At 37.8% G+C, this 72,089-nt stretch overlaps 2 protein-coding genes across 3 annotated transcripts; both read right to left on the bottom strand.

Moving 5' to 3' along the window:
• Positions 1 to 25,005: 25,005 nt before the first annotated feature.
• Positions 25,006 to 39,866, bottom strand: nek3 (NIMA related kinase 3). 2 transcript variants are annotated; one of them, XM_082180940.1, is made up of 13 exons: positions 39,475 to 39,866; positions 39,266 to 39,359; positions 39,071 to 39,168; positions 38,128 to 38,211; positions 36,457 to 36,524; positions 36,267 to 36,353; positions 36,134 to 36,188; positions 35,777 to 35,977; positions 30,124 to 30,232; positions 29,856 to 30,026; positions 29,390 to 29,524; positions 25,262 to 25,358; positions 25,006 to 25,175 (listed from the first exon to the last, which is right to left on the bottom strand). In XM_082180940.1, exons 1-13 carry the CDS (start codon positions 39,592 to 39,594, stop codon positions 25,109 to 25,111), a joined length of 1,386 nt encoding a protein of 461 aa, XP_082037066.1. In that variant the 5' UTR covers positions 39,595 to 39,866; the 3' UTR covers positions 25,006 to 25,108. The 2 variants fall into 2 exon arrangements, with proteins under 2 accessions (XP_082037066.1, XP_082037065.1); XM_082180939.1 differs by having other exon boundaries at positions 25,262 to 25,361.
• Positions 39,867 to 50,403: 10,537 nt separating this feature from the next.
• Positions 50,404 to 52,780, bottom strand: LOC309506562 (chemokine XC receptor 1-like; the record flags this gene model as incomplete). The annotated part of the gene is made up of 2 exons (XM_082180405.1): positions 50,404 to 50,520; positions 52,187 to 52,780. The coding sequence occupies 2 exons, from the start codon at positions 52,778 to 52,780 to the stop codon at positions 50,404 to 50,406; spliced, it is 711 nt and encodes a 236-aa protein (XP_082036531.1).
• Positions 52,781 to 72,089: the final 19,309 nt, after the last annotated feature.

Genomic DNA, 72,089 nt, shown 5'->3' on the forward strand with positions numbered 1-72,089 from the left:
TCGCAGCTGACATTCAAACTGATTTTTAATTATGAACATAAGACTGACCTGAAGGAAAATGCTAAATCTGAATGCAGGTAATACACTCACTCACTCCATCTCTTTCACAGTACTCTTCTACATAATACAGTAAGCTTCAGTGAACTTCATTTAATATTCAACAATATTATTGATCTGCCTTATTATGGTTGGACGATGATGCAATTTTCTTCTAGAAACAAACTTTGTTTGTTGTATTATTTTCATGTTATCAATGTGAAGCTGCTTTGATACAATATGTATTGTAAAAAGCGCTATATAAATAAAGGTGACTTGACTTGAACAATAGCAATGAGAACAAACATATGTTTACGTTGCTAAGAGGGGTTGCTAAGGGAGTTTTGTAACTTAGTGATACCAGAGCCCGTCTACGGAGAGCCTTGGCACTTCCTATTAGCCCCATTGTATCGATCTTGGTTGCAGTTCCATTAGAATTCCACTGGAGGTGATCGCGGGCGAGTGCAGACTGAATGGGAGTCTATGGGGCTAGACGGCTAAATGTGTCTCTTTCACCCGATTGCCGTTGAGAAATCTCAGATTTGATTGTAGGTTTTGCAAGTTCAACATGGGTTTTAGGTCGAAAGTTGAATGACCGAGTACTTATTTCTTTTCGATTTCTTACAGGTTGAGTTGTTGTTGCCCATAACACGCTAGCATTCTGCTAATGACGTCAGCATTCTGACGTCATTGACATTTTAAAAGACTTTTTAAACCAAATAAGTGACTCTAAAAAATCTAACACCCGGCAATGTGTAATTTCTTTGCATCTCCTTTCGAATACAACATTCAAATTACTAGACAAAAAATTATATCCTGAGAAAAGTGGATTTTGAGGGTTTTTCGCCATAGACCTCCATTCATTCTGCACTCGCCTGCGAGCGCCCCCGCATGGACAGAGACGTGTTACTGCAGCCAGTCCAGAAACCGGAAGTAAGCAGAGAGTGCCAATTCTCTTCCTATTAGACATTCTCTGGTGATACACAGAACCGTTGGATGAAGCGGTCATAGCCATGTTTTATCGTGAATAAAATAGTTTTAGTTTCTTTTTCATGGACATTTCCTGTGTTTCCTCTTTGTTTCCTTGGTTGTCATGGTTTATAAGCATGTTTTCATTTGTTTTCATATAGTTACACATTGATTGATTACATCCATCTGTTCCATGTTTAGTTAATCAGTTCATCAATTTTAAAGTAGACCAATTGACCCTTTGCAGGGAGTTTGAAAAATGACCAAAGACAGTGTGTCCTCTTTGCTCCGCGATGTATTTTTCACTGTGTGTGAACGTGATGTGGCGTGAACAGTAACTAAAGGGGGCGGGTCTTTGCGAACAGTCAATTCCCCCCCCCAAAAAAAAAAAAAAGTGGACTTGGCAACACTGATCCAAAGCATGAGCTGTATAGGCTCCGCCCCCTTCTTGATAGGGGGTGGAGAGCTGCAGCTCATTTGCATTTAAAGAGACACACACGAAAACTACGAGATTTTGCTTCCACACAAAAGAGGGCATGTACAACATGATATAATACATTATCTGTATTGTATTTTGAGCTGAAACTTGTCATGTAAATTCTCAATACGAATACAACCTACTAAATCTGACTTCACCACGGACAATTCAAACAACTTCCAGTTTTTAATTTTGATATAAACAGGGTCTTTATTGAGCAGAGGCATGGAGCAGGACAGCAATGGAGACTGGTGAGTATGTGGCAGAGAATCAGAGTTGAATGATGAACTTAGCTGAATGTTAATCTTGGTATGCTGATTGTAGATGGTCAGAGAGGATGCGGCAGGCTGATGACGGATGACGGAGTTCGGGGTAAGGAATCCTTGAAGCAGGAAATCACGGGTAGGTATCAGGGTAGAGTCTGTATCAGAGGACATTTCAAGGTAATTCCCTGAATACTTACAATACAATACAATTCTTCCCTGAAGTATGGTGACGGCGTCCCATCAAGAAGCTACTATCACTACCTCAATCACACTAGAGCTGTTTCTTTTGTTGTCTTTTGAGCGTAGAAACTTTAGTACTTCTAATTCTTAGTTCTTCTTTAGTACTTCTTAATTCTAATATCTGACACGACTCCCAAAGCTGCTCTTTGCAGAAATTACGTTTATTCACGGCCGGGAGATCACTGGTCAAAACAACCAGGTGAGTCTAAGATACATGTGTATTTAAATCATACAGTTGAGTAAAAATCAATGTCACTCAAGTCTTCTTCACTGTGATTTGTTCTGGTTATTGGTTTGTAATGATCTAAGATAATCATATGACTGTCAGTTCTACTGTGTTAAGCACTTTTTGGGTAAGTCTACGTGGTCTTTGACCTGAGAAACCTTAGTCTGCATTTTTCTGTACATTTCATGTTGAAAATACCCTTCTGACCACTTCTGAGGCCATTACATAAAATATTTCTATCACAAACTTCACAGACACGTTCTGGGGATATCTAAGACTTATTTTACTTTAAAAAAAAAAAAGGAATAATAGGTCCAAAAAAAAGAAATATATAATAATAAAATTAAATTAAAAATATTAATGAAAAACTACAATAGCATATCAGTGACACTAAAATAACACTGACTTGAAGTACTCAAGGGTCACATGACATGCAAGTAAACAAATAAAATATAAATTTTTTCAGTACATTGTCTTTAAGTAAGTGTTTTATTTTAAAATGATTTATTATTTAAAATTATTACAATTATTTAATGATCTAAAATGATTTTTACATTTTTAAGATTTAATTATTCGCTTTTTATCAACTCACAAACCTCCAGGGGTTCGCAAACTCCAGTTTTGGGAAACCCTGACCATCAGTTTAAGTTTAAACGAAAATTTTTGTCATGTGAAAATTGTGGAACTGTTAATGCTAGCCACATTTTTTACAAGCCACACTGTTTAAAATGCTACATTGTTGTCACGAGGCCACTTAAGTGTGGAATCATGACCAGAAACAGAGCATGTGCTCATTGTGAGTCAGTGCTGAGGTCATGACAATGCACAAAGCATGCCTGAAACTGAAAGAAAACTCACACATTTTGTACATTGTTAATAAGTTTGTGAAGTACTGTGAAAGGGCTGTATGTCGCAACATTGAAAGCTTGATTCTTATTGGTTGGGTGCTGAGGCATTATCAATTTTGTTGACCACCTTTCAGATGCATATCATGTCACCATATTTTTTCGACCTATAGTAACCCTTGTGAAAAAGAACACTTTCGCATACCATTAATATTTTAAAGAATAAACTTATGTGTGAACTGACTGTAATGTTTTCGGACACTTAATCGCATGTTATTTACATTAAAATGTAATGTAGTTTAAAATTATATAAAATGCAATTAGTTGAATTTAAAAGTGCATTTTGCCCCAAATATGTAAAAATATCAGATAAAAGTGAAAGCATTTTTAGTGGATTAGTTCTCGCTGATAAGATTATACATCACTGTAAAATGCCACCCATGCTTCAAAAACACAACATGAAATCACTTATATTGAAATGATCAATAGGCTTCATTTACAGGAACTCTGACAACATGTAATCCGGACAGTTTTTCCTCAGAACTGCTCTCGTGATTTCAGCTGTGAGAAATCTGTGGAAAACGAGAAGCGTTGCGGTTTGAGCCCGGTCCTGTTCCTACACGTCTGTGAGGAGCTTCAGACAAGGTGTGAACTGACGTTACTCAATCTCTAACTGACATTTTTCCCATAAACCCTCACCCTATACTTTCACGGAAATTCCCACTTTAAAATAACGTCAGCAACTTCCTGTATTTCCACACTGATATTCATACCTCCTTGCACTTTGTTTACATAACGTATATCAACTACATAAATAGGATATCGCTGGGTTGTAATTTAACTACACCGCTTATCGCATGTCGGATGGTCTGATTAGCAATGCTGTGGGACATTTCCAGGTTTATGGCAGTGGTGTAAAATATTAGAGTAAATGTTACTGTACTTAAGTATCTTTTGGGCTACTGTGTAGTTTGACTGAATATCAAATATATTAGCAATGCATTGACTACATTTTTTAAAGTACATGTAGTCTTTATGAGTAATGCAATTACTCATTACATTTTACATGGCACCTAACTTTTTCTGAATCAGTTTATTTCTGCTACAATAGGAGCAATATCGCCATCTACAGGGCATTGAAGGTACTACATCTTGAGTGTTTTGCTCTTACGTACCCAAGCTTGTCAACAAGGCTACTTTACATGAATGCGAGTGAATTAGCAGGTGGTTGCTGAATCGCAGGTGTTTGATTTATAAGATGAGGACGTGACTGCAACCGGTCATGTCAAGACGTCTAGTGCAAATAGGCTTTGACTATAAGTAACATTATTTTGATTATTCGTTATATTAAAGAGAACTTTTTGAAGGATATCGGTTTACTTATGCCCTTTTTCGGCTGTTGTGTCGACCTCGAATTATCGCAATTTTGAGGTGTTTCATTTTTCACTGGCATGTCTCTCAGGTGTTGAGGATTTGTGATAGCCTATCTCTCTGAGCCTACATTTAGTACCAATAAAATACTTAAGTACTGTTAAAATCAAATACTCTAAGGGGCTGTTTACTCGATGCCGTCAACTAAAAATGTTTTTCAACTAAAAACGTACAACTTTTTATGCGTCTTGGCCATTCCTTGGCCAAAAACGGGTTTCAAAGTTTACGTTTTTGAAAACGGTCTCCGTGTAAACAACAAAATCACAAATCTCTGAAGACGATGACGTCATGCACATGCGTTTAAGTATTCAGTCTATAGTGTTTCATCGCCATCTAATGGCCTGGCAGCAGAACACGGCGTTTTTAGTCATATCGTTTTGACAATGGTGTCGTCTCTACACGGAAAACTTCTCAGTTTTAAGCATATCGTTGTTGTGTAGGGTTAGGGTTAGACTTTTACTCATTACTCATTACTTGTAACTTGTGTAATTGAGTCATTTTGGCTGTAAGGTATCTATACTTTTACTCAACTATGACTTTCAGGTTCTCTTTACACCTCTGGTTTATGGGACATGGCATGAGCTCTAGGATTTTCCCAGAGGGTTGCTTTATGTTTTGTGAACATTAATGATTGACGTAAGGGCAGGTCCGGGCGGGTCAGTCAAGGTGAGGCACATGACGTGTCTCCGGTTTGGCAGAATAGCTTTAGGGTATGGATCATCTCACTTTAAGATCAATGACGGTGTTGTTGGCCAGTCAAAGTCCGTTTTTACTGATTCTGACCGTCTTTGTGAGGAATTTCTTCAAGTGCCTCAGGGGAGTCGTACGATTATTGACACACTGTGTTACATAGACTGCATGATTAAAACAAAGCATTGGCCAAGGCTCTTATGGGCAACCATATACAGCAAGGAAACAAACTATACTATACAATTAAATATTAATGCTTATATTGTATATAAGCCAGGATTTGATTATACTCCACGCCAAGAATATAAAGTTATGTTACACATAAATAAATGAGACTAAAATAAACCAACAAAAGGTGTTAGAAATATTGCTGGTGGATAGTAAAATGTGTATTAGGCAAAGGGGCAGATGAAGAATATTAAATGGAGCAAATTTGATCTAAATATATAAATCAATGAAAAAAAGATTATAAAAAGAAATGACAATATATTACAAAAAGAGTTGCTGCACACAACGTCATGATCTTGCGTTGGAGATTAATATTTTTGTAAATAAAGTGGTAAATTCTGCAGACAAAGCACTTGCGTCGCTTCATAAAGTTGAGGTTAAACCATTAGAGTCACATGGAGTACATTAATGATGTCTTTAGTTCCTTTCTTTGGCTTGAAAGTGATAGTTCTGTTGTAGTTCTGGAGTGACAGAAACCTCTCAGATTTGATTAAAAATAAAAAAGCAATTAATGACAGAATTTTGGGGTGAACTGCCTTTAAAAAATGTAAGGTACAATCAGTTATATAATTTTTTTAGAGTTCTGCTAACTTATTAGAGTTTACAGTTTGTTCTTAGTGAATTCATAAGAGAGGTATAGGATTCAAGAATATATCATATTCATCTTTTCTCTTCATTTAGTTCACAAAACCTGTCAAAATTATTTTGTCATGAATCAACTGATCGTGTGCTCAAGCTGAATCATGAAGATATGATGATATGATTTTTTTGTCTTTTTTTTGGGGGGGGGGGGGGGGGGGGGATCTCAACCCTCATTCATTTCCATTATGAAGAAAAGAGTATTTAGTAAGAATATTCTTAAAAACTAACTTTATACATTTGCACAGGTGATATGAGGGTGAGCTAATCGTTACGTACCTCGTTAATTAGATGTTATTTGTCTAGGAATATTATTAGACATAACAACAGTTTTGCATGTGTGTGTGTCAAGACAGTAATAGGGATTGCAAAAGAAAAGGAACGGACAACAAACCAACAACTTAGTTGAAATATTTTATTCTTTAACTACAATAATGTGAAGTAGTAATAAAGTCATGAAAATTTACAGAATAACAACTTTTCATTGATTCCTGTTCGTCCATGGAAACAGAAGAGGAAGTGGCTCTTTTAACGGTTTCACAGTCTGGTTTCTGATATGATCAGCAGGAGAGGAAAGTTTCCATAGCCAAGAAAACAGTAATGAAGAGCAAATCAAACTGAAACACAAATGATTTCAAATTAAATATGCAAATCGTTTAACTTCATGTTAGATATGAAAAGCAGCACAAAAACTTCTGTTTATGTTAAAAAAAAACTGTTTTAACAGGCAACAATTCTGATGACACGTACCAGTACTTGATAATAAAGAGTTAAAACAGGCTTGCAAGCAAGATAAAAAGAAAAAAAGAAGGTACAAATGCACGGTCACAGTTAATTGAGCTGTTGAGCTGTTCCATGGCATAAATTTGTAGACCACTCCGGAAGGCTAGTTCACCATAAGTCTGAAACCCTAATGTGTTTTTACTAAAGTGGTTTTATAATGAGTAAAATTGTGGTTACCATCACTTTCACGTCTTGTTCTACCACACAGATTACACACGTTAAACCTCAGACATGAATTCTGAAATCGAATAAATTGCTAGATAAGGATTACAACTACTACCTTTTTTTTTGCTAACAATGTGTTTTGCATTATAACTGTTACTGGGACACGTGCAACACATACTCAGTGTTACCAAAACATTGGTTTCTAAGCACTCTCAAATCAGTTGTGAAAGTGTGATGATTCAGTTCATCCGGAGTAGAGGGGAAATGATAAGCTACTGGATAACACACACACACACACACACACACACACACACACACACACACACACACACACACACACACACACACACACACACACACACACACACACACACACGTGCTGCTAACTTTTGAGTTCAGCTTGGAGTGAGAATTATGGATTGGAAGGAGGGGGTTGATTCCTAAGCTTGTGATTCGATTCTGATCTGGATTCAGTATATATTCATTTGGATAAATATCAGGTACAAGACATGTGTAATACTTGGAAAGTGAAGATAGTTCCAGTGAACAATTAGGTTTATTGAACACATCAGCACAATGATAATCCAGAAGGGTGCAAACACAAACGAAACGGCGTGTAACTCACGATCAATACGGACAAAGACTGATAACTGAGGAGAAACTTATGGTGATGAACTCATCATAGACAGGTGTGATAGTTAAAAATGGAATGAATATGTAATATAGTGCATACATTTAGTAAAATTCTCCTCTCTAGAGTTCATTTTTCAAGCTAACTATGCTATTGTCATTGAATGGCTTTCTGAGGTAAATGTAACGTTATGTTACTAAGTTGTTTTGACGTCTGTTCAAGGTTGAAATACTGAGCGATTACATGAGAAATTATACATTTCAGAAAGTTGACCTCTATCTTTCAACATACCATCTGATGTTCATTCATGTGTATTTCGTGCTGCAACTAGAGAACAGTGTTAATTGCATAAGTCTCATGCTGAATGCGTGTGAGTTTGGAACCTTGCGCGTGCACACACACACACACACACACACACACACACACACACACACACACACACACACACACACACACACACACACACACACACACACACACACACACACACACACACACACACACACACACACACACACACACACACACACACACACACACACACACACACACTCACATAGAGAGCCAGAGAGAGACAAGTGGAAGCAGGTTCAGCTGAAGTGACTTTAGTGTCTTATCATAACTGTCCAGCTCTACTGTTCTCAACGACACTCTTAAGATATGATCAGATAATAGGCCTAGCTGGCCCCAAGTTTATATGTGTGTGTGTGTGTGTGTGTGTAGGGAGGGAGATGTATTCAATGGCTATTTAAAACGTGTGATTCAAATGTGCTGATTTGTGCAAGACCGTAGAGGTGGGTCACTTTTAACAATGGAGACCATGAGCAAGCACAACTGAAAGGAAGACTGCATAGGAGGACAGCATATTTATTACAGGAACAATGCCCTGTGTACACAAGTGAACTGTTATATATGTTTTGTTATAGTTATAATATAGTTAAAACTCTAAATGTATCAATTTAAATCTGAATATATTTAGTTATAAGTCTGAATGCATATATTGTCTACTTTGGTCCTGAATTTTAGCCCAGGATTGTGGGTATTGCACATAATTTTACTCATTCCCAAAAGTTCCATGCTTAATAATGTGCTAAATTCCTGCAAACAATTATTAGCATGCAGGTTGAATGAGTAAACCAATTCATCCATATGAACAGATCGGATTCATAATTTAAAATCTTGCTGTCAGACTGTAATTTTACAAACAGCATGAGGGAATCAGTGCAACCGTGTCTTCCCTCTCTCTCTGAGTTCAGGGTTTACGTGCAGTGAGATGTGTGTGTAAAGCACGATCTCACATATTTGGGTGCTAATTAAGAAAAAGGATATACCAACCGCAGTTGATTTTGATTTCCTAGGTATTAACTGGTAATTGTGACTCACAGTTGTGATTTCCCAGAAAGCAACATAGTGCCGGCCCAGATCCGGCCCACATCTGGGCTGTGTAGAATCCAAGTGTACCAAATGTGGGCTGGATATGTTGCTGTCTGGGTTTGTTTCTCAATTGTGAGATATAAACTGGCAATTCTAAGTTATAAAGTCCAAATTGTGAGATATAAACTTAAAAATGTTAGAAAAAAAAGTCAGAATTGTGAGATAAAAAGTTGCAATTAGCTTGTAATTATATTTTTTTATTCTGTGGTAGAAAAGAGCTTCCATACCTTCACGTTCATTGCCAATTATAATACCTAGAATAACAAAATCACTTCTTAATTAGCACCCAAATGCATGAGAACGCACTTAGTTGACACACATCTATAGTGTATATGCAATTGTGAATAATTATACTATACATATTATGAACTACAAACACTGTATGCATGCCTTTCAAAATCATATAACTATAATAAATCAATGTGAACGGCAACAGGAATGTGGGAAAGACTCTTTATCAGTATTTGCAAAAACTCTTTAATTTCCAGGTAAAAGGAATGTGAAAGACGTGCCAGCAAGACCGGAGGGAAATGAGAGAGGAGGTGTTCGTTCTGCCCTCATACACAACTCCACCTTTAACATCTGAACACTTCATGTTCTCCAGAATAGACAGAAATACATTTCAGGAAACACATCAGTTTCCCATTTCTTAGTTCTGACACATGGCAAGATAATTGGAGAACATTACGACATACCATAATTTGTCCCAGATTTGTTACTCATCTGGGAAATTGAGCATGACAGGGCTGAAGAAATCCCACTTTCATGCAATTTAAAGGTAGGCTACACTGTGTAAGAATTTCTCCCATCTAGCAGTGAAATTGCATTTTGCATTCAAACGAATAGTGCTCTCTAGCGCCTCGCTTTTTCAAATGCGTGTTGCAACTACGGTAGCCGTTATGTACCAAGAAGCTATGACAACATGTCTTCCAATAGCACTTCATCGAGTTTAACTATACATGTTAAACCTCCAGCCTTCTTGGACTTACCCGTCCAATGTAAATAAAGATAAGAAATTCTTCGTTTACGAGGATAAGTCAGATCAGAGTCCTGCACGGGTCCATTTTTGGAGACCCGCCCCCGCCCGTACCCGCAAAGTTCAGCACCAGATCCGACCCGTCACCCGTGATAAAATCAAAATTAAATCCGCACCCGCCCAGACCCGTTAATATTTGGCCCGTTACCCGACCCGTGCCCGCGATAAACCACACAGGTGACGCGTTCATGTAACAACATGTAAGGGTGCGCTGCCAATAACGCACCTAAAAGCTGTCACAAAGAACTTGGAAAAGTAATGATTATTAATAGGCCTATGTCAAATATATCAATGAGACATTTCAATTGTTTATTAATAAGCAAGTGTTTTCTGTGTCAAAGATGACGATGCTGACTCGCGATCTTCACAGTAGTGAACGCGCCAGAGAGAAATGCACATTTCATACGGATTATAAGCAGAGAACTGGGCCCGGTTTCCCAAAGTGTTCTTATCTCTAAGTAGTTCTTAACCTATTCCTTAACCTCTCTCTTAACCTTATGGGACGGTTCCCGAAACGTTCGTACGCTAAGTATATCTTTTGTAAGTCACACTTTCGTAAGGTTGGTCTGGACCACTCTTAGCTTTACCTTATCACTGTTGCAGGTCTATATGAATATAATTCTGAAGTTTTAATACACCCAGACAGTGTTCAGTTAGGCTAATTCAAGTGTTTTCATGCAAAGAATAAAATTGTCATTACACTGATTATTTTTTTAAATTACATTATTATACAATATTATTAATTTAATTAAAACGCTCTTTTAAAGGCCAGTGAAAGCATAGGCTACTGTCAGTTAAGTCCTATTCGGACGCTAATATTGTTTCTCATGGGCTCGTCGTATTTTAAACATTTACAGGGGTAAGTCGGTGATTTTAGTGCCGTCCGAATCCATAATATTAGTGTTTTTCTCACCCAACCCGCGTAAAAATCCCTGGCCAAATTAGTACCTTCTGTTTTTTGACAAACAGGTCGTGTGGTAATTTAATTGCCGTCTGAATCCACATCTCTGAGTTTACAAGAGATTCGAAATTCACGGTTTAAATCCTTTTTGATCACTGCCGAGCACCGTACGCAAGATGTAAACTTTTATTACTGAAATGCTGGAAAGTATTTCCAAGAACAATATTTCATCGCAGCTCCACCTCAGCGAACAAAAATGGGAAAGAGAAGAAGGCACGTAAATTTTTGAAAAGGTTATTGTGGCAGCAATATATGTTACAATTTTAAAATATGTAGGCTAGGTTATAGGCTATTATAGTTTGGATTATTTTTTATAATATCCAATAATCATAATAAATGCAATTTCAACTATTTCTGAAGTGCTTCTCTAATAAAGAACACCACTTTCTCACATAAACAGCCCCTGCACGAGAGAATAATTGATTCTCGAGCCATCGATTTCAACCAATTCAGCACCATCGCCACGGACAGCGCCGGGTAACGTCGCACGTAAGAAGGTATATCTTAAGCAGCTTTCTAAGGTATAGTTCGGGAACACACTTAGGAACATAAACAAATTTGGTAAGATATATCTTTCGAGTCTTCTTAGCACGCTAAGAGCGAGCGTTATCGGGAAACCGGGCCCAGTCTGTTTTCTTTCGTTTTGAATTGTTTTGTTTAAAAGTACACATTTCATGCTTTCTATTTCTCAAGTCTGTGAGGCAAGTAGCTTATACGTTGAGTTTCGGTTCATTTAAGTTCATCAGTTCACGCGCGGGCGCCTCCGGCCGTGTCCTGATTATATTGCCTGCCTGCTATATTTACTTCTTATTTATTAAATTCAGTAATTTGGTAGATGAAACATTGATTAAAATTAAGATACAATTAATACAAAACGAAATTCACTTTAAAGAAAGGCTGAACAAAGCCCACTCCATTTGTCTCACTATATTCGGGATCATCTTATCTTATTCATGCTTTTCACTTTTCATATAATCAACATGAAATATATAAAACAAATTATATTATTTTATTTAAACATGAATATGAAACTAAATCGTTTTTTAATGACTGGGCTACAACACATAGGCCTATTAGCCTACAGTACAGAGAAATTTAATGTCGCAACTTGGTCGGACTAAAAGGGGAGAAAAAAATGTTATTGGGTCGGTCCTAAATTGACAAGGTCGGTCGGGTTACGGCAAACAAGAATATTTTTAAGGATGGCCTGACTAAAACACATATTTGCGTATGTGTAATGCTGGTAATTTAGACATATTGCACATATTTTTCATCCGCTACCCGCCCGCAAGGAGTTCATTATCCGCCCGCGTCCCCGCCCGTGAATTTTAGGAATGTCACAATCCACCCGTTTTAGCCACTTTTATGCGGGTACCCGTGGATATCCGCGGGTACCCGACCCGTTGCAGGACTCTGAGTCAGATCATCGGCAGAGGTAATTTTACACCAATGAGCACATGAATTAAGACATTGATTTTAGCTAATAAAATATTTTTAAAAACTACACAGTGTACCTTTAATGCAATTATAAATCCATGGTGTTATAGCTTCTAAAAAAAAAAAAAAAAAAAAAATGTATTCATAAAATGTATAGCAAAGAATTCTGTCAATGAACATTTTTGACCGATAATTTAATTGAATAGGATATGAATAATTAAATCCAATGCTTCTATTGGACATTTCACATTTTGAACGACATTGAACGACACCATTGTATATAAAAGAGAATAATTATAATTTTTTATATTTAAGACACCAATTTTCAATTTAAAATAAATTGACAATTTACTATATAAATACCAAAACTTTCTTTGTAAACATTGTCTTTCTTGTAAAAAAAACTTTCTTTCTTGTAAAAAAACTGTCTTTCTAACTTTTATAAAACAATTAACTGAATGCATTAAATTAACGATGATGTAAGCCCTAAACTAAACATGACCTGGCGCTACGGTCTTGGTTTGACAGCACTTGAGAGGGTTTTTCTAAGGCCACGCTAGTCTATTCTGGGCTGGAAAGGAAGGAAGACTGAAAGACAGATGGAACGTTTAATTTCTTTTCGCAGCAGTGGACAGACATATCAGACACAAGATGGAGAACAATGATAAAAACACACCCTTCTATACCTCTAACATCTTTCCATTTTTACCCGCACACGACCTTTGGGTAGCGAACACAGGATGCATTACACTGGCATGCGAACGCCAATCCCACTGCGCCATTTTCACTTGAACCATCCGGTCCAGAAACGGTACTCAAAGACAATAGAGCGAGACAATAACAATGTCAGAGCAATATAAATAGTTACAAAGGATCTGTGACTTATGCTGCTACTGTGATTTGTGATAATGGGAAGGTCCCAGTGTTCATAACCTGATGAACACAGGCAAACATTATTCATTAAGCATCATGAGATATAATTTGATATATCTTACCTCACATTCTGACCCATGATACAATTATTGTTTAAAGTACGTACTTGTAATTAAAACTGTAATACTAACAGTAACTTAATACTACAGTAAAAAAAAAAAAAAAATGCACCAGCACATATGTATACAAATAACCAGAACACCTTAGCAAAACCGACAAACTGTAGAGAACCACAAGGCTAGATATATTCAGTGATAAATAAGGAGCTGATAAATATAATCGGAAACATACTCAAACACAGGAAGAAAACAGAAGCAATGCAACAGAAATCAGAAGTATTTAACAGGTATAACATAATATATACTGTAAAAAAAGATTTTTCAAAGTTCTGTTGATAGTCCTCTTACTAACTATATGTAACTTTGCAATGCAACTGTCAACTCACTCTCATTAGAGTGTTTGTAGCCTGTTTTAATATCTACTAACACTTTTTGCTCCCTCAATAGACATTCTACTGATTATAAGTAACTTTGCAATTACATGTCAACTTGTTCTACTAACCCTAACTTAAGTCTAAGGGCCCAATTTTAACGATCTGAAACGCAAGTATCAAATGCGAAACGCAAGTAACTTTGTGGGCGGATCTCAAATCTAAATCTAAAATGGGTTGGTCTGAAGTAGCTACATTACTCATAGGTGTGGTTTGGGCGTAACGAGAAATAAACCAATCAGAGCGTCATCTCACATTCCCTTTAAAAGCAGGCACGCTTGTTCCATGGCGGATTGCTATTATAACGGGAGGGAAAAGTCAGCTGTGCGTCGGGTGCAAAATAGGAATGATAGGCCTACATGCGTCGATGGCCCTAATACTCTAATGAGAGTTAGTTGACATGTAGTTGCAAATTTACTTATAGTTGGAGTTAGTAGAATGTGTAGTTTTTGTGTCAGGTGTATTTGAAATGATATGACGACGAGTACATGGTGACAGAATTTGGAAGAACTATTCCTATAAAACCAAAAGTTGTGAAATTCCCTCAGCAGTGACAGAAAACAGTTTTTTTCATGTGTATTTCTAATAATCAATGCTCTAAATCACAGACTATTTATTCACCTGTGCAGTTATATAATGTGAGACACGATAATCTTACTGTAGAGTAAGACTTCTTCAGGAAACAGTTAAAAGCGAAGAGAAGCTACAGGATATCCTTTCGAACATGTTGATTTGACACATTCAAGCAAGCAACAGTTGTAGCGGGGGAAAAAAATATCATATGCCTGTGAACAGTTTCACACCTTTATTCAAGTGTAATAAAGCCTTTCACACCTTTATTCACCTTTTTTTTAAGATCAGTAAGTTTCAAGATAATTCTCATTACTCTAATAGAGTATTATTTGTTTTTGTTTTTTTTACAATTTTACTACAGTAAAAACAGTAATACAGCAAAAACAGTATTTATAAAAACTTAATTCAGCATAAATTTAAAGGAATCATGAAGTGCATTTTTTTAAATTGTAATATTGTTCTCTGCAGGTCGACTTGTTATCAAGTGTTATCAAGATTAGTACATCAAAAAACATCCTAATTTGGAAGCAATAGGCTATTTTCTAACCTGTTTTTGACCCTCTCTTTGAAACACTATGCTTTAGAGGAGCTGATGGGTCAGAGGGCCGTGGTGGAGTCCAGGGGCCTGATGTATAAACTTTGTGAGTAATGCGAGTAAATGTGCAGTAGGAATGACAGTAGGAAATGGTAAGAAAATGAAATGCAGATGAAGGAGACTATGCAGACCTTGCATAGTAAAACTAGGCGTTGTAAGCTCCATATATAGTTGTTTCGGGGAGGAGACAGAGCGGAGTTGTATGTACACACGATCTTCCACTGACTGGGTTTTATAAAGGGAATTTTGCACATGTTCTTGCGTACACATGGTTGTATAAATCTGAAAAATTTGGTGCGTATGCACACTTTTAGGATGAAAACGACGGAGAGTTTTATACATGAGGCCCCAGGGCTAAGAGGCTAGATGTGGAGCGGAGTAGCCCTAGCAGCTGGGTAGCCCAAGGTGGATCCGAGCAGCACGGTAGAGACACTGGACGAGCCGAGGGGCTGAAAAGAGACAGCAAGGCTGAGGAACTGGCTGTCTTTGGCAGTAGAGGAGGGAGTGGGAGGCTGGGAGGGACCATCTGCGAGGAAGTAAACTTGGGTCTGCGCAACGACGACTTGGAGCTGGGGCTTGACCAGCGGTGATGTCAAACTTCACCAGCACTCCCTCAGAGATGAACATCAATACCAGCTCACACCTGGTCAGACTCCGCATACTCTGGCTCTGGGTCTGTGGTGGGCTCAGGCTTCTGGTTCATACTCATGGCGAGTGCAGTTTCGAGCTCCAGGAAAAACATTGGTTCAGGCTCCGGGACGAACACTGCTTCAGGCTCCAGGACAGAGATTGGGGCCAGTCACACACCTGAACAGACTCCGCAAACTCTGGCTCAGTGGTGGGCTCGGGTTTCTGGTTCATACTCATGACAATTGCAGGTTCAGGCTCGAGCTCCAGGATGTAAAAATTGGGGCAGGGTCACAAACCTGGACAGACCCACCAAACTCTGGCTCTGTGGTGGGCATGGGCTTGATGGGCTTTGGCACTAGCTCAATCACAATTTTTTTATTACTTGTGTCATAAGAATCTTCGGATGTCTTTTTATGGTCTTGTTTCTTTAGGATTAACAGCAGCATCCTTAAAAGCCCATGACCCCACATGATGAACCCCCTGATACTCCAAATGTTCCAGAGGAAACGGAGAGTGAATCATCTACACCTTCAGGTCAGGAGAGCTGGAGGCAGCCAAGAAGGTGGAGATCATCTCTCCAGATGAATATATTTAAGGAGCAGGCGCGGCAGTATCAAGCCTTCCTCAGCACAATCACTGAGGTGCTCAATTGTGCTGTTCAATGTTTTGAGAGGGCGACAGAGGCAGCTGAGCGCCATGCTCGTGCACTTGAGGCTATGGCTGGAGCTCAGCACCCCTTTGGCCGCCAGCAACCCGCTTACCTTCTACAACATCCCCCCACATACCAGAAACAGCAACCTCCACACTACCATCACCCACAGCAACCTCTTCCCAGCTCCCAACCTCAGTCCCCATACACAAAAGAAATATATTTAAAATATATTTATTTTGTGTATGGGTCATCTTGGTACCAACATCAGTCATCTACCTCTTCCCCTGGCCACTCTCCCTCTTACCAGAATTTATAGGTCATCCATTACATGCACAACTCAAAAGAAATATGCAACAACAGAAATAAATGTAAAGACAGGTGTTTTAAGCATGTTTTTACACAGGTGGGCAACTGCCTGAGCAGGTGATTCACCTGAACCTGCCTGATTTCAAGAGCCGGAGCATCAAGTTCATCCCGGGTGTGTCCCTGGGGCTGTTGAGGATCTGGATGTACCTGTAATGCTGCAGGTGGTAGCTGCTGTTTTTCCCCCTCACATATATTATGGAAAATGCAGCATGCTGCTGTAGGCATGAAATCATGGTCTGTGTCACACATTTTGGCCAGGACAAGTCATCTGGTTTTTAGGTGTCCAAATGTATGTTCCATACCATACCACACCACACCGCCCACGCTCACAACAGTTACAGAAAACTCAGTTGCAGCACAGCTGGTGGCAAACGGTCGCAGCCAAAACCGGCGCAGACCCACAGGAGAATACCGCCGGACAGCGGTACCGGACCACCCACAACCAGCCAGAGCGCTCACCAAGCCTTTTGATCCACAAGAACTTGAAGCTGCAATGAGCACGCTGAAACCTGGGAAAGCAGCAGAAATCGATGATGTACTGGCGGAAATGATACATCACCTGGGACCTAAAGCAAAGACCTGGCTCCTAGAAATGCTGAACTCATGCATGGAAGAGAAAATAATCCCACCGGTATAGAGAAAGGCCAAGACTGTCGCAATTCTCAAACCTGGAAAGGATCCATCATCCCCAAAGAGCTACAGACCAATTTCCCTCCTCTGCATCACCTACAAGCTCTACGAGAGGCTATTACTTTAACGCCTTATGCCACTTATAGACTCTAAGCTTACTAAAGATCAAGCTGGTTTCCGTCCTGGCCGCTCCTGTACTGGGCAGCTATTGAACCTCACCCAACACATTTAGGACGGTTTTAAGTGCAAACTCATAACCGGAGCAGCTTTCATAGACCTCACTGCTGCCTATGATACTGTCCAGCACCGCACCATGATTAGGAAACTTTTTGGCATGACTGGTGACCTCAACCTGTGCCAAATCATCAAAAGCCTCCTCAACAACAGGCGCTTCTTTGTCCAACTAAATGACAAGAAGAGCAAATGGAAAGCCTAAAAGAACAGCTTAGCACAAGGCAAGTTTACTGGCCCCCCTCATCTTCAACATCTACACTAATGACCAACCACTTCACTCACAATGCCTCCGCTTTATCTATGCGGACGATCTCTGCATCACCACCCAACAGGAGAACTTCCAGAAGATTGAGCCTGTCCTGGAAAGTGCCCTCCAAGAGATGATAACCTACTACAATAACAACCACCTGAAGCCCAATCCATCAAAAACCCAACTATGCAGCTTCCATCTTAAAAATCGAGATGTGAAAAAGAACTGAGCATCTCATGGGATGGCTACAAACTCTCCAACCACCCTCACCCCGTGTACCTGGGAGTCACACTCGACAGGACACTCTCTTTCAAAACTCACCTTCAGAACACCAAAGCCAAGATCAACACTCGCAATAACATCCTGCGCAAACTGGTAAACTCAAAATTGGGCGCCAATCCACCAACCTTCCGCACAACTGCCCTAGCCCTGTGCTTCCCCACAGCTGAATACGTGTGCTCAAGCTGGAGCCACTCCCACCATACCAAAATTTGGTCCCACCATACCAAATTATCATGGGATGTATAAAGACAACGCCAGTCCCGTGCCTCTGCGCCCTAGCCCCCAGGACCTGCTGAACCGACCCCATCAGCTGTGACCTGCGCCAGATATTGGCAGAACGACATCTGAAATTGCAACGGACTCGAAGAAGAAGAAGAACTGCACAGCACTGTACCTACAGGCTACCATTAAACAGTCCATTTTATTATATAAAATAAAATGCTGCAGTTTTGCCACATCCAATCTGTTCAGGTATTTGAGCATGTTTATACACCATTTTAGCTGTTGCATTTTCTAAAGACATAGCACCCATATATATATATATATATATACACATACGATCAATTGCACGTTGATCAATTGCACTGTAGACTTGAGGTATTCTGTGGGCCTCATAATTGACCGTTCGCAAAGACCCGCCCCCTTTAGTTACTGTTGCTATGTCCGACAAGCGACGCCGCTCTCACGCCACACCATGTTCTCACGCAGTGAAAAATACATCGCGGAGCAGAGAGGACACTGACAACGCGCTGACAGACAGGACTGACCAGGTTACTTTTGATATGAAACAAAGTCTCACCTTTCGAATTTGGTCATTTATTAAAGAAATTTAAACAATAAATACCGTTTTGTGGCTCTTTAATGTGTCTGACAGATCGCTGTAGAGCCTCTTAAAGCTGCTCGTGAACCGATCATCTCTTACTTCTAGTTAATTTATAGCATCAAATAAATATGAAAGAACATAAGAAGGAATGTTGTTTTAACCGCGAAAAGACATCAGTACACTCTGTTTTTCAAGTTCAAATCCTCCAATGTTAATCTACTAACTCTCCTGACTGCTTTGTCGGACAAAAATGTCGGATGGCGGATTATGATTGGTCAGATCGCCTGTCAATCAAACTCCCTGCGAAGGGTCAATTGCATTGTGCAATCTGTTGTGCCTCCTGCACATTGGCAAAGTAATGTACTGCTTCATAAGTTTTGTGCATATAGCCTGGCACACACCATACACACACCAGTGGACAGTTGTTTTTCTAACCCCAAATGTCTCAGCCACTACCCTGTACTCTGCACAGGTAGCCAGTTTATAAACAGCTATTGCTATGCCTTTATTTGTACAAACTGACTCCCTTGGGCATGATGCAGCAAGTGCTGCAAGAGGCCCGATTGCATTGTTCTTCCGGAAATTATGAATCCACAGGTCCTTTGTGAAATCGCGCACTATAACTTACCAGAACAACTGCATATGCGGCCGATCCCAAGTATAGGGGCTTGCCTTGCCATGAATGCTTGTATAATGCGAAACGTCTCATTCGATTATAAATAACGGGTAGTGCAGTGGCTACGATATGTGAACCTACCAATGTCTGTCGCCATGATTTTTAGAAGGACTTATCACGAGAGAACGAGTTTTAGCCGCATAACACCGGTTAATGGAAACGCCGTCATTTCGCAAACGTTTTTTATCGACATTTAGAAAATAGCAAATCTGCAATGGAAACGTGGCTAATGACTGAGGGAGTGTGTGGCTCTATATAGTGCTGGTGATCAGGGCTAGATGAGTTCCAGGTGTGTGTGAGGGGAGGGAGGATGATGGGAAATACAGTCTGTGATAGTAATATATCTATATCTAGGATGAGCTACAGGACTGCGCAAGCATTAGGGGTGTTGATGGACTCCATCTATGTTTTGATCATTGTTGTGAATCCGATACAGGTGTAGTCTTTGACAAAAACGTGATTTTCTCAGCTTTTTGCTCAAAATGTTGCTTTTGTTTATGAAACTTAACCCATATTCAAGTGTTGATAAAAACTGGCAGGGAAAGAGTTAAAGTCATGAAAATAATATCATAATGCAAAAACAACAAACACAACAACAACAGAATCCTTGCTGAAAAACATAAATGTTTAGATTTTACTTTTTACATTATTTAAGTATCTGTAAAGTTTTGAGGATTTGTGCAGCACTACAGACCAAATTCACCAGTGAACACTCAGGTTCAATTTCAACATTTCCAGAGGAAGACCTGACCAGACAGTTTATTTTATAAACGCTTTGTGTCTGCAATTTCAGAAGTCGTGACACAAATAAATAGAGAGCTTAATGGAGTCTGTAGAAAGCGGAGATCAGTAGGTCAGTGTCCATCTGCTGGACTCATCCTCTTCCTGTGGCGTCTGATCCAGACACGGACAGACAGTAAATGGGAGAGTGGTGTGACCATCCGTAAGGAAGACAAAGAGACAGAGAAAGAGGCGTGGAGCAGAAAATAAAGTCTGACAGAGACAAACGAGAAAGAGATGTTGTATAAAGTAGTATAATGTGTAATAACAGCTGATATAGATAACAGGCATATACAGAACCATTCAAAGATTTGTTTTTTTAAAGAAATTGATACCCATTTATTCAGCAAGGATACATTAAACTGATGAAAAGCGAAGAGAAGCTACAGGATATCCTTTAGAAACTGTTGATACTAAAGATGCGTGCAAGCAACAAGAAAAAAAAAACATCTCTAAAGCCCCTGAGTGGTTTTCACACCTTTATTCTCATTATAACACCCGTTTTGTCACTTCAAGGTTAGACCCTACGCTTCTGTTTCTACGAAATATTTAAATAGGGGGAACATTTGCACAAACAGCAACATGCAACAGAGGATCAGAGAGTGTAAAACCGGTCAGCAGACACACTGTGTGTCTGCAATGTGTGAGCATTGTGCAGCCTAACAATTAAAACAATGTAACTTTTCTTTACTGATTTGTTTGTTATTCTTTCGAAAGACATGACTTCACGTCTCCATCCTGCAGAGGAAATGCTTAATGGTGCACTGGCTAGTGTGTGCGCTGGTGGGCAGCGTTCAGTAGAGGAACGGCATACTGACAAACCAGCATTGAAACTATAATGCTACATTTTATGAGGATTTTCTTTTTTTTCCTTCATTTTCTCACTGTACAAAGGTTCAATTAGTTAAAGTTGATATAAAAAATGACCGTCAAATCAAAATGGAAAATTATTTTTCCTGGACTGTTCTCAATGAATTGATTTTGGACTGTTCTGAAAGGATTGAACAATGGATTGTTTTTGAACTATCAAAATTGTGCTAATTTGTTATGACTACGAACTATCAGAGCTAACACACCTCCCACCCCACCGCACACTTCGTTGTACTGTATTTTTCTGTGCTTAAGGACATGATGTAACCACTCTGAGATGTAAGGCCAAAGTCAAAATATCCCAAACCCAATTCTTGATATTTTAAGTCTCAGGTATCTCCTTCAATGTAATTCAGTAGTCTCTGCTTGAAAAGTATAGATATAGTACAGATAGATAATACACAGAGGTGACCTTGCAGTGCTGTTTTCAGAACAGTTTGAAGTGCACAATATCTACCATCTCTTCTTCTCTGACTGAGCTCTAATCGAGTCATTGGTTGGCTAGACACTGTCTGTTTCTCCGTAACTCACTTACAATAATGTCTAAATTACACTAAATATAATTCATTCCATCCAAGGACTGTGGAGGCCATCATCTGACATCATAAATGAAGGTCTCCTTCCACATTCATTGTACTGTAAGTGAATGAAAAAGAACAGAACAGTCCTATTTACTGAAAATGTCTCCTTTTGTGTTCCACAAATAAAGTCATACGGGGTTGTAACAACTGTCCCTTTAATTAAGCATCTAAGCCAAAATAGAGCAGCCTAAAACCACAATAACAGGAACAGGGGTCTTTCAGAATGAGTTTATGGGTTACTATCATATTTACATTCACATCCTTATATGTTTATCTTCGTCTCTCATAAGACATCAAGCTTCAACTTGAGGTAAACGAGGAAAATTAAAAATGGCTAGAGGGCCTAGACTTGGTCCCTGAGGCACTCCATGTGGCTTTCAGATAAGGCTTCAACGCTGGCCCAGCATTTCCTTAAGAACACAACTGGGGTCTTTTATCTGCACACCAAGCGCCTCGACAGTCAGCCCGAGACCACTCGTAAATCAAGCAGGGCTGGCAAAACTGCAAACTGACTTTGAGTCCTCTCAGCCTTGGCAAGAGTGTGGCAGCATTCCTTTCATGCAGAGCCCTTAGTTTGAATAATGTAACCAGGATTTATACACAGGTTTGAACAGGTTTTTGTTTTCAAGTTCAAGGTTTGAGCATTTCAGCATTTCTTTCCTCATCTAATATCAACACTCAATACTTGGATGGTCCACCTAACTAAGTAATAAACAAAATAAGAAATGAGGTGAATTATCACCAAAATAGAAGCACAATATTTGTTTTGTTTTCTATAAACAAAACAAGAAACACTTTCAATTATTATTAATGTCAAAAACAGTTGTACCGTTTAATTTTTTAGTGTAAACCGTGATACGTTTTAGATTTTTTTGATGAATATAAAGTTCAAAAGAACAGCATTCATTAGAATATATTCGTGAAATGTCTTAGCACAAATTTTTGGCCAATTTAATGCATCCTTGCTAAATAAAAGAATAATTAATTTGAAAAAAACCTGACCCCTATACAGACCCTTTCCAAAAAATTTGAATATCATGGAAAAGTTTATTGTTTCCATAATTCCATTCAAAACGTTAAACTTCCATAGATTATAGATTCAGGGCCCACAACTTAAACGATTTCAAGTATTTAGTTGTTTATTTGTACATAATTTGGGCTTCCAGCTCATAAAACCCACGAAAACAGGATTTAAAAAAAATAGAATATTACATGAAATCACACAGTAATTACACAGTAATACCATGGTCATTGAACCAGGTTTTGGTTATTTTGGCAGTGTGGGCAGGTGCAAATCCTGCTGGTAAATGAAGTCAGCATCTCCATAAAGCTTGTCTGCTGAAGGAAGCATGAAGTGCTCTGAAAATGTCCTGATAGACGCTGCGTTGACTCTGGATTTAATAAAGCACAGTGGACCAAAGTCCTCTTTTCTGATGAGAGCAAATTTTGCATCTCATTTGGAAACCAAGGTCCCAGAGTCTGGAGGAAGAATGGAGAGGCACACAATCCAAGATGCTTGAAGTCCAGTGTGAAGTTTCCACAGTCTGTGTTGGTTTGGCGAGCCATGTCATCGGCTGGTGTTGGTCCACTGTGCTGTCCACTCAACGCAGACGTCTACCAGGACATTTTCAGAGCACTTCATGCTTCCTTCAGCAGACAAGCTTTATGGAGATGCTGACTTCATTTTCCAGCAGGGTTTGCACCTGCCCACACTGCCAAAATAACCAAAACCTGGTTCAATGACCATGGTATTACTGTGTAATTACTGTGTGATTTCATGTAATATTCAATTTTTTTGAAATCCTGTTTTCGTGGGTTTTATGAGCTGGAAGCCCAAATTATGTACAAATAAACAACTAAATACTTGAAATAGTTTAAGTTGTGGGCCCTGAATCTATAATCTATGGAAGTTTAACGTTTTGAATGGAATTATGGAAATAAAATAAACTTTTCCATGATATTCAAATTTTTTGGAAAGGGTCTGTATATAATATATAGGCAAAATGTATCTACTGTAAAAGGCATAAAATAATGTACAGTTACTGTTCAGTACAACACACACCAGCTCCACTTTGTGGTCCAGATCATATAAGAAAAAACAAACAAACAACTAAATATTAATAATATGCCCCATAAAACAAAATATGCTGCAGTATGCTGCATAAAGTAATTTCAACCTAAGAATGACAGTATATCAGTGACCTCACAATAATACTATGAACTCTACAGTAACGTGAGAAAGTGTTTTGCATTCTGTCAGCCAATGACAGGGTTTCCTTTCAAGATGTGGGGAGGATGAACTTATCATTGGAACATATCTTCACCAGGTTGTAGGCAGCGGTTATTTCCGCATGGTGAAAATCTAATCTTATTTACGTCTTTAGAAGCTCATCAATTTCCCTGCAACAGCAAAACCTGCAACAGCTTCCATCTGCACATTCTGGATTCCACCTAGTGGTCATGAAAAGAGACACACTTTATCTACAACCTTCTTGGCCAAATTAAAAAAAAAGTGTGCCAGGATTAGTAAGTGGATTCAGATGTGTTTCTACAGCTGTTGTTTTTTTAAGTGAGAGTAAAGACTTTGTTTCACAAATATATTCTAATAAATGCTATTCTTTTGAACTTTATATTCATAAAAAAAATCTAATCAAATCAAAACAGTGGGGAAAAAAGAGGCTAAACGTCACTTCACAATGAAATATAATATGGAGCCTTTTCAGGTTAATTTTATTTAATTTATAATTAAATATAATAAATAATTATGACATTATTTTCATGTGCTCGGATTGTTTTAACTATACATATTCATATATATCTGTTCTTGACTCTTGACAGGTGAGATTCATATGCTTCTCTTTATTGTTTATTTAGTATTTAGTCGCTTAACTTATCATAAATGCATTTTTGAGAATGAGACATTGATTGATTTCTGATATTAAACAAAAATGTGTTACCATGGACACCTTCATTGTTACGTGTTACAAATGAGATGTTGACCTGCTGGCTCATAAAAACAGCACAGTATGACATCACTCAACACGTTTGATCCCACGTGAAAGTACAGTCTTTTTTTATATATGAAAGGCGGTTCTGTCTTAAGAATAACCTACAACAGGCTCTTGGAATTAGAAATCACTTACTGTTATATTTTCGTGACAGTCTTATGTCTTTTATGTCAGAATCTTCAAAATCGAATACAAATATTTTTTTTTTTACATGTACAGTACAAAAACACACTTGAGTTGCTAGTGTTCCTCCACCATCTTCTCTAGTTCATTTATCCAGTCATACGGACACTCCTCTTCAAAATCCCTGCAGTCAGGAGAGTAATGTGAGGTTTATAGGAAATAATGGAGATATGAGACAGTACTGAGAGAGGGAAAACAGGAGAAACTCACGTGTCTTCATCATCTGAGCGCGGCTCCAGTCGACTGAAGTCTGTGATCGTCTCCTCAGGGCCGTCCACTTTGTCTCCAGGCTCTGGGCTTAAAGAACCTGCTGACAAAATGTGTTACACTTTAACTTTTAAAGTTAACTAATACAGCATTAGAGCAAATTTCTAACTTATTTTTAAATACTTTGAATAATATAAAAAGAAATAGAAAATGGAACAATAAATAGACAATAAAAAGTTTTATTTTTATTTATTATTTTGTTTGAAAAGTGAGCTTTGGCTACAGTATCTTTCTTTAAAATGAATGTTGCTTGCTTTGATATTTTGTGTCTGATGCATTGAAATAAAATACTACTTTCTCTACTCCACGTTGCTGTAGATGTTATCAGATTCACATTTAGGTCACTATGAAATTGACTCACAAAAAACATTTTGGGATTTTACTAAGACAGTGTAGGTAGACAATATCTGACCACATTGCATGCATGCAAGCTTAATGCACTTTAGTCTTTCCTGGCATGATATGTCAAAAGATAAAAGATAATATTTATCTACAATATCAAACACCTACAGGGAGTGAAATGGGAGCGTAGGCCGCAAATTAAAATGTCAGACAGAAATGAAAAACAATAAAATGTGCTTTTTAAAAAGGGTAAACACTGATTTTCTCAAAGGTTTTGGGTCAGTTAGATTTTTTTTTTTAAAAGACATAAATAAATTCATACTTTTATTCAATAAGCACATTTCAATTGATATAGAATTTTACCATTTTAACTTTTACAATGTTACAAAAAAATCTATTTCAAATAAATGCTGTTCTTTTGAGCTTTCTTTTTATCCAAGAATCCTGAAAGAATTTCAGAAGAAAGACTTTTAAAAAAAAATAAATTAGCATATTAGAATGATTTCTGAAGGATCATGTGACACTGAACACTGAATTAATGATGCAAAAAATTCAGTTTTGATCACAGGAATAAATTACATTTTAAAATATATTACAATAGAAATAGTTATTTTAAATAGTTATATTATTTTCACAATTTTGTGTTTTTTACTGTATTTTACTGTAGTCTTTTACTGTATTTTACTGTATCATGCAGCCATGATGAGCAGAAGACACTTATTTCAAAAAGGTAAAAAAAAACGTCACCTACCCTAAACTTTTGGTCATATGCAGCATAAAATGTTATGTCAGAAATTTAAGTATAAATAAAATTAAAAGTGTTTTTTTTCTAGTCATCTGTGCAAATATTACCAATTTCAAAACTAATGGCAGATTAAATTGAGATTAAAGTGAGGTTTACAATAAAGGTCTTCATTTGTGTAGATCATCGGTTCCCAACAGGGGGGTCGCGGCCCACAAGGGGGCCTCAGCGAGCTCTGTGGGGGGTCGCGTCATATTTTGAAAAGTTTTGAGTAATTTGCATTAAATAAAAGTCCTTAACTTTTTTCTGTTCAAAATTTATATAATGAGCGAGTTCATCATGAAACCATTTTCCAAACCGTGTTTTTGTCTTAACCTGAATCACTATGGTACACCTATAATCAGGGTTTCTGCAGGGTTTGGTCAGTCAAATTTAAGACTTTTTAAGACCTTTTTATGACCATTATGATTGAAATTTATGACCTACACGAATTACGAAAAATCATTAAAATTCCTTTCAAAAGTTTTTTTTTTTAATTGACTTTCATTGAAAGTAACAAGATGTATTATTTAAATGCCTAAAGACAGCTCCAACGCCTTCTTACCCAGTGTGCAATATGCTTGATACTGATTATTTGCAACAGGCTTGAGCCAACTACTAAACACACCATCTTTGAGCCATGGCTCGTTAAATGTACACTTTCACATTGTGATAGACCGGGAGATTTCAGTTAGGGCTGTGCAATATGGCCAAAAACAATTATCACGATAATTGTTTTATATTAGTCAATATCGATAATTATCACGATAAATGTCAAATCTTTATTTCTTTCAAGTTTAAAGGCAGACTGTTACTTCTAAGTGAAAGTTGTAGAAACCAGAGCTTTAATTGTGGTTTTAAACTAACTTTACTCTTTATTGTCAGAAAATATAATGACAAACACTTGCTAAAACAGGTGAACATTTCACAAATCTGAGGTAGGACATTCAAACATTTGTCATTTGTCCTTAACAAAATAAATATCTTTATTGGGAAAATAATTACTTAGTTTCTGCATGTGCTAATAGGGGCCAAGTCTTGAAACAGGTTTGTGTTGCCTAACTTTGATGGCACATATCTTCAGGAAATGTATGAAAAACAGTAGCCTAAATACATTATTAAATACTGTAAATATTCCATTAGTCCTTTAATACATTATCAGCACTAATAATATAATAAAATTCAATATGTATATCCCACATGGTGCAGTTAATATTACTAGGCTAACGTTACAGTAAATCCATGATAAATGATGGGAGATTGTAGACGGAAAAGCCTTCAGACTGTATCGTTGTGCAGAGTTTCTCCTGTTGGTCAGCGCTGTTTAATCTGCCTTTAAACTGGTTTAAATCACTGAGACAGTGTGTTCTTCGCTGAATTCAAGCACTTCTCACTGGATCTTGTGACCGAGACCGATCAGAGTAAACGCATCAGTTCTATTGAGCTCGCGCTGCGCTGCCGTTTGGACTTGGAGCCGAGCGGGTAAATGGTTCGTGTGGCGCGCGTTTCAAATGAGCGTTCCGCTTTTGGCGCATTTAACCTGTGCATTTAACATTATGCCGCCAGCGCATTTTCAGGGGGAAAAAGCAATGGTAGAACCAACGAATGAACGAGCATATCAATTTAAGACGTGGCTAAATGAAATTTATGACCTTGTATGGAAAATCCGGACGTTTTTATGACTTTTTATGGCCTAAAATTCAGATTATTAAATTTAAGACGTTTTATGACTTTTTATGACTCCGCGGAAACCCTGTATAATAAGTGATTACATTGGGACTATTTTACCCTGGTTCGGATCGCTGCCGCTGCGGAGTAGCCCAGTACCTGCGTGACTCGTCATAGACGCACACAGAGAGAGAAGTAGTTCCGGCTACAATGTTCTTCCGAAAGACGCATTATTCTGTTAATAAACGCATGTTTGTTATCGCTCACTATAGCGCCAAAAGCCTAAAAAATAAAGCCTCACATTGATAAAGCCTCACAAATAACATGCAAATATTGAGGCCCCAGACACCAGTCATTTAGTAATAGCCTATATTCATTCTTTTTTTACCTACACACAAGTGTGAATACTGATATTTTTGTTATTGCATTCAAAATAGGGCAAATTTATAGGCTACTCCTAGGCTTACATTTTTAAATTACAAAGGGCCTACTAATGTTTTTGTTATTGTATTTTCAATATTATAGGCTATTATTTGTACATAAACATATCTGTTTATAGTAAACATACCGTTTGTTTGACAACTACATATTTTGTCATCCTTGCTGCAAGCTTACAAGAGCGAAAATATCATTAAATGTGAAGGGGGGCCCTAAAATATTTTCTTGGGAAAAAGGGGGTCTCAGACAAAAAAAGGTTGGGAACCACTGGTGTAGATAATATGATTTTGTGTAGCGCACACTTTCTAAAAGGTAATAGTCAAGGGTCTGTTTGTATGTAATTCCCTAAAGGCCCCGACATAAGTTCACGGCCCTCCAGTCAAGTAAAGTCACTTTATATGATTGATAGTTTAAAAGCAAACAGTGTCAGTGTCTCTTTTAATTAGAATTACAGCTATATTATGTACTATAAAGTGGCTCTCCAGTGTTTGTTTTTACTAGCGGACGTCTGATCTCAACGGAAGAAATGAACCGGAGAAGATTTCCACGTCTAAGAAGGCGGAGCCTCAGAGGCACACCCACCTATTACATCATCACCACTGACCAATGGTAGTTCAAAGGTGTTTACCAGCCGAAAGTTCGCTTTGGGAAGCCGTTTCGAACTCCTGAAACTAACAAAAAATTAACTTAGTTTGGGCCTGAATTTGTTCAGAATGACGTCACACCAGTTCGTTCTTCGATATCGCTTATAGTATATCGGGGCCTTTCGTCAGATGTTCACTCCACTGTTATTAATGTAATAAACTCTTGTTCCCTGATGTATGTGATGTGAGCAGACTGACCGTCTCTGTGTATAGTGTACGTCTCAAAACCATAGCAGAGCTGTGCTTTCTCCAGAACGCTCAGGAGTCTCTCCGGTGGATCTTTGTCCCATTGTTTCCTCACTCGTCTCTGCTGGGTCTCCACACTCTCGGCCCCTGTGACACAATCAGAGGATGCAAGAACTGACACTATTCACACGTACAGTACAAGCGCTACCCTGAGCTACTAACCACCATTTTATCAATGATGGAGATTTAGCTTATGTTTAGCAGGAATTAAATTCATATTCACTTTGACTATTCCATACATAGACAAAAAGGAATTGTGGTGGTAAGATTGCACAGTGATGGAATCATACGGTAAAACCTTGCTGCTAAATGACTCCCATATTCATATACCGTGATATTTACATGGCACTCCAAGGTTTTCAGAAAAAGTACTATGGTACATGAACAAAAAACACTGTAATGTCATGTGTTGCTGTACCTGAAATGAGGTCAGGCCGTTCTGCAGTGTCCATGCTACCAGTGGAAATGATGTCAGCATTTCCCAGGACCCCCAGCACTGTATTACACGATCCGACTGCCCACCTCTTACGAGAAGCTGGGTCATCACTGCTGTTGTTTTCCATACGGGACTGTCCTACTTGCAAAGCTCCTGACCATAAATGAATACGTTAGTTAAACAGTTAGGTTGATTCACTACAGGTGAAGTTTGAACTAAAATTAGGAATATTAACTTGCAGCAAGTGTACCTTCAGTGGTAGATGTGGTCAATAAACTCTTCTGGCCTAAAAACATGGCCACTTTCTCTCCTTCCTCTTTTCTCCAATGGCGTGTTCGTTCTCCCACCAGTTCCTTTTTCTGCGCAGCAAAAAGAAGAGAGGAAATAAGAGCTGCTGTAAATTATCATCAAAGTAATTTAAGTAATGTGATAAAGAAAAGAAAAAGCTCAAATCTAGTTTATCTATGTGTTTAATGTAGTTTTGAAAAGTTCTGATGTCATGCGGTCTAACCATGATTAAAGTAATAACATATTTTCCTTACACCTTCAATACATGCAAATTTAGGTACACATTTTAATCATTATTTCCAAAGATGTTTAAATATATATATTTTTTGTATTATTAATTCTTAAATATCATCAGGTTTTTAGGGAGCTGCACCAAAGACACATTACCTGAACTGACCTAATCAAAAGGTAAAAGGTCAAATTATTTGATATTATTTAAATCACATTCTCTCTGAGTATGACTTATATATACACTTATTCTGAAGTAATTACTTTGCGACCGGTGTTGGGGAAAGTTACTTTTAAAAGTAATGAGTTACAATATTGTGTTACTCCCTAAAAAGGCAATTGTGTTACTTAGTTACTTTTTCTGGAAAGTAATGTTACATTACTTTTGCATTACTTTTACTCACCTTTTATGTTTTCAACTATAAATACAGACAAAATTGAGCATCGTGTCATTGACCTGTAATACAGTTCTTAGTCAAAAACTTTCAATCAAAATTATGATCTAATGAAAATGATGAATGAAATCACATACTTGCCACCAGTATTCTTTTACCACTCATTTATCTATTGACTTGGATCTATTTATATTCTTACTTTATGGAGCTTATAATATGACAAAATGATTTGAATTTGAATTGTGTAAATTTGAATTATTTGCAAGTGTAATCTAACTAAATTGAATTTTAGGTGGTAGTTTAAATAGTTCTGAATTTGATTTTTTTTAAACGAATATTGAACGTTTGAAATTTAACAAATTGAAATGTTTTTATGGCTGAATTTTATAGACATGTATTTTCAAACAGCTAGTTTTTTTGTTCTGAATTCGTATAGTGCAAATATTCAGTTAAAAAAAATACAGATTCAAGTTTTCAAGATGAAGAAATTCTGAACTTCAAATTCAGTTTTCTAAAATTCAAGTTCAAAAATTCAAGTTCAAAAATTCAGATCTTACAGAAAGTAGGTCACAGGTCATCCACAGGGAAGAGTAAAGGATCTCAGATAAGTCGAACAGAGCATTTTGGCTGCACTGCAGTAGTTTTCTGCCGCAAACGCGGTGGTGGTTCAAGAGAATCCGTGTATCTTTCGTTCAGTTGTTTTTTTATTTAATATTAAGAGTAGAAAGATGAGAAAACAGCTTGAGTATTAGATTTCTTCTAATATTCTAGTAATAATAGTCCGCTGTTGCACGGAGCTTACAAAACGCGTGTATTGCAACTATAGGCTACATTTAATTTTCTCATCAAACAACTAGACTAACGAATGGCTCGGCACAACAGAAGAGCTTAGACAGGGCTTTATCTCTGTGTAGACCAGCAGTTGGTCTGAATTTGCTATAACCTATAGCCTATTTTCTCGACTGTATAGGCTAAGTCACGTTTTATCATGAAACACGCTGTGATTTATTCCAAAGTGACTCAGGCATATATAATGCATTTAACGTTAAATAATCTAAATGTTGACTTTCAAAAGTAGGCGCGCCAAGAAGGCTATTCTCTGTATTTTGGTTCATTTTTGGTGAGCGCCAGAAAGATCTAAAGAGACCGAGACGCGCTAAAGCAGCGCATCATGTTGTTTTATTTATTTTTCAATGGCATGATATTTTGTAGTCATTTTTAATGTACACAAATAAAAATATACATTTGACTGTTTCAGATGATATCATATTATCTGTATGACTAAATAACAGAGTATTAAGTTATTTCCCAGCAGTGGAACAAATCCAAGTGATGGCGCTCGCGCATCGCGCTCTCACACAGCATAGTATCAGTTCTGGCGTTGCTTCATATCGCAGACTGTTCATTATCAAAATGAAACACAGTCAACCAAACATATAAAAAGTTATTCTGCATAATTTAATTGGTCTGTTGTACAATATAAAGGGCAAGCTGTGCCGCACACAGTCCTACTCCAAACATTTCCCTTGCTGTGAAGACGCTGATTTAGCCTATAGGCCTACGTGTATTTTGGGACTCGACTGAAGTATGACGCCTTCTTTATATTAATAGTTAGCATCCACATGTTACATTGCAATGAAAACTTTTGACTGAATGAGAGATGCGCGACCGTTTCGATTTAAATAAATTTGTTTAGGCTTGGCGTTTATAAAGGGCACAAAATAGGCTATTTTTATAGTCTGTAGCCTATATATTATTTTATTATAGCCTACATACTTATTTTTCATTCTTGTTGTTTTCTGCATTAATTTGTCATAAGGGAAAGTAAAATAGGCAACACATAGCCTACATGTTAATAGTGTTTATCATGTAAATGTTGTATTTTATTTACAGGTCTTTTACACTATTGATGAATAGGCTATATAAAAAAAAAAAAAAAAAAAAATGATGACGCCTTTCTCTCTCAACATGATCCAGTGTGACTTGCACTCATGTGCATGCGACTTATTTTCTGGCAAATACGGTCAGTTAAAAAATGTTGCTGTATTATTACAAAATGCATAGAGTGGAGACCATTTGGGCAAAAAACCCACCCACATTTGGGCTTAATCACTGTTATTATTAGGAAATGTATTTAGGTGTAGACAAAATCAGTTATGTTTATTTATAAATATGAACGTACCTCGCATTTCCCGGACACTAGCCGTTAGTCTACTTCTTTGGCCTATTTTAAAATCTGTGTGGAAAAGCTGCGGAGCGAGGAGAGAACGCACAATGGCTTTGCTTTGGAAGTTTTTTTTTTTTGTTTGTTTGTTTTTTGAAAGTTTAGTTGCCAGAGAAAATAACACACCGTTTTGTTTAACATCAATTGATACTCAATATTAATTAAATAAATAAATATAATGTCAGAGAATGCACAAAGCGCATCCTTTTGAGATGTAAATTATAATACATTTTAATAAAACACACAAGGCCTACATCATAAAACTCAGAAGATTATGTATTTTAATATATTATATTATAATACAAATAAAAAGGCGTCATACTTCAGTCGAGTCCCAAAATACACGTATAGGCTAAATCAGCGTCTTTACAGCAAGGGAAATGTTTGGAATAACAAGTAGGACTGTGTGCGGCACAGCTTGCCCTTCATATTGTACAACAGACCAATTCAATTATGCAGAATAACTTTTTATATGTTTGGTTGACTGTGTTTCATTTTGATAATGAGCAGTCTGCGATATGAAGCAACGCCAGAACTGATATCCTACTATGTTGTGTGAGAGCGCGAAGCACGAGCGCCATCACTTGGATTTGTTCCACTGCTGGGAAATAACTTAGTCATACAGATGATATGACATCATCCGAAACAGTCAAATGTATATTTTTATTTGTGTACATTAAAAATGACTACAAAATATCATCCCATTGAAAAATAAATAAAACAACATGATGCGCTGCTTTAGCGCGTCTCGGTCTCTTTAGATCTTTCTGGCGCTCACCAAAAATGAACCAAAATACAGAGAATAGCCTTCTTGGCGCGCCTACTTTTGAAAGTCAACATTTAGATTATTTAACGTTAAATGCATTATATATGCCTGAGTCACTTTGGAATAAATCACAGCGTGTTTCATGATAAAACGTGACTTAGCCTATACAGTCGAGAAAATAGGCAAATTCAGACCAACTGCTGGTCTACACAGAGATAAAGCCCTGTCTAAGCTCTTCTGTTGTGCCGAGCCATTCGTTAGTCTAGTTGTTTGATGAGAAAATTAAATGTAGCCTATAGTTGCAATACACGCGTTTTGTAAGCTCCGTGCAACAGCGGACTATTATTACTAGAATATTAGAAGAAATCTAATACTCAAGCTGTTTTCTCATCTTTCTACTCTTAATATTAAATAAAAAAACGACTGAACGAAAGATACACGGATTCTCTTGAACCACCACCGCGTTTGCGGCAGAAAACTACTGCAGTGCAGCCAAAATGCTCTGTTCGACTTATCTGAGATCCTTTACTCTTCCCTGTGGATGACCTGTGACCTACTTTCTGTAAGATCTGAATTTTTGAACTTGAATTTTTGAACTTGAATTTTAGAAAACTGAATTTGAAGTTCCGAATTTCTTCATCTTGAAAACTTGAATCTGTATTTTTTTAAACTGAATATTTGCACTATACGAATTCAGAACAAAAAAACTAGCTTTTTGAAAATACATGTCTATAAAATTCAGCCATAAAAACATTTCAATTTGTTAAATTTCAAACGTTCAATATTCGTTTGAAAAAAATCAAATTCAGAACTATTTAAACTACCACCTAAAATTCAATTTAGTTAGATTACACTTGCAAATAATTCAAATTTACACAATTCAAATTCAAATCATTTTGTCATATTATAAGCTCCATATTACTTATGCACTTTAATGATCACAACAGTTTTTTAAATCTTGACTTCTATCTTGATTTATAGTTTTTATTTTGTCTATAAATTATTGAATTTAAATCAAGCAAATTTTTTGTTTGATTTGTTTTTATAAGCTGCTGACTGGATTGAGACATACAGAAATTGGTTGTAATTTTGTTACATTGACTATAGACCTTATGTAGCCCCGCCCCTTTTCAGCGCTGCGCTCACTGTCTTTTGACTTCCGGTCTGTATTTTCACAGCGATTTTGCGTATTTATGAATGAAAGTCTCGTTTTAAAATCTTCCCGGTCGACTGACATTTGTTAAGACATCTGCTTTAAACATTACAATCCTCATGATAACTTTCATTAACTTTACATTAAGTAAATCAAATTCAAAAGCTAATTACTCCTGGACAGCAGAGCCATAGAAATATACAGAGCGACTGCAAAAACGGAAGTTAAAAGACAATATTCTAAAGATGGCTGCGCCCTCGTTTCTCTGGCGCATAAGGTCTATTAAAGTAAAAGACATCGTTAAAATAGTCCAAGTGACTACAGTGGCTCAACCTTAAGTTTATCAAGTGACGAGAATACTTTTGTGCGCAAAAAACAAACAAAAATAACGACTTTATTCAACTATTCATTTTCTTCTGTGTGCCTCTGAGTGAGTTCAAGTAGTGTAACAGCGCAGCGCTTCTGGGTTGTATGTCAGAACGTAGGCTCACTATTGGCCGACGCTGGTCATGTGTGTGATGCTGGCCAATAGTGAGCCTATGTTCTGACGTACAACCCAGAAGCGCTGCGCTGTTACACTACGTGTTACACAAAAAGTATTCTCGTCGCTTGACAAACTTAAGGTTGAGCCACTCACTTGGACTATTTTAACGATGTCTTTACTAACTTTTCTGGGCCGGCAGAAGCAATTACCTAGCAGCCTATGAAGGAGTGATCCAGCTCTCAGATTTCATCAAAAATATCTTAATTTGTGTTCCGAAGATGAACGAAAGTCTTACGGGGTTGGAACAACATGAGGGTGAGTAATTACTGACAGAATTTTCATTTTTGGGTGAACAAACCCCATACCTCTGGCGTCAGGTGTTTCTGCAGCAGTCGGGACGCGCGGTGAGAGCTGAGGATTGTGTGTACTGAGGGTCTGTCTCTGGGATTAGTCTTGAACATGTGTTTGATGAGGTAGTGTAGATCATAGGGGAAGTGACCGGGTAAAGGTGCGTACGTCCCTCGACACACCTTCAAAATCAGACTCTTCCAGCTACGAGCCTGAAACTGATGAAGGGACGGGTCACAGTAAATGATTACATGGAAATGTTAGGGTAAGTTCCTTAATAATCGAAAACACACTGTAGAAGTGCAACTCTATACACCGTCTGATGCATAAAGTCATTGCAACTATGCAATTTGAGAATGTCAAGAGGAAAATACCGGGTGATGGAGGGTGCAAAGTTCATACAAGACACAGCCAAGAGACCAGACGTCACTGTAATATACACGCATATTAGTCCAAATGTAGTTTCAAATGTAAAGCTGGTGGGAATTATTATCAGGAAAGTTGTACCTTTTATTATTGTAAGGTTTGTTGTCCCATATCTCTGGAGACACATAATATGGAGTACCCACATAGGTCTGAGCGAATGCTTTTGCACTGCAGAAATACATATCAAATCAGTGCATATCAAAACCTGTCACTCACATGGCTGTGTTCTTGCACTGAATTGTAAACGAATGACACACATTTGGCTGAATACCTGTTAAGAGTACAAGCCGAACCAAAATCCCCCACCTTCACAGTTCCACTGTCTGTCAAGAAAATGTTCTGCAATGGAAATGGGAAAGAAACTAGCATTGACTTTCAGGCATGCATCATTAATCCATTAATGAATCTTCTACTTAAATCACAACTTCCATTCTTTAGACTGTAATTTTGATCTGAAAACACTGGCCTACAAAAGCCAATCACAGTACTGTAACTAAAACCAGGTCTCAGGTCTTGTAGATGTTAAGTCTTTTTGATTTATTTAACTAAAACCAGGTCTCAGGTCTTGTAGATGTTAAGTCTTTTTGATTTATTTATCCAAAACATTGAAGTTTTTGCCATTGGCTTTGATTGACTTTGATTTGGCAGACATAAGTTTTTTAAAATGTATTATTATTATTATTTTTATTAATTAGCAGTGTACTGTAGACATAAAAATTTTTTCTAAGTTATAATCAGTGTTAGAGTAACACATTACCAGTAATGCGAGTTATGTAATCAGATTACTTTTTTGAAGTAACTAGCTAAAATTACTTTTAAATTTACAACAAAAGGTCTGAGTTACTTTTTCAAATAAGTAACACAAGTTACTTGGTTTTCTCATGTATTGACTGACAGCTCTCCATGTTGAGAGAAAACATGAGTAAGTGCAGAGGCGTTGTGTGCGAACATGATGATTATTGTAGTTCTAGACTAAAGTGAACATGCATTTACTCATCTCACTTGCACAAAAACACTTTCAGTATTCCTCAAAATTGATTAAATCTGTGAACTTTCATTCTTCTGTGATCCAGAATGTCAGCACAGCTGAAATGATTGCTTGAGTGGCGCCCTCTACTGTACAGGAGTCAATTTGCATTTCCTTCCTTATTCAGTTCACTTTTGATGTGAAAGGGCCTGTACATTGGCCAAAAATATAACTTTTTTTGTAATTAAACTAATTAAAAAATTGTAATTTAAAAAGCAAACAAGCAAGCCCAGCTCAGGTGAGGAAAAAGAAACGGAAAAATAATGTAACGCATTACTTTCCATAAAAAGTAACTAAGTAATGCAATTAGTAACTTTTTAGGGAGTAATGCAAAATTGTAACGCATTACTTTTAAAAGTAGCTTTATAACACTGGTTTTAATAATAAAAGATGATAATATGTTTTTTTTTTCAAGAATTTAATTCTTGTAGTGAATTGTGACATCAGGACAGTTGTATCACCCTGACATTTTTTACTTTTTATGCCCTAATAAATAAATAAAAAATAAGAATGAATTTTAATTCAGAAATTAAAAACATGCTCATCATAAAAGATGATCTCAAGTTATTGTATGTATAAACTGTATTTTTGATAAAATAATAGATCCAGACCAAAAATGAGAGTCATGTCATTGACCCCATATATATTTTTTAAAGTTTTAGTCAGAATAATCTATTGAAAATGATGGAAAAATAATAATCTGATGATCACAATTTCCTCCTGAATCTCATATTGATGTGGTTGGTGTTATTACAGTACTGTGTTTTGACTTTGAATAGTTGTGGCTGAAAGCTTAATGTACAAAAAGTATAAATACTACACTTTAGGCTTCCTTTCTTTGTACTCTATTTGTTTTGTAAAATAAATAATAAATAAAAACTTTGAAAATGTTACCAGACACAAAGTGACACGCACCTTTGATTTTAAGTCCCTGTGAAGTACTCTCTTGTCGTGAATGTGTTTGGTGCCTAGACACATCTGTGTAAACCACTTCAGGATCTACAACCGAGAGATGATATTAAAACAAAACAAAACACACATTTCCTAATTATTCTTAATCATTTAAAATCTACTATCAAGTTCAAGTAAGTACTCATTCCAAAAAAACAAAAACAAAAAGACATATTCTACTTACAACTGTAGCACAATTATATCATATTTTTTGGTATTTCTATGGTACTTTGAAGAAGTTTTCTCACCAAAAAATATATCTGGGTCATACTTTGCCCCAAATAAAAAATAAAGCAAATATATTTACAGAATATGTCCATTTTTATTTTATTTTATGCATTGTGACATTATTTTCAAGACACCTTTTCCCCACAAAACTCTCATTAGTGTAATGCATTTTTAGATTTATGAATTATTTTCGGTGATTGACAGCCTCACATTCTGCTCAAAACATTGTATTCATCCGCGCTTTGTCATGCCGAGGCACAACGCACGTAAAGTTGATATTTCCGCAAATAACTGCACTTGCAGATTTCAAACAGACAAAAAGGAAAAACTACTGACTGCAGCTTTGATTTTAAAGCAGTAAAAATACAACTATTATGTAAATACATTACAAATGAAATAACATTGCTGTTTCTTCTGCAGTTTACATTGCAGTAATGCGAATGGGGGAGGGGGTATGTGCTTAATTGTTATGGAAATAATATAAAAAATATGAATAGCAGTAAAATAGGATATACATATACATATATATATATATATATATATATATGTATATATATATATATATATATATATATATATATATATGTATATACCAATTCAATTATAACCAATTCTTGTGTTATAAACCCGACTACTTTAAAGAATTAATATGAGAAGGGTACTATCATATTTGCCATACCACGTCCTCAGAGAACAGAACATCTTTTTGTTGCCGTATCCTTTGAAGAAGATCTCCACCACTGCAGAACTCCATCACAATGTACAGATGACCATCAGCTAGAGAGAGAGAGAGAGAGAGAGAGAGAGAGAGAGAATGTGTTTTTTTTTTTACAGCCTTTGATATTGTGAAGTATATAAAACACTCTTGACAAACCTTCAAAAGAGTCTTTGAATGCCACAATGTTTGCATGCTTCATTCTGGACAGAAGCACTGCTTCTCTTCTGCTGTTCCTCATCCCAGTCTCAGCCTATAATACATGCATCATGTATTATTATACAACATCAACAACACAATACAGCACAGAACCTCTTTCATGCACGTAAAGACTGCATATTTTATTATTATTATTCCGATTTCATTACCTTTGGTAGTCGTATTTCCTTCATCACATAATTTTGTTTCCCTTCGTTTATTTGCTGAGCCAAGAGAGCTCGACCAAAAGATCCTTCGCCAATGACTCTCACCACTGAGTACTGATCCATAATATCAGCTTCAGACCATAGACAGAATAAACGCTGCTTACAGCTGTTGTTCTTCTTCCTTAAAGAAACACTACACAACTAAATATACTGCTGTTTTTATACACCTGCTCGAGCTTTATGCTAAAAAAAAACACACACACCAGACAATTGAATGGAAACTCTTCTTTCTGCATTTGCTTATTAGTTTTAACTAGTTTTTCGGGACAGGATAGTGGTCGTGTGCATGTACAGTACAGCACCATCAGTTTGTTTCAGGTACAGACTCGATAGTCTCACTTCCGTATTGTTACATGACGTCGCGATGATGTGTAGAGATTTAGAGTTTTTTTCTTTTCTTTTCTTTTTTTCTTCGTTTTTTTTCTATTTTTGGATGCGAGAAAACTATAACACCAGGTGCAATGCAATACATAAATAAATATATTTAAAAAATATAAAGAATAAGAAACATAAGAAACTGGGTTTTAATAAAATAATTGTTAACGTAATAAAAAATAATCTCACAGTATTGTTTGACTGGTTATGCCAATAACCATAATTATTAATAATAATAATTAATAATAATTTTCCTATTTAAATCTGTCTATTTGCAATTTTACTTTTCAATATCATTATTCGTTATTGTCACGTGGCACGCGTTTCTTTTCTCAGCGCTGGATGGCAGAATGGGTCAATCACTGATGTTTGCGACTGAGAAGGATTTCTCTTTATATGTTAAGTAGTAGGCTACCAGTAAATGTAATTGATAGATTTCAACGCTTATAATGTATAGTGTACCAATTTCCCCCCGTTACACGGCTGAAGGCTTCGGTTTCTGAGCCGTAAAGCGCCCTCTGAAGGTCAACAATGGACCTGCCGTTAATGTTCTCATGTTTAGCCACTAGGGAGCAGGAGATTACAGTTTTTCTTAGTCGCTTTGGCTCAATTCTCAAACGAGACTTTTTTTCTCAGAACAATAAGTTCAAATCTATGAACAATTCGTTTCTTGTTCACATCAGATTTGAATTTCTTATTGATTTTAGCAAATTGCATGTTTTGGCACATGTGTGCAAAAGAGTAATGTCTACAATTTGCACAATGACTACAGTTTTTCTCAATCGATTTGACACATTTCTCCAAACTCAGGTCACTGTTCTCTAAACAGTTAACACTGTGATCTGAACACTTTGTAACTGTCCTAAACAGGTTGTAAATTTTCCTTCATTTCATGCAAATTGCAAATCACATGCATCGTTTCAAAACGCTGTGCACAAAATTCTTAAATGGTTTCACATTAGTTCATACAGCCAACCGAAACTTTAATATCAGGAAAAACAATTGCAGTTCTTTTTTTTTATTGGTTTTACAAAATCATTTGTGCACCATTTTTCCAAACAGAACAAACAAAACTCTGTTATTTGTTAAATTCTCAGTTAATTCATTAGTCAGTTAGCCTCATATAAATATCTACCGAGTTAGTAATACACACAACACAGGACATGCAAACTTCCTAATTGTTTACAGTCACAGCTATCTCAATTACAAAAAATATAAAAGGGGAAAATAAAAAAAGAAGAAGAATGGGAAAAGGAAGAGTGAGAGATTTTTGAGAGGATAGAGGAAGGGTAATATTGAGAGGGAGAGGACCAGTAGAAGAGGAATATATGGTATAGTCAGAGGAGATGGAGCGAGAAAACATGGAGGATTTAGGAAAAGCCAGATTTTAAATGAAACCAGAGCCACTCTAATTGACCATGTCATAAATGATGGCCTTTCCTTGACAGAAGCTGGACAGAGAGTTCAGCCCAATATTAACACTGTCACAGTCAATATCCCTGGGCTGGACAACAAGTGCTGGACTCCACTGGTGTCTTGGGGCCGCACAACACAGAAAGGCTTCTATACACTTCTTAAACTCCCTCAATGAAATCCACTTTCCGCAGGGTGATCAGGAGCAAATTGAGCGAAATTGTGTAGTTGTTTGTTTCCCAAGACTCGTGAATATATGCTGATGTTGATGAAATTCTTTGACCAGATGTAAATGAGAGGCAAGATATAAAGTTCAATGATTGCAGTACAATTATTTATTTACTTGTTTATTTTATTTATTTATTTTTGGGGTGAAAATTGATAGTTATACAACTAAACTCATCATTAAAGAACTTTGAAGAACACGATTAAAGAACACGAAAAACTTCATTCATCCATGTATTTGTGTATCTACAGCTGAATTTGTTATCAAATCAACAGAGAACACACTTGTAGTTTTTATGTTAATATTTATTTTTGATAAATGCATTACTAGAATAAAATGCAGTGCTTCATTATGCAGTAAAATTGAAGAGTGTGTTTAGTTTGCTGTGTTACAGTTTTTCTCAATTGCTAAAACACAATTTCTGAAACCTTGCTCCATTTTCTGAAAACATAAAACATAAAACTTCATCTTCAAGTACTATTCACAAAACCTCTGACTCCTCTTGCAAAATGAAACTTTCGCCTCAAAACAGTTTTACCTCTGTTCAAAATCAAACTCTGCTCTCAAATCATAAACAAAGTGATCAAAATTATATACACTATATCACAGTCAGTAAACAATACACCAAAAAATAGAAAACACATTGTTCAAAACATATAGTTCTCAGGGAGAAGTACATTTTTAATCTCAAAACAAATTTCATATTTTTCCGTCATTGTCTTTTGATGAACGAAAACATGTTCTATCATAGTAGCTCAAAATTGATCAGAAATTACTACTCTGCTTTGCTATTTGCAATTTATTTTTGTTCTTCCTCCTCCTTGTACCCCTACTATACCCTGCATCTCACAAACTTGTCATTTGTCTCTGTCTTGTTCTTTGTTGATATGAACCTGCAACCAGTCAAAATCTATTTAGCAGTCAGTGCTGTTACTGTAACAAATGGAAAGCACAATGTTCAGGGCCATACAATTTGTTCATTGTTCAGTATACAGTATACACTGTACTACAGTATACAATACTAAAAGGGACAAAAATCAAAGGAGTAAACATGTGATCAATGTGCTTCTTGTCTTTGGGCTGGGTCAGGCCAGGCCAGAGCACTTTCGTCGACATCACAAGCAATATTGTCCCTCCACAATTAGCTAAATGAGTTCAGGCAAATGAGAACTTTATTCAGCCAGTGGGTTTTAGTGTTTTAGCAATTGAGAAAAACTGTAATTGTTTTGAGAGCAACTACATTCATTTCGAGAAATGTGTCAAATCGATTGAGAAAAACTGTAATACAACATTGAATAAGACATCAGTTTTCTATCCAAGGCGTCATATATTGACGCTTTTGACATTTCGTCTACATCGAACGCACATGGCACCCTTTAGCGTCAATATGAGATGCAGATAGAAATGGGCCAGAAGGCGCCTCCTAGCGGTCTAACCCTATCCCTACACTACACCTAAACCTACCCATAACCGAACAAAGCTCTGTGCGTCTCATATTGACGCTAAAGGGTGCCATGTGCGTTCGATGTAGACGAAATGTCAAAAGCGTCAGTATTATGACGCCCAAGGATGAGAATGCGTTGGTAATACCTACAGTAATATATTGAAATAAATATATGTATAAAAAATGACATACTATGAAAACAATTAGATGTAGTTAAACATAATTGACAATGTACTTGTGTCCTTTATCTAAACTACCATAAAACCAGACAATACACTCAAAAGCCTTCTATTTGCAGGTCAAAACTCAAAGTTTTATGTTGATTGTTGAATCTACATTTTGAACAGTTGGTTCAACTAAAATGTCAATTTACAGTTTTTTTTTTTTTCAACTGCTTACACACATTTTCAAAGCTTTGCCTCTTTTTTTTCAAAACTTTACACACAAATCCAAGAATAGCACACACAAAATGCAAAATGCCTCACATCTCTTGCAAAATGAAGCACTGCATTCAAAATATCACAAACACATCTCTTTGCCATAATATTATATTTCTGGATATATCATACACACACAGTTATTCAAAATCTAAAGCTCTTCTTTCATGAGCTCTTATGTACATTTCTGTACAAGATTGAAATTAATTGGCAGAGAGATGTTGAAAAATTCACGGTAAGCACAAAAACAAAATTGAAACCAAACGTTTAATTTTTTTACTGTAAGCATTTTTGGTTGTGAATATAGTATTACACAGTCCGATAAACCTATAACTTGACCTTTCCATTTGAGAGGAAACATTTAGTAATTCTTCCATAGGAAGGCATTGTCACACAACTAATACTGGACAACTGTCACAAGAAAACTCAACATCAAAGCTGAGGTCAAACCTTGAATGAGCGCAGAGCCAGTGGATGTTGGATACTAGGTGCAAGCAATGTGGTGGCCAAGTACAGCAAAAATTGTGTTACTTGCAGAAAGCTGCGTAGACCAGTTGAAGAACAACATATGGCTGACCTTCCAGCTGACCGAGTGGAACCCTCACCCCCATTCTCGTATTCTGGTATCGACTGTTTCGACCCCTTCTACACGAAACAGGGTCGGAAGGAATTCAAGAGGTATGGTCTGTTGTTTACGTGCTTAAGCTCCAGGGCTGTACATTTAAAAATGTTAGAGGATCTCACTATCTGTGAATGCTTTAAGATGTTTCATAGCAATCAGAGGAGCCGTGTGACAGATCAGATCCGACCCAGGCACAAATTTTGTGGGGGCGAAGAATGAGCTTGAGAAAGATTTGAAGGATCTGAACCAGGAGAGGATCTCTACCTTTCTTGCAAGTAAACAATGTGACTTCCTTATGAATGTTCCTGAAGCAAGCCACATGGGAGGCATGTGGGAATGCCAAATAAGGACAGTTTGGAGTGTGATGAATTCTGTTCTGATAAAAGCTAAAGGATGACACCTCATTAAGGACATTTTTCTATTGTGAATAATCATCCCCTTACCACTAACAACAATAAATGACCCAAAGAGAGTTGAGCCTTTGACCCCTAATCATCTGCTCACAATGAAGACCTCAGTACCTCTTCCCCCTTCTGGTAATTTGTCTGTGAAGATCTGTACGCTAGGTGGAAGAGAGTTCAGTACTTGTTGGAACAGTTTTAGAGCAGATGGTGCAAAGAACACCTGGCCAACATAAGCCTCTGTCAACAGTGGCACACGCCTAGAAGAAATGTTCACATTGGAGATGTTGTAATTGTCAAAGAGGACAATGTTCGCAGAAATGAATGGAGGCTAGCAAGAGTCGTTGAGACAAGTGCAGACGATGATGGGTTTTTGTGAAAGGTTAAATTCCAAATTGGACAAAGTAAGTAAGGAAAAAAAGGGTGAGTGATTAACACAAATATCCCTTTTGGAGCTAATTTGATAAATTAGTAGTAATGGTTGAAATCAACTTCTAAACTATGGGCCCTATTTTAACAATCTAAGAGCATGGTCTAAAGCGCACGGCGCAAGTACACTTAGGGCGTGTCCGAATCCACTTTTAGTTTAACGACGGGGAAAATGGTTGATGCCTTTTATTTTAAATATTTGGCATGTTTGTGTGCTGCTGTACGTTCCTGTGTGTTTTATAAGCAGAGAGTTGGTCAATGGCGCAGTCTATTTCTGTTGCCTCAAAATAGCAACGCGCCAACAATGCGCCAGAACGCACCTCGTTTTCAGACCACGATAACTGTGTCAGACTGAAACTAGCAAAAAACACTTGCGTCGCGCTTGGCGCTGCGTTGCGCTAGGTGTATGATAGGTTCCTATGAGTGAAACCACAAAATGGGTTTAGACGAATAAGTCTTGACATCTAAATTAGTGTTATTCAAATAAACTTCAAATAAAAGTAAGTGACACTGGTTAAGGAAGGATGGAAGTTAAAGGAATAATTAATTTCATTTTTTTTTATTCTGTCATCATTTAATCACCCTCAAGTTGTTTCAAACCTGAATGAATTTCTTTCTTCTTCTGAACACAAAAGAAGATATTTTGAAGAATGTCGGTAACCAAACCGTTGATGTACCCCATTGACTTCCATAGTAGGAAACAAATACTATGGAAGCCAATGGGTACATCAGCTGTCGGTTGTTATGGCAGTTTTTCACCAAAACAATCATCTTTGGCGTAAGAGATAGTCTGGAATCAAATAATCATTTCAAAAGTAATTTATTCTTGCAATAAGGCCCAGTTGCCACACAGAAGTCACAAGTACAGTCTGTGGAACAAGTGCGACGAGGAGAGAGGGGCAGGCCAGTCTTTATACTGTGTTATTGTTATCTCCAAGGTTCTTTAAACTCCATAGATGGATAAGACACCACCAGTGATCCTATTATACACTGAACTTTAGTTTAGCTTAACTTGTGCAAGTCCTAAATTGGACACCCTTTGACCTTAGGGGTCAGGGCTTCAGCCTTCAAAGCTCTCCCCCTCTTCTGCTGCTTCGCAGGCGTTTCACATCAATCATTATATCACATGGTCAGCAGCACACATAGAAGTCAATCCTGTGTATGTTAATGAAAATCAAAGTAAGTAATGAAAATCAAAAATCTCCCATTACACGGGTTACTACGGAGCCCCTGAGGGGACCTGTGAAAAAAAAAAAAAAAATAGGACTTTCGCGTGCGCACGAGAAACTATCGCGTGGGCACGAGAAACTATCGCGTGCGCACGAGAAACTTTCGCGTGGGCACGAGAAACTATCGCGTGCGCACGAGAAACTATCGCGTGGGCACGAGAAACTTTCGCGTGGGCACGAGAAACTTTCGCGTGGGCACGAGAAACTATCGCGTGGGCACGAGAAACTTTCGGTTTGCGTTATAGCGTCATTAATACAAATGTGGAAATATGGATGATGTATATATCATTTATGTTGTTGTTTGACATGTTTTGAAGTGTATATTTTAGCAAAAATCTCAAGCAAGGTGCTATTAAAGACAAGACTTAGAGGCATATTTTAGTCACAATTCAAATAATTGTATTAAATGTGAATATACTTTGAATAAACTTTGTAGGCTATTTGTATGTGTATTGATAAAAAATAAACAACAGGCTAATAATCTTCTGCTACTGAGATGAAGGAAACATTTTTTTAAAGAAGTAAATTGCTATTTATCTTGACCAAACTGTTCCTTCATCAGCTCTTCCTCAGTTCCGCACTGCAGAATAAAATAGTCATCCTCTGCTGCAGTTGTACGGATTCTTAACGCATTTATTGCAACTACATTTCATCTTTTTCTCATCAAACAACCAGACTAACGAATGGTTCGACACAAGCCGTACCTAAGAGCCTAGACAGGTCTTTCTTCTGTATAGATATACTGTATACAGGGTAAATGACGACTGTTGGCCTACCATGGTCGCCCTCGTCCAGTAAGTTTTAAATAATAATAATAATAATAAATTAAGATATAAATCAATATAATTCGTTGTAAATTAAATTTAAACAATAGCTACAAAAAGGTAATAATTGACTGTATAGTCCTAACGTTCATGCATGAACTGCCATTCAGACTTACTAACAACCAGAGAACAGAGAACATCAGAGATATTAAAATACATACTCTTCTGAGTTTTATGATGTAGGCCTTTTTTTATTAAAATGTATCGGCCTATAATTTATATCTCAAGGATGCGAGCTTGTGCGTGGCGCACTCAGTCATGTTGAGAGGGAAACACGCATTATATTATTAGGCTAGTATATTCAGAAATAGTGTAAAAGACCTGTAAATAAAATACAACATTAACATTATAAACACTATTAATAACATATAGGCTATGCGTATTTTACTTCCCCATAGCCAAATCCTTAAATGAATGGAATCAGAAAACAACAAGAAATGAAAAATAAGTAACCACTTATAATAATAATAATAATAATAATAATAATAATAAATGCATAGTAGTCTATAAAAATAGCCCATTGTGCCCTTTATTACAAACAACTTTTAGCCTATTTTAAACGCCAAGCCTAAACGAATTTATTTGAATCGAAACTGAAACGAAACTGAAACTATACCGCAAAGTTGGGTTCGCGCATCTTTCGTTCGGTCCAAAGTTTAATACTGAACAGGAATTAATAATCATTTAATAATGAACCGGCTGTGATGTCAAGTTAATGTCAGAAGTGAACCGATGTTGTTAATATCGCGATTCGCCGGCGCCATCACTTGAATTTGTTCCTCAGTTGGGGAAATAACTTTATCGTTTCATACTCTGTCATTCGAAACAGTAAAATGTATATTTTTATTTGTGTAGCCTACATTCAAAATGACTACAAAATGTCATGCCTTTGAAAAAGAAAGAAAACAACATGATGCGGACGTGTAGAACTTTATCCAAGAGCTGCTGTAAAGCCTAAACAATCTGTTACAGTAATGTTCTATTATATGCAAAAGCTGCAACCAAATTGTTAAAAGCGCTATATAAATGAAGGCGACTTCACCTGACCTGACTAGAAATCGAAAAAAGAATGATGACAAAGAAAGCTGATGACTGTTCAATGAACATTCTGCAAAACATTTTTGTGTTCACAGAAGAAAGTCTGAAAAAGACAATGTTTTAAATTTATATATATATATATAAAATATAAATTTTAGATAAAGGTTTTTTTTTTTATTATTCAAACTTCAATTAGTGTAATTGAATCAGTGTGTCTTTCGTTCAGTATAGTTTTTTATTTGATTTAATATTTAAAGTAGAAAATTAGAAAAGAGTTCCTTTTTCGTTTTATAAACAATATTTCTAAAACGTTTTTCGTTCTGATGTAGAAAATTTAATAAACAGCTTGAATTGTTCGATTTCTAGTCAGGTCAGGTGAAGTCGCCTTCATTTATATAGCGCTTTTAACAATTTGGTTGCAGCTTTTGCATATAATAGAACATTACTGTAACAGATTGTTTAGGCTTTACAGCAGCTCTTGGATAAAGTTCTACACGTCCGCATCATGTTGTTTTCTTTCTTTTTCAAAGGCATGACATTTTGTAGTCATTTTGAATGTAGGCTACACAAATAAAAATATACATTTTACTGTTTCGAATGACAGAGTATGAAACGATAAAGTTATTTCCCCAACTGAGGAACAAATTCAAGTGATGGCGCCGGCGAATCGCGATATTAACAACATCGGTTCACTTCTGACATTAACTTGACATCACAGCCGGTTCATTATTAAATGATTATTAATTCCTGTTCAGTATTAAACTTTGGACCGAACGAAAGATGCGCGAACCCAACTTTGCGGTATAGTTTCAGTTTCGTTTCAGTTTCGATTCAAATAAATTCGTTTAGGCTTGGCGTTTAAAATAGGCTAAAAGTTGTTTGTAATAAAGGGCACAATGGGCTATTTTTATAGACTACTATGCATTTATTATTATTATTATTATTATTATTATTATAAGTGGTTACTTATTTTTCATTTCTTGTTGTTTTCTGATTCCATTCATTTAAGGATTTGGCTATGGGGAAGTAAAATACGCATAGCCTATATGTTATTAATAGTGTTTATAATGTTAATGTTGTATTTTATTTACAGGTCTTTTACACTATTTCTGAATATACTAGCCTAATAATATAATGCGTGTTTCCCTCTCAACATGACTGAGTGCGCCACGCACAAGCTCGCATCCTTGAGATATAAATTATAGGCCGATACATTTTAATAAAAAAAGGCCTACATCATAAAACTCAGAAGAGTATGTATTTTAATATCTCTGATGTTCTCTGTTCTCTGGTTGTTAGTAAGTCTGAATGGCAGTTCATGCATGAACGTTAGGACTATACAGTCAATTATTACCTTTTTGTAGCTATTGTTTAAATTTAATTTACAACGAATTATATTGATTTATATCTTAATTTATTATTATTATTATTATTTAAAACTTACTGGACGAGGGCGACCATGGTAGGCCAACAGTCGTCATTTACCCTGTATACAGTATATCTATACAGAAGAAAGACCTGTCTAGGCTCTTAGGTACGGCTTGTGTCGAACCATTCGTTAGTCTGGTTGTTTGATGAGAAAAAGATGAAATGTAGTTGCAATAAATGCGTTAAGAATCCGTACAACTGCAGCAGAGGATGACTATTTTATTCTGCAGTGCGGAACTGAGGAAGAGCTGATGAAGGAACAGTTTGGTCAAGATAAATAGCAATCTTGTGAACTTTACTTCTTTAAAAAAATGTTTCCTTCATCTCAGTAGCAGAAGATTATTAGCCTGTTGTTTATTTTTTATCAATACACATACAAATAGCCTACAAAGTTTATTCAAAGTATATTCACATTTAATACAATTATTTGAATTGTGACTAAAATATGCCTCTAAGTCTTGTCTTTAATAGCACCTTGCTTGAGATTTTTGCTAAAATATACACTTCAAAACATGTCAAACAACAACATAAATGATATATACATCATCCATATTTCCACATTTGTATTAATGACGCTATAACGCAAACCGAAAGTTTCTCGTGCCCACGCGATAGTTTCTCGTGCCCACGCGAAAGTTTCTCGTGCCCACGCGAAAGTTTCTCGTGCCCACGCGATAGTTTCTCGTGCGCACGCGATAGTTTCTCGTGCCCACGCGATAGTTTCTCGTGCCCACGCGAAAGTTTCTCGTGCGCACGCGATAGTTTCTCGTGCCCACGCGATAGTTTCTCGTGCGCACGCGAAAGTCCTATTTTTTTTTTTTTTTTCACAGGTCCCCTCAGGGGCTCCGTAGGTTACTGACATTCTTCAAAATATCTTTTTTTTTGTGTTCAGAAGAAATAAATTCATTCAGGTTTGAAACAACTTGAGGGTGAGTCTCAAGTCTCTAAAGTCAAACTAGTCAACTAAAGTGCCTTAATATTCTTTCTTTACAGAACACTCTTCTCTTCATGTTGTTTTCCCCCTCTTCTCTCTCTCTCCTCTTCTCTCTCCTGGTCCTGACTGCTTCAGAGCTCTGAGAACAGCCACAACACAATACAACTGGATGGAGAAGACCAGTAGCAGCTACATTGACATAAACCATACATGTACCATGTTTTGTGAATAGTAATGCTATACAAACAGGATCCATGTGTGATTATCCAGGCAGTGCAGAAGATCACTCTGATGGTAAGTCCTAGTAAAAAAGTTTCTAATGTCCTGAGATTTGCAAACCAAACAGAATATAAAGATCAAACCATTCAGAAAGATTGAGGATGAAGAACTCTTAATGCAACTCCACTTCCTCTTCCTACCACGATGAGCCGAGCCAGATCACATAGGAGTGTGTCGGAAGAACAAAAAGGAAATTGAAGCTGTACGTACACTTTTCCAGAATGCACATCACGCACTGCGCGTAGGGCACCAAAAAATCTGGGTCGTGAAAAATCATCACAATAGGCTACTAGTATAAATAACAAATAAAATATGTCTAAAGCATGTTAATATACAAAAGCAATACAAAAGTAATATAGGCCTAGACCAAATTAGTCGAGAAAAAGGTGAATCTCCTGTGCCAGTCTCCCTCTGGTGCCCCCCTTCCCCACCTCCCAGTGGTCTGTTCGATTATGCCTCAATCAATGTCAAATTTGGCAGACACCGACCTCAGACATGGCTTCGAAAAGGCACCAAGAGTCGGGGGTGGAAAAAAGAAAAAAGAAGAGACAGCGGGATGATGCTCGCTTGCAGGTAAGACAATGTGTTTGTGCATTTGTGCTTAGGGCACCCAAATGGCTTGCGACGGCCCTGCGTCCAATGAACTGAGTTGAGCAGTTTGTAGATGCTTCAAGTGTGGTGTATAAAATTAAAACTGATCTAAAGTAAGAAGAGCAGAATGGAAAGGTGTAATCAAGTGAAATCAAATTGATTTAAAAATAGGAGTTGATCACCTGAAGAGTGAATGTCCAGTTTCTCTGTGGATGTGTATAAATCTCTGTGCTGTGTTTTGTAGACTGACTTCACAGCTGTCACAAAAATACTTGACACCAGGTATGCAATTATAAGTAAATGTTAAAAAGGCTGTTTTAAAAAAACAAAACAAAAACAACAACACATAGATAAATAGATCACAATATCATAATCTTAAATTATGACAGAGCCTGATGTCTTTCTAAATGTCTTTTAAAATGTATTTATTGTATGACCTCAGTTTGAACTCATGTGGTATAATGGTTCATATACAGTAAAAGAAAATATAATCAAATGTCAATCAAGCTTTTATAGGAGAAATTATGAATGGAACAATGAATGTCCCGAGATCACAAACAATCTTTATACATCTGAAAATGAGATCGAAACACCTAATATGCAAATCTTCAGCATTTATTAAATTATGAGTTGTATACCATGACAAGGTACATTTACACATACTATTTATTGTGAGAGATGACAAATATGTTTGCACTGTAGTCACAATCATCAGAAATGCACACATGCCCATGTGTTGCAGTTCTACTTTATCAAAAGTTATCAATAATTTGCACAAGATTAACTTAATCTAATACTGCAAATTTTATGATGAACAGAGGCATGAGAGTTTTCCAGTGCGGTGCAGAAAAAGAACAGGCTGAACAAAACCAGCCATGATAAAACAAGTCAAAGAAGTAAACCAGGTTGTTGGAGTACTGTCTGATGTCCGGATTTCAGAGAATCCTGTGATTATTCTTGGAACATTTAGGATAACCATGCTTACAGTAGTTATAAGAATAATATTAAATGCTCTTCTCTTCATGTGGTTTTCCTCCTTTTTCTCTCTCCCTCTCTCTCCTGGTCCTGACTGCTTCAGCGCTCTGAGAACAGCCACAACACAAAACAACTGGATGGAGAAGACCAGTACCAGTTGTATCGACGAGAGCCATGTGTGTATATATCTGTTTTTTGAGTCTAAATTGAACATGCAACTCAAACAAGAGCCAAAATTAATTACCCATGCTGCACTGCAGCAGATTACTCTATATCTGAGAGGTTTGTACTTCAGAAAGGTTACAGGATGAACCACTGCCAGGTAACGCTCAACACAGATCAGACACTGAAACAGAGGACGGCCAGTAAGGGATAGGCCTATTAAAAATAGTTCAAAACTTGAAAGAGTTGTAAACCACACTGACAATACAAAGACCACACTATTCAGACAGATACCAAGCTCACAAACAGAGAGATTGAGGATGAAGAACTCTGATGCAGCTCCACTTCCTCTTCCTGTGGCGATGAGCCATATAATATAAGAGTATGTAGGAAGACAAAATAAGACGTTGATGCTGTACACACAGATTTCCAGATAGTCCATTAGCCCAATTGAATGCATTGTGCAGTTTGATGCTTCAGTTGTGGTGAAGTTCATTGTAGAGTTATTCATTTCCTCTGTGTTTGTCTTCTCAGTTCAGTAACCCACAGAACATATGAAAAAGAGGGAAAAAGAGAAGTACAAACGAACCAATATGTATTTCAATAAAGTTCCCAATTTAAACAGAGCTAAAACTGCTAAACAAAACATGCCCTTTGACAATATTGAAAAACAGCAAAATTTTTCCATATTGTTGTGGCTTAAACCAAGAAACTGATTAAAAAAATTGAGTTTATCACCTGAAGAGTGAATGTCCAGTTTCTCTGGATGTGTTTAAATCTCTGTGCTGTGTTTTGTACACTGACTTCTAGAGCTGTCACAAGAATATACGAGCACGACATCTGCTACACGTCACGTCACATAAATAAAACACCAGATATGCAAATATATTGAAATTATAAAATGATTGAGAGAGAGAAAAAAACAGACTGTCTGAGTAAACATTTGAACAGAAAATAAATTGAAAGCTTGTGATATTTTATTTACATTTACCTACAAACATAAATCAAGAGAAGTTTTGTTTTTTGTTTTTTTTGTCTAGTTCTCAGTTTTATTTTAAGTTTAGCAAGGCAGGATATTGCAGGCACAAAAAAAGGATAACATTTCCTTTTCCTTTTGGCAGCACACCCTGAAATGCGTCAAACATAACACATACTCAAACAACCATATGTAAATAAAATAAAAAAGCTATTTAAATGCACTTGGACTAAAAGAAGATTTACTTCATTAATCTTTGTGGGACATTACAGCACCGACAGTTACTGTACATTTCCTATTAGAAACAACCTTAAATGCATCAGACATCACACAATCAATTCATTTATAAAACAACTGAAGAGCATGAGGAATAAAAGAAAGTTCATGTTTTTTTTTTGCTTTTGTTTTTTACTCCTGGGCATAACTTGTTCCCTGTGTCCCAAATTGAATAAGTTGGTGTTGGAGCCATAGGCAGGGAACAATGCAATGGCAATGAACTAATGAAGTAAAAGTAAGTATGGTGGCCTCATCAGAATTCTTATTATCCAGCAATAACTTTAACTTTTTTTATGTAAATTCCTGTCCCCATTCTAGCACTGAATCCAAGGCCTTCTGAGTTCCCAGGAAAGGATCCCACTTGAAGCTCAGTGATTTTTAGATACATTTTTTTAGAAGGAAGAACACTAAATTGTGTTTGGTTGACAACTTTTGTCTCGAATTAAATTTGCTGTCTTATGTGTATATAATTTAACAGGACCATCTTTTTTGTTTTAATTTCTCCAGACTTTACTGAGTTGATTTGACTTTAAAATTGTGCACAAAGCCACATTTTACAAGCTGACCTTCACAGAAAAACTGAGACTCACGCCAGCTAAATTAATGTGTTTTTTTATATATACAGTAGAAAATCAAATAGTCCATAAGTGATCCATATTTCTGACACTGGCCAGCACACCTATCACTCAATCAACACTAAATATGCATATCTTTATACCAAGCATTTGAAAAGGAGAGAGAACAATCTCTTTAATCATCTGTGTTATGATAGGATGTCAAGTTTAATGCAACATTCGCAGTGGAAAGCCTGCATAAGGGAAAGGTGACACTGGGTCATCGACAAAACCTGCCCGTCCCACACACAATATAGATGGTCACCTGGTAAACCATACTTACTGAGAAAAAAAAATATATATATTCAAAGGGTTTATTAAAAACAGTAAAGACAAATTTTATTAATCATGCCCTTGAACATGTTAAATAGTTTGATATGGATGAGCATATTTCATCTTTTAATGCACAAATCACAATGACAGTGGCAACCAAAAACAACATTGAAGTCACCATGAAATTAAAATGAACAATTCCTATTTTTTATGGAATGCTACAGATGATCTATCCTTGCACAACATTATTTTAGTTTAATCTGTGTGCCCTCATAATCTTACATCCACATATTCCACGTTAAAAATGCTCAAGTTCATCAGAAAAAAAAAATAGTTCAAGAAGAAAATAATTTACGACTATTTGAGATGCTTACTGTGTTTAATGCGCATTTGACTGACAGCTTTTTCAAATGGACAAAACGTATAGTTTTCTCAAGAATAATTACGGGCAGCGATTTCAAACACTGCTGACATACAGACACAAAAAGTCCCACAGAATAAATGTATGAGCGATTACAGTTTTTCTCGATTGCTTAAACACATTTCTTGAAACTATGCCTCGTATTCTCAAAACTGTAAACTCAAATCCATAACGTCTCACCCAATTCCCCAAACATCCTATTTTCAGGTCAAAATGAAGCTCTACACTCAAAACCATTCATTCTTGCTGAAAAACCAAACTTTGCCCTCAGACAGGACACACAAGCCCTCAAAATCACACACACTACAACATAGTCTAACACACTGCAATAAATTCAAAACAACATTTCCAAAACTGGTAAGTTATGTTGCTTGTGGTTCACACACAAACCTTATTCTAATATGAAAGTGTATTTGAATGGTAAAGAGTGTTGGTATGTGACAGGAGGGCCTCCACTCAAGGAGACAATATGATGAACACGTCTAAGAATGTTCCACATATGGTTGAAATACCATCATTGGCCTAGAAAGATAACATTCTGGGAGTCAAGACTATAAAGGAGAAAGGATGCCATCCCTTCACTGTCACACTCTGCAGCCACTCTGTGTGACTGTACGACTGCTGGCCTTTTCTTGCAAGAAAATACACCTCATCAAAGACTATGGAGATGTTTGTCTCTTATTCAGTGACAGAATTTTGTTTGCCACCACACCTCCCTGAAGGTTCTCGAGGCGACGGTAAAGCGACTCAAATTTGGCCTTACTCGTAGCCCAGCCTCCCTCATAGTCATACCATTGACAAAGACATGGGCAACTAGAGTGGCTTGAATTTCATCTGAGACTGCTTGTCTTCTCGCCCTTGCCCTTCCTCCTCCTCCTTCTTATCCATCCTCGATCTCTTCCTTCATGTCTTTCTGGATCCATTGTTCCAAAACTCAATAATCTGATTTGGGCCCTTTTATCTATCTATTGAAGGATCTGATTGATGTGTGTTCAGTTTTGACTCTTACACAGCAAAAACTCCAGTGTTAAATTAACACTCCTGGGAGTATATATGAGACCACACTTGTAGAGTGTAAAGTGTTAAAATATGAGTGTTAAATTAACACTCAAGAGTGTTAAAGTTCTGATGTTAACAAGCAGAATCACTGATGGAGAAAATCACAAATTGTAAGCCACCGTTATGGTGGTGGGTGTTTGCTTTAGTTGGGCTCTTGACCCTTACATGTTTACTTTAAATTTTGCTTGTCTGCTGTTATTGATTTATAACAGTCAGATGAACAAAGAAAAAATGTGATCTGATGGTGTTGGTTATGTTTTGACATAATCATGTTGTGATCTGAAAAACTAAACTTATTAAGATAGTTTGGATTTGTTAATTACAGCAGCTCTGTGATTCTACAGCATATGATTTTCAGTATTTTTCATGTAATCCAAAATATTTAATAAACATTGTTCTGATCAAAATACTTTCAAATTAATTAATTTATTTAGAAACACAGACATCAATAATCAGCCTGTGAATCTCAACAATGGTGACAATAATAAAGCATGTTGCAGTGGCTGCCACCAATCGCAACTCATTAATGGCTCCCATCATGCATTGCGGTATGAATAAATTATGATCTGCATTGTCTATGTAATTTACTTTTCCTAATTGAATATTCTGCTATATCTTTGTGTGCCTAAAAGAAAGATTTTTTTTTATTCAAAACAACTTTTTAGATTAGATTAGATTAGATTCAACTTTATTGTCATTACACAAGTACAGGTACAAGGCAACGAAATGCAGTTTAGGTCTAACCAGAAGTGCAATAGCAGCAAGTGCAGGATATACAGTGGTTCCATAAGTGCAGAACATGGATATGTACTGAATAAATATAGAGTTGAATACTATTATAAACAAAAATTTACAGATAGATTTGTCCTATGAATATAATATACAGATAACTATTACTGTGAACAGAATTTACAGCTAGATATGTACTGAATATAATATACAGATGACTGTTACTATAAACAGAATTTTACAGATAGATATGTACTGAATATAATATACAGATGACTGTTACTATAAACAGAATTTTACAGATAGATATGTACTATGAATATATATACAGATGGCTGTTACTATAAACAGAATGTGAGCATAATATACAGATGGCTATTACTATAAACAGAATTTTTACAGATAGATATGTACTGAATATAATATACAGATGACTGTTACTATAAACAGAATTTTACAGATAGATATGTACTGAATATAATATACAGATGACTGTTACTATAAACAGAATTTTACAGATAGATATGTACTATGAATATATATACAGATGGCTGTTACTATAAACAGAATTTTACAGATAGATATGTACTGAATATAATATACAGATGACTGTTACTATAAACAGAATTTTACAGATAGATATGTACTGAATATAATATACAGATGACTGTTACTATAAACAGAATTTTACAGATAGATATGTACTATGAATATATATACAGATGACTGTTACTATAAACAGAATTTTACAGATAGATATGTACTGAATATAATATACAGATGACTGTTACTATAAACAGAATTTTACAGATAGATATGTACTATGAATATATATACAGATGGCTGTTACTATAAACAGAATGTGAGCATAATATACAGATGGCTATTACTATAAACAGAATTTTACAAATAGATATATGTATAAGTTAGGCTAAAATGAGCAGTATAACAATGGATTTAAAGTAGTGCAAATAAAGTTTGGACAGAAGCTATCCGAGTGAAAGTGCAGTGGAAGTAATTGCATATTACAGTTAAAGTACGGTATTGCAAATGTATATGTAAACAGTCGGTACTGTAAATAAACAGTCGGCAGTGCAAATTAAGCATATTCCAGTCAAGGTAGTAGTGCAAGATGCATATGTAAACAGTTGTTTCTATAATAACAGTCAGCAGTGCAAATGAACATTATAGTATTGCAAATAACAAAATGGAGGCAGGTGTGAGGAGGGAGAGGAGAGTCAATCAGTATATGAGGGGAGTGGGATCAATGAGGGTTAGAGTTTAATAAAGAGACAGCTCTGGGGAAAAAACTGTTCTTTAGTCTGCTGGTCCTGGTCCGGAGGCACCTGAAACGCCTGCCGGAGGGCAGGAGAGAAAACAGTCTGTGGGCTGGGTGAGAGGAGTCCTTAAGGATGCTGCGAGCTCGATGCAGACAGCGTTTCCTCTGGATGTGCTCGATGGCAAGGGGTGGTAGTGGCGCAGTGGATAAGACACATGCCTTTGGTGTGAGAGACCCGGGTTCGAATCCACTGTGAGACACCAATGTGTCCCTGAGCAAGACACTTAACCCCTAGTTGCTCCAGAGGCGTGCGACCTCTGACATATATAGCAATTGTAAGTCGCTTTGGATAAAAAGCGTCAGCTAAATGAATAAATGTAAATGTAAATGTAGTGGAGTCCCAGTGATGCGCTGGGCGGTTTTCACCACCCGCTGCAGTGCCTTGCGCTCTGCAACAGAACAGCTCCCATACCACACTGTAGCACAGTTGGTCAGGATGCTTTCTATTGCACAGCGATAGAAGTTCACCAGGATAGTGGAGGAAAGCTGATTCTTCCTCAGTGTCCTCAGGAAGAAAAGGCGCTGGTGAGCCTTCTTGACCAGGCTGGAGGTGTTGGTTGTCCAGGTCATGTCCGCCGAGATGTGGGTCCCCAGGAACTTGAAACTGGAGACACGCTCAACAGCCATTCCATTGATGTGGATGGTGTCGTGTGTGCCTCTTGACACTTTCCTGAAGTCCACGATGAGCTCCTTCGTTTTGGTGGTGTTGAGGAGCTGGTTATTTTCAGTGCACCATGTGGCCAGGTGCTTGATCTCCTCCCTATAGGCAGTCTCATCGTTGTTGCTGATGAGACCAATCACCGTAGTGTCGTCCGCAAACTTGACGATGGAATTAGATCCGTACACAGGCTTGCAGTCGGAGGTGAAGAGGGAGTAGAGAAACGGGCTTAGCACACAGCCCTGTGGTACACCAGTGTTGAGTGTGATGGACGTGGAGCAGTTGGAGCCTGATCGAACATTCTGGGGTCTGTTGGTCAAAAAGTCCAAAATCCAGTTGCACATGGAGGTGTTGATGCCCAGGTCTCCAAGTTTGGCTATTAACTTAGTTGGGATGACAGTGTTGAATGCTGAGCTGAAGTCAACAAACAGCATGCGTGCATAAGTGTTCTTATTGTCCAGATGTGTGAGCACAGAGTGCAGTGCCATGGAAACTGCATCCTCTGTGCTCCTATTGCTACGGTAGGCAAACTGGTGTGAGTCCAATGTGGATGGTAGAGAGTCTTTTAGGTGTGCCAGGACCAGCCGCTCAAAGCACTTCATTACGATGGGTGTGAGTGCTACAGGGCGGTAGTCGTTAAGGCACTTCGGGCTGGAGTGTTTTGGCACTGGCACAATGGAAGTGCATTTAAAGCATGTTGGTACAGCTGCTTGGGCAAGAGACAGGTTGAAAATGTCTGTAAAAAACCCAGCGAGCTGCTCCGCACATGCCCTGAGTACGCGTCCAGGGATGTTGTCTGGTCCAGCAGCCTTGTGCGCGCTGATCCTGCTCAGTGCATTGCAGACATCTGTGGAGGAGAGTGTGATCGGCGGGTGGTCAGCTGAGGATTTGAGCTTGGTGGCAGTTTCTCTGTTGTCTCTTTCAAAGCGAGCATAAAAGTCATTTAGCTCGTTCAGGAAGTTGACATCAGTGGCTGCGGGGGTGGAGTGAGAGGGTTTGTAGTCACTGATGGCCTGAATGCCCTGCCACATGCGCCGAGGGTCAGCGTTGGAAAAGTGACCCTCTATCTTAAGCTTGTAGCAGTGCTTGGCCTCTTTGATGCCCCTTTTCAGATTTGCTCTGGATGTGCTATAGGCTTGTGCATCTCCTGATCTGAAGGCAGTGTTGCGTGTCTTCAATAGGAGTCGCACTTCCCTGTTCATCCATGGCTTCTGATTTGGGTATGTGGTGATCTGCTTCTGGGTTGTAACACTGTCAATGGTGGTATTGATATAATCCAGTACAGAGGAGGTGTAGCAGTCAATGTCCGTGTGAGAGCCACTGGTGGCTTGAGAAGCAAACATACTCCAGTCTGTGTGTAGAAACCTTTCCTGGAGTGAGGAATCTGCCCCCACAGGCCACACCTTGATGGTCTTCACTGATGGCTTCACGCGATTGATGAGAGGTGCATATTTGGGGGTGAGGAACAAAGAAAGGTGATCTGACTGTCCCAGGTGGGGGAGGGGTGTCGCGACGTAAGCTCCAGCCATGTTTGTGTAAACATGGTCTAAGGTTTTGTTTCCTCTGGTGTGACAGGAAACATGCTGGTGAAATTTCGGTAGCACTGACTTTAAGTTTGAATGATTAAAATCACCCGCAACAATAAACGCAGCTTCCGGGTGAACGGTCTGTTGTTTACTGATGGCTGCGTGAAGTTCTTTCATAGCAAACTTGGCATCAGCATCCGGGGGAATATAGGCTGCAGTTATAATAGTGGAAGTGAACTCCCGCGGTAGATAAAACGGTCTACATTTAACCATGAGAAACTCAAGGTTAGCTGAACAATGTCTCCCAACAATAGCAGAGTTTGTGCACCAAGCTTTGTTAATGTAAATGCACAATCCACCACCTCTGGTCTTACCGGAGCCATCTAATGTTCTATCCGCCTGGAATGTATGGCGTCCCGCTAGCTCAATAGCGTTGTCCGGTATTCCGCTGTTTAACCATGTTTCCGTGAAAATTAGAACATTACAGTTCAAAAGTCTCTTGCTGTATGTGATGTTGAGTCGAATCTCCTCCATTTTGTTCAACAGCGACCGTACATTGGCAAGGAAAATGCTGGGTAAAGAGAGCCGGTGTGGTGTTAGCTTTAGCTTAGCTCTTAGTCCTCCGCGCTTCCCCCGCCTTTGTTTACGATCTCGACGCCGCCTGCGAGCACTTCCGCCCGGCCGGGCAGAGTGCATAGCCTCGGGTGTTTTGGCGATCTCAGGAAGGAGTCGAAGGTTGTCCATAAAACTGTCGGAAATTCGCAAACCAATATCCAAAAGCTCACCTTGGGTGTACGATGTTAAGGCACAACTGTTCTGCACGAACAGACCCGAAATGAGCAAGAAAAATACTGCTAAATTGCAGAATCTGGAGAGACCGCGAGCCTCGCGATGTACTCGCGCCGCCATCTTGGTTTCTTCTTTAAGAAGTCATTTGTATTATATCTAAAATTCTGGATATATTTATGCAGAATCACAGTTATGCTGTAACCAACAACATAAATCTAAGTCAGAAATATGAGTTCAGTGATCAAGTTCAAATGACGATTGTCATAATACAACCAACACCATCAGATAACTTTTTTTTCTTTGTTCATCTGGCAGTTATAACTCAGATACAACAGCCAAACAATATCTAAAGTTAATAATATAAGGGGTCAAGAGCCCAACTAAAGCAAACAATAATCACCATAACGGTGGCTTACAATTTGTGATTTTCTCCTTCAGTGATTCTGCTTGTTAACATCAGGTGTCTTCAATAATGATCAATCATCACTCAATTAATCACTTAATTATCTCATTAACTTTAACACTCTTGAGTGTTCATTTAACACTCATATTTTAACACTTTACACTCTACAAGTGTGGTCTCATATATACTCCCAGGAGTGTTAATTTAACACTGGAGTTTTTGCTGTGTAGTGTTTCCACTTGGGTAATTGTGTGCTAACTGAGCTGAAGCTGTGCTGACTTGAGTGAACAGTATTGAATGCTAGTGCTTTCTAAATGATCTAGGCAATGAGAAATGAAGGGATTTGTGTGTAGAGTTTAGCAGTGACAGTTCAACAAATCTGACTCGTGTCAAAACAGGGACTAGTGTTTATAGTTTAGGGAAATGGGTGTGCTTTTTGATAAATGGCATTATGGTTTTGAAATTTTTGTTCAAAAGCCTGGTTATAGTGTTTAAGCAATCGAGAAAAACTGTAATATGCACATTAACAGAGATACAGTCATTGCTTATGTTTACATTTTTAGTATGTATTTGAGGTGTTGTGTTCTTATATGTTTAGGCCCTATTTAAATGATTTAAATGAATCCATTAATAAAAATAAAAAAGCAAACTTGAAAATATTGGATATATAGCATATGTTCCACAAAAATGTACTGTACATTTAAAAACAATGTGAGACTAACGTGTTTACAGAGAAATCACAATATATTACACACTTAGAATGTTACATTTAAAACACAAAAAGCTGTTAATTCTTGGACACAGCTAAAGAAATATTTGGAGGCATCATTGAGCTGCTTTAACTTGCCCATTCTGGTAGAATCAAACACTCTATAATTTTGAAGAAAGAGGGAGTTTTACAGCCCGGTGCAGATAAAGAACAGGCTGAACAAAACCAGCCAGCACATAACAAGTCAAACCAATGGACCAAAGTGCCCTAATAATCTGTTTCTTCAGAATGGCAACAACTCCTATGACTACATATGGGACATGCATAATAGTCATGCTCACAGTAGTTATTAGAATGATATAAAATGCTCTTCTCTTCATGCAGTTTTCCTTCTCTCTCCCTCTCTCTCCTGGTCCTGACTGCTTCAGAGCTCTGAGAACAGCCACAACACAAAACAACTGGATGGAGAAGAAGATGAAGAACTGCCCCGACAAGAACAATGCAAATTTTAAGATGTCAGAAAATAACAGACACAGAAAACAGGAGCCAAGAATAGTTATCCAGGCTGCAGTGCAGCAGATCACTCTGTATCTGAGAGGTTTGTACTTCAGAAAGGTTACAGGACGAACCACTGCCAGGTAACGCTCAACACAGATCAGACACTGGAACAGAGGACGGCCAGTGATGACACATCCTAGTAAAAAGGATTTTAATGTTGAGAGACTAAAAAAACAAAATGACAGTGCACTGATCAAACTAGCCAGGCAGTTACCAAGCTCACAAACAGAGAGATTGAGGTTGAAGAACTCTGATGCAACTCTACGTTCTGTTGCTGTGATGATGAGCCATATAATATAGGAGTGTGTTGGAAGACCAAACAAAAAAGAAATGGTGTATCCACAGATGTCCAGACTGTCCATTAACTCAAAAGACTGAGTTGTGCAGTTTGTAGATGTTTCAGTTGTGGTGAAGTTCACTCTAAAGTTATTCATCTCCTCTGTGTTTGTCTTCCTCAGTTCAGCCGACAAAACATAATAATGTAACTATGATTTATGGGAAGAGAGAAGTGTAAATTAAGTTCACATCCAATCTGTAAGTCTACAAATTTTCCAATTTAAACTCAAAGAACCAGAGCACATCATTGTTAAATCTGCAAAAAATGGTTATACAAAGGCAGTAGCTATTTATAGCCTACAAAAACAACCTCTTTCTATTCTTACCATTTACTTTTCTTGTTTCACTTGAATGAATTTTAAATAAATTGTTATTTCTTTTCAGTGAAATACTCATTAAACTTGCCCTACAAAAAACCCTGAATCAACAAAAATGTGAGTTTATCACCTGAAGAGTGAATGTCAGTCTCTCTCGATGTGTATAAATCTGAGCTGTGTTTTGTAGACTGACTTCAGATGCCACATATGCGTGTATGAGTTCATCTGCTGCACGTCACATAAAACACCAGCTATGCAAAAGACAACATTTATAATCAAAAAGACAGATCGTCTTTTTGATTTTAATTTCAACAGCAAATGCAGACACTTTTTGTCAAATTTAATTTTGCAGACTTGTGTTTTAATTCCACTAAATGTCACTGACTTGACTTGACATTTTACACAACATTTATCAACTGCTCCTTAAAGGGATACTTTAGGATTTAGCTTTAAGCTTTGTATTAGTAGAAAACCTGTAGTATTTTCGAATTACCGTGCTTTCCACCCTCATATCCCCCTGAGATGAGAGATTTATGTATTTTTTGTCTGGAAAAAATCCTCTGATGACGCAAAAATCTTCATTTTGCGTCATCGGAGGATTTTCTGGCCAGAGGCTAAAGACTACAGCCAGTAGGAGGGGCTGTCCCGCATGTTTTCAACCCGCCCATAGGAGGTGGGATCTCACTCACAGAATGTACACACAGTGTCAGCCGTCTTTCTTTGGAAGCTAAGCTAGCAGGCTCTTGTTCTGTGGAGAAAGCTGAGTAGTAAGAGAAAGCTGAGTAGTAGGGGTTACCATACTCTTTTTCCAGGACATGTCCGGCCGTCGAGATCGTCCAAAATGTCCGGGATTCGGCTTTTGGTTTCTGCAGTCGCCATTCATTGTTTACATGCACACCTTTTGTTTCAATCTAACTGAATTCATTCCGATTGGTGAATCTGAATGTAGTGTTTACATGAACGCTAAACAAGTGATTGGTTGATGTGCGTTTTAACATTGCTAAGAAAATTCCCGCTCCTCCGTGAGAGATCCGAGACCGGTGCGTCTCAGCAGAGGTGGGAGTAAGTCACACATGTGCAAGTCACAAGCAAGTCTCAAGTCTTAACCTTCAAGTCTCAAGCAAGTCCAAGTCAATTTTGTGAAAAGCAAGTCAAGTCAAGTCACTGCTTTATGTCAAGCAAGTCAAGTCAAGTCGTAGCTTGGGTCACAAGTCATACAAACGTTTGATGATTTCACTGAATTTATATATTAAAATAAGTTAAAACTACAGAAGTTGTGGACTATGGTTTTATTTGCAATTTTTTATATTTTTTTATATGCATTTCCACAACCAACTGAGTGGTTACTACAATAAAAATCTACAGGGCGGTGTCACTACAGGGCGGTGTCACTGTGAGACACCAATGTGTCCCTGAGCAAGACACTTAACCCCTAGTTGCTCCAGAGGCGTGCGACCTCTGACATATATAGCAATTGTAAGTCGCTTTGGATAAAAAGCGTCAGCTAAATGAATAAATGTAAATGTAAATGTAAATGTAGTGGAGTCCCAGTGATGCGCTGGGCGGTTTTCACCACCCGCTGCAGTGCCTTGCGCTCTGCAACAGAACAGCTCCCATACCACACTGTAGCACAGTTGGTCAGGATGCTTTCTATTGCACAGCGATAGAAGTTCACCAGGATAGTGGAGGAAAGCTGATTCTTCCTCAGTGTCCTCAGGAAGAAAAGGCGCTGGTGAGCCTTCTTGACCAGGCTGGAGGTGTTGGTTGTCCAGGTCATGTCCGCCGAGATGTGGGTCCCCAGGAACTTGAAACTGGAGACACGCTCAACAGCCATTCCATTGATGTGGATGGTGTCGTGTGTGCCTCTTGACACTTTCCTGAAGTCCACGATGAGCTCCTTCGTTTTGGTGGTGTTGAGGAGCTGGTTATTTTCAGTGCACCATGTGGCCAGGTGCTTGATCTCCTCCCTATAGGCAGTCTCATCGTTGTTGCTGATGAGACCAATCACCGTAGTGTCGTCCGCAAACTTGACGATGGAATTAGATCCGTACACAGGCTTGCAGTCGGAGGTGAAGAGGGAGTAGAGAAACGGGCTTAGCACACAGCCCTGTGGTACACCAGTGTTGAGTGTGATGGACGTGGAGCAGTTGGAGCCTGATCGAACATTCTGGGGTCTGTTGGTCAAAAAGTCCAAAATCCAGTTGCACATGGAGGTGTTGATGCCCAGGTCTCCAAGTTTGGCTATTAACTTAGTTGGGATGACAGTGTTGAATGCTGAGCTGAAGTCAACAAACAGCATGCGTGCATAAGTGTTCTTATTGTCCAGATGTGTGAGCACAGAGTGCAGTGCCATGGAAACTGCATCCTCTGTGCTCCTATTGCTACGGTAGGCAAACTGGTGTGAGTCCAATGTGGATGGTAGAGAGTCTTTTAGGTGTGCCAGGACCAGCCGCTCAAAGCACTTCATTACGATGGGTGTGAGTGCTACAGGGCGGTAGTCGTTAAGGCACTTCGGGCTGGAGTGTTTTGGCACTGGCACAATGGAAGTGCATTTAAAGCATGTTGGTACAGCTGCTTGGGCAAGAGACAGGTTGAAAATGTCTGTAAAAAACCCAGCGAGCTGCTCCGCACATGCCCTGAGTACGCGTCCAGGGATGTTGTCTGGTCCAGCAGCCTTGTGCGCGCTGATCCTGCTCAGTGCATTGCAGACATCTGTGGAGGAGAGTGTGATCGGCGGGTGGTCAGCTGAGGATTTGAGCTTGGTGGCAGTTTCTCTGTTGTCTCTTTCAAAGCGAGCATAAAAGTCATTTAGCTCGTTCAGGAAGTTGACATCAGTGGCTGCGGGGGTGGAGTGAGAGGGTTTGTAGTCACTGATGGCCTGAATGCCCTGCCACATGCGCCGAGGGTCAGCGTTGGAAAAGTGTCCCTCTATCTTAAGCTTGTAGCAGTGCTTGGCCTCTTTGATGCCCCTTTTCAGATTTGCTCTGGATGTGCTATAGGCTTGTGCATCTCCTGATCTGAAGGCAGTGTTGCGTGTCTTCAATAGGAGTCGCACTTCCCTGTTCATCCATGGCTTCTGATTTGGGTATGTGGTGATCTGCTTCTGGGTTGTAACACTGTCAATGGTGGTATTGATATAATCCAGTACAGAGGAGGTGTAGCAGTCAATGTCCGTGTGAGAGCCACTGGTGGCTTGAGAAGCAAACATACTCCAGTCTGTGTGTAGAAACCTTTCCTGGAGTGAGGAATCTGCCCCCACAGGCCACACCTTGATGGTCTTCACTGATGGCTTCACGCGATTGATGAGAGGTGCATATTTGGGGGTGAGGAACAAAGAAAGGTGATCTGACTGTCCCAGGTGGGGGAGGGGTGTCGCGACGTAAGCTCCAGCCATGTTTGTGTAAACATGGTCTAAGGTTTTGTTTCCTCTGGTGTGACAGGAAACATGCTGGTGAAATTTCGGTAGCACTGACTTTAAGTTTGAATGATTAAAATCACCCGCAACAATAAACGCAGCTTCCGGGTGAACGGTCTGTTGTTTACTGATGGCTGCGTGAAGTTCTTTCATAGCAAACTTGGCATCAGCATCCGGGGGAATATAGGCTGCAGTTATAATAGTGGAAGTGAACTCCCGCGGTAGATAAAACGGTCTACATTTAACCATGAGAAACTCAAGGTTAGCTGAACAATGTCTCCCAACAATAGCAGAGTTTGTGCACCAAGCTTTGTTAATGTAAATGCACAATCCACCACCTCTGGTCTTACCGGAGCCATCTAATGTTCTATCCGCCTGGAATGTATGGCGTCCCGCTAGCTCAATAGCGTTGTCCGGTATTCCGCTGTTTAACCATGTTTCCGTGAAAATTAGAACATTACAGTTCAAAAGTCTCTTGCTGTATGTGATGTTGAGTCGAATCTCCTCCATTTTGTTCAACAGCGACCGTACATTGGCAAGGAAAATGCTGGGTAAAGAGAGCCGGTGTGGTGTTAGCTTTAGCTTAGCTCTTAGTCCTCCGCGCTTCCCCCGCCTTTGTTTACGATCTCGACGCCGCCTGCGAGCACTTCCGCCCGGCCGGGCAGAGTGCATAGCCTCGGGTGTTTTGGCGATCTCAGGAAGGAGTCGAAGGTTGTCCATAAAACTGTCGGAAATTCGCAAACCAATATCCAAAAGCTCACCTTGGGTGTACGATGTTAAGGCACAACTGTTCTGCACGAACAGACCCGAAATGAGCAAGAAAAATACTGCTAAATTGCAGAATCTGGAGAGACCGCGAGCCTCGCGATGTACTCGCGCCGCCATCTTGGTTTCTTCTTTAAGAAGTCATTTGTATTATATCTAAAATTCTGGATATATTTATGCAGAATCACAGTTATGCTGTAACCAACAACATAAATCTAAGTCAGAAATATGAGTTCAGTGATCAAGTTCAAATGACGATTGTCATAATACAACCAACACCATCAGATAACTTTTTTTTCTTTGTTCATCTGGCAGTTATAACTCAGATACAACAGCCAAACAATATCTAAAGTTAATAATATAAGGGGTCAAGAGCCCAACTAAAGCAAACAATAATCACCATAACGGTGGCTTACAATTTGTGATTTTCTCCTTCAGTGATTCTGCTTGTTAACATCAGGTGTCTTCAATAATGATCAATCATCACTCAATTAATCACTTAATTATCTCATTAACTTTAACACTCTTGAGTGTTCATTTAACACTCATATTTTAACACTTTACACTCTACAAGTGTGGTCTCATATATACTCCCAGGAGTGTTAATTTAACACTGGAGTTTTTGCTGTGTAGTGTTTCCACTTGGGTAATTGTGTGCTAACTGAGCTGAAGCTGTGCTGACTTGAGTGAACAGTATTGAATGCTAGTGCTTTCTAAATGATCTAGGCAATGAGAAATGAAGGGATTTGTGTGTAGAGTTTAGCAGTGACAGTTCAACAAATCTGACTCGTGTCAAAACAGGGACTAGTGTTTATAGTTTAGGGAAATGGGTGTGCTTTTTGATAAATGGCATTATGGTTTTGAAATTTTTGTTCAAAAGCCTGGTTATAGTGTTTAAGCAATCGAGAAAAACTGTAATATGCACATTAACAGAGATACAGTCATTGCTTATGTTTACATTTTTAGTATGTATTTGAGGTGTTGTGTTCTTATATGTTTAGGCCCTATTTAAATGATTTAAATGAATCCATTAATAAAAATAAAAAAGCAAACTTGAAAATATTGGATATATAGCATATGTTCCACAAAAATGTACTGTACATTTAAAAACAATGTGAGACTAACGTGTTTACAGAGAAATCACAATATATTACACACTTAGAATGTTACATTTAAAACACAAAAAGCTGTTAATTCTTGGACACAGCTAAAGAAATATTTGGAGGCATCATTGAGCTGCTTTAACTTGCCCATTCTGGTAGAATCAAACACTCTATAATTTTGAAGAAAGAGGGAGTTTTACAGCCCGGTGCAGATAAAGAACAGGCTGAACAAAACCAGCCAGCACATAACAAGTCAAACCAATGGACCAAAGTGCCCTAATAATCTGTTTCTTCAGAATGGCAACAACTCCTATGACTACATATGGGACATGCATAATAGTCATGCTCACAGTAGTTATTAGAATGATATAAAATGCTCTTCTCTTCATGCAGTTTTCCTTCTCTCTCCCTCTCTCTCCTGGTCCTGACTGCTTCAGAGCTCTGAGAACAGCCACAACACAAAACAACTGGATGGAGAAGAAGATGAAGAACTGCCCCGACAAGAACAATGCAAATTTTAAGATGTCAGAAAATAACAGACACAGAAAACAGGAGCCAAGAATAGTTATCCAGGCTGCAGTGCAGCAGATCACTCTGTATCTGAGAGGTTTGTACTTCAGAAAGGTTACAGGACGAACCACTGCCAGGTAACGCTCAACACAGATCAGACACTGGAACAGAGGACGGCCAGTGATGACACATCCTAGTAAAAAGGATTTTAATGTTGAGAGACTAAAAAAACAAAATGACAGTGCACTGATCAAACTAGCCAGGCAGTTACCAAGCTCACAAACAGAGAGATTGAGGTTGAAGAACTCTGATGCAACTCTACGTTCTGTTGCTGTGATGATGAGCCATATAATATAGGAGTGTGTTGGAAGACCAAACAAAAAAGAAATGGTGTATCCACAGATGTCCAGACTGTCCATTAACTCAAAAGACTGAGTTGTGCAGTTTGTAGATGTTTCAGTTGTGGTGAAGTTCACTCTAAAGTTATTCATCTCCTCTGTGTTTGTCTTCCTCAGTTCAGCCGACAAAACATAATAATGTAACTATGATTTATGGGAAGAGAGAAGTGTAAATTAAGTTCACATCCAATCTGTAAGTCTACAAATTTTCCAATTTAAACTCAAAGAACCAGAGCACATAATTGTTAAATCTGCAAAAAATGGTTATACAAAGGCAGTAGCTATTTATAGCCTACAAAAACAACCTCTTTCTATTCTTACCATTTACTTTTCTTGTTTCACTTGAATGAATTTTAAATAAATTGTTATTTCTTTTCAGTGAAATACTCATTAAACTTGCCCTACAAAAAACCCTGAATCAACAAAAATGTGAGTTTATCACCTGAAGAGTGAATGTCAGTCTCTCTCGATGTGTATAAATCTGAGCTGTGTTTTGTAGACTGACTTCAGATGCCACATATGCGTGTATGAGTTCATCTGCTGCACGTCACATAAAACACCAGCTATGCAAAAGACAACATTTATAATCAAAAAGACAGATCGTCTTTTTGATTTTAATTTCAACAGCAAATGCAGACACTTTTTGTCAAATTTAATTTTGCAGACTTGTGTTTTAATTCCACTAAATGTCACTGACTTGACTTGACATTTTACACAACATTTATCAACTGCTCCTTAAAGGGATACTTTAGGATTTAGCTTTAAGCTTTGTATTAGTAGAAAACCTGTAGTATTTTCGAATTACCGTGCTTTCCACCCTCATATCCCCCTGAGATGAGAGATTTATGTATTTTTTGTCTGGAAAAAATCCTCTGATGACGCAAAAATCTTCATTTTGCGTCATCGGAGGATTTTCTGGCCAGAGGCTAAAGACTACAGCCAGTAGGAGGGGCTGTCCCGCATGTTTTCAACCCGCCCATAGGAGGTGGGATCTCACTCACAGAATGTACACACAGTGTCAGCCGTCTTTCTTTGGAAGCTAAGCTAGCAGGCTCTTGTTCTGTGGAGAAAGCTGAGTAGTAAGAGAAAGCTGAGTAGTAGGGGTTACCATACTCTTTTTCCAGGACATGTCCGGCCGTCGAGATCGTCCAAAATGTCCGGGATTCGGCTTTTGGTTTCTGCAGTCGCCATTCATTGTTTACATGCACACCTTTTGTTTCAATCTAACTGAATTCATTCCGATTGGTGAATCTGAATGTAGTGTTTACATGAACGCTAAACAAGTGATTGGTTGATGTGCGTTTTAACATTGCTAAGAAAATTCCCGCTCCTCCGTGAGAGATCCGAGACCGGTGCGTCTCAGCAGAGGTGGGAGTAAGTCACACATGTGCAAGTCACAAGCAAGTCTCAAGTCTTAACCTTCAAGTCTCAAGCAAGTCCAAGTCAATTTTGTGAAAAGCAAGTCAAGTCAAGTCACTGCTTTATGTCAAGCAAGTCAAGTCAAGTCGTAGCTTGGGTCACAAGTCATACAAACGTTTGATGATTTCACTGAATTTATATATTAAAATAAGTTAAAACTACAGAAGTTGTGGACTATGGTTTTATTTGCAATTTTTTATATTTTTTTATATGCATTTCCACAACCAACTGAGTGGTTACTACAATAAAAATCTAAAAATTAAATAAAATTTCAAACTACATAGCCTAAAATGTAAATGTAACTGAAATTAGGCCAACATTAAAGCATGAAAAAATAAATATGCCTCAAACATTGCAGAAGACCATTAAAAGGTATTAAACAATTCACAATTCAAGTATAATGGTTCCTATGCCACCAAATGGCATTCTTCAAACTGGCATCCCCTTTATACAAGTTATATATTTTTAATTATGAAGTTAAAACCGCCAATAGGTGGCGCCAAATCACCGTCTTAATGTACGAGTCATAGAAGCATTCATTCAACTGATTCGTTCAAAACGGCAGATTCGTTCTGGAACTAAGCAACTATAGGTCACTGAATCACAAATACGCATAACTCTTTCTGTGGCTTGTTTGGAACTATTGTCATTGGAGAAATAGAGCAAAAACAGAGAATATTGGGAATATTATGTCTAAAATGTCACATCACAATATTCACTCTTTGTTTACTTAACTGTTTTATAAAATCATTATCACATTTGCAATCGCGCCAAAATTCTGGAAATATGTTTTAATATCTTAAGTTATAATTATAAAAATAACTCATACTAGGGCAATTTTTCCACCACATTTAGAATTTTGGGTGCATATTAATTCTGCTGGCATTTTGCCCCCAACCCCCTGATAACATCTAACCCTGCTTTAAACATAAAACACGACAACACATTAACAGTTTTCTATGTTGTTTTTTGTCATTGGAAAGAACGACATATTTGGCTTTAAAGCATGATTTGAAAGAAATGTGGCAAATGTTATACAAAACATGCCATCATTAATTATCATTTGAATATTGACAACATTAAGCTACATTTGAAAACATAATTGTGTATAAAGAGGCATGCTGTTTTGACCAATATTCTCTCTAGATTTAAAGATAG

The sequence above is a fragment of the Leuciscus leuciscus genome (genome assembly GCF_965113295.1).
Source record: "Leuciscus leuciscus genome assembly, chromosome: 9".
NCBI lineage: Eukaryota > Metazoa > Chordata > Actinopteri > Cypriniformes > Leuciscidae > Leuciscus > Leuciscus leuciscus.

Coding starts and splice junctions, on each gene's coding strand:
- nek3 (XM_082180939.1), bottom strand. CDS start 39,594: ATGGATCAGTACTCAGTGGTGAGAGTCATTGGCGAAGGATCTTTTGGT. Junction 39,360..39,474: donor AGGAAATACGACTACCAAAG/GTAATGAAATCG, acceptor CATGTATTATAG/GCTGAGACTGGGATGAGGAA. Junction 25,176..25,261: donor CGCTCAGATGATGAAGACAC/GTGAGTTTCTCC, acceptor TCCTGACTGCAG/GGATTTTGAAGAGGAGTGTC.